General features: G+C 56.6%; 1 protein-coding gene and 4 long non-coding RNA genes across 6 annotated transcripts in view; all 5 read left to right on the top strand.

Annotated features, from left to right (window-relative positions):
* LOC137455803 (uncharacterized) overlaps positions 1-2,539 on the top strand; it is a 4,726-nt gene extending 2,187 nt beyond the window's left edge. The window contains exons 2-4 of the long non-coding RNA XR_010990924.1: positions 307-468; positions 562-640; positions 2,382-2,539. This is a non-coding gene — a long non-coding RNA (uncharacterized lncRNA). The remainder of the gene's footprint in view (positions 1-306; positions 469-561; positions 641-2,381) is intronic.
* A 99-nt stretch (positions 2,540-2,638) lies between these two features.
* LOC137455801 (uncharacterized) lies at positions 2,639-11,579 on the top strand. The gene is made up of 8 exons (XR_010990921.1): positions 2,639-2,715; positions 4,457-4,618; positions 4,712-4,790; positions 6,532-6,693; positions 6,787-6,865; positions 8,920-9,093; positions 9,338-9,497; positions 10,958-11,579. It is a non-coding gene; the product is annotated as an uncharacterized lncRNA (long non-coding RNA).
* A 13,345-nt stretch (positions 11,580-24,924) lies between these two features.
* On the top strand, positions 24,925-30,140 carry LOC137455802 (uncharacterized). Of its 2 annotated transcripts, XR_010990923.1 has the most exons (4): positions 24,925-25,005; positions 26,021-26,391; positions 26,992-27,093; positions 29,323-30,140. It is a non-coding gene; the product is annotated as an uncharacterized lncRNA (long non-coding RNA). The 2 variants fall into 2 exon arrangements; XR_010990922.1 differs by lacking the exon at positions 24,925-25,005 and having other exon boundaries at positions 25,319-26,391.
* A 13,225-nt stretch (positions 30,141-43,365) lies between these two features.
* LOC137455804 (uncharacterized) lies at positions 43,366-45,522 on the top strand. The gene is made up of 3 exons (XR_010990925.1): positions 43,366-43,439; positions 44,455-44,825; positions 45,426-45,522. It is a non-coding gene; the product is annotated as an uncharacterized lncRNA (long non-coding RNA).
* Positions 45,523-50,150: 4,628 nt separating this feature from the next.
* LOC137455796 (uncharacterized) lies at positions 50,151-56,024 on the top strand. The gene is made up of 5 exons (XM_068166896.1): positions 50,151-50,192; positions 51,213-52,350; positions 52,708-52,803; positions 53,560-54,659; positions 55,044-56,024. Exons 1-4 carry the CDS (start codon positions 50,151-50,153, stop codon positions 53,625-53,627), a joined length of 1,344 nt encoding a protein of 447 aa, XP_068022997.1. The 3' UTR covers positions 53,628-54,659; positions 55,044-56,024.
* Positions 56,025-67,412: the final 11,388 nt, after the last annotated feature.

Raw genomic sequence — 67,412 nt, 5'->3', positions numbered from 1 at the left:
TTCTTTTGGCATGTGAAGGGGTTTTGTGGGCATCTAGAAGGGGTGTGGAGCCCCCTGAAAGGGTCTGGGATAGTGTCAGGGGGTTCTGGGCTGGTCTACCAGCGGGTCTGGGGACATTAGAAGCGTCTGGGGGTACCTAAAACAGATCTGGGCGTATCAGATGGGGGGTTTGGGTGCATCCAAAGGGGTTTTGTGGGCATCTAAGTTGGGGAGTCTGGGGGGGGTCCTGAAGGAGTTGGGGGGTTCTCCTCAAGCTATGAGCAGACACACAGACAGTTGTTAACGGACTTTCTTTGATCATTCCAGGACTGGTGTGCTGGGACTGGCAGGATCTTCCTGAGCTGTCCACGTACAGTTTCTGTCGACACTCTTCAGCTCGTACATCCGGTTTGCTGACAGAGGGTGTGGGGTTTGTGGGGCCCGGCAGCGAGACTTTTCCAAAGAGGAGCTCTTCAGGGCAGCTCCAAGGTTAGGTTTGGATTCTCCTGGAGTCGCACACAGAACGAGTCTCACGATTCCAGTGGTCTCATTTCATAGCTGCATTTTCTTCTCTCTGCCTAGGTGACAGGACGACCTCACTAATGAAGAGAGATAGCCTGAGCTCTGCAGGAACCTTGAACCCAAGCAGCCAGTGCCTTCTGTGAGTACAAGCTGTCCTTGCTCAACGTGGAACTAGTTGAGAGCTGAAGCCAGACCACACCGTAATTCCCTCAGCTTCCTCTTCTGCAGATTAAACAGTCCCAGTTCCTTCAGCCACTCCTCCTAAGGCTTGTTATCCAGACCCCTCACCAGCTTTGTGGCCCTTCTCTGGACTCACTCTCTCACAAGGGGTGTCCTGGGGAACACCACTTGTGCCCGGCCGGCCACCGGCTGGGTTTAACTCTGTTCCCCACCGCTCTTGGGGCCCAGCCATCCATCCTGTTCTGCTGTCCAGCAGTCCCTTTGAAAAACAATCCATCTGAAAAAAGAAGTAGCAGAGAAGGAAAGTTGAAGCTGCAAGGATTGCAGTCCCCTCAGTTCTGGTTGTAGCCAGGTGGGGGTTGGTCTCTTCTCCCAGGCAAGCAGCACCAGAACAAGAGGACACAGTCTCAAGCTGTGCCAGGGGAGGTTTAGGCTGAATGTTAGGAAGTGGTTTACAGCTTGGCCAAAGACTCTTCTGATCCCTGTCTTCTGGTCGTGACCAGCAGCGTGCACGGGTGGCCAAGAAGGCCACTGGCAACCTGGCCAATATCAGGAACAGTGTGGCCAGCAGGAGCAGGGAGGTCATTCTGCCCCTGCACTTGGCACTGGTTAGGGCACACCTTGAGTCCCGTGTCCAGTTCTGGGCCCCTCCGTTTAAGCAAGACGTTGAGTTGCTGGAAGGTGTCCGGAGAAGGGCAACAAAGCTGGGGAGGGGTTTGGAGCACAGGCCTGTGAGGAGAGGCTGAGGGAGCTGGGGTTGCTTAGCCTGGAGAAGAGGAGGCTCAGGGGAGACCTTCTTGCTCTCTGCAACTCCCTGAAGGGAGGTTGTAGCCAGGTGGGGGTTGGTCTCTTCTTCCAGGCAAGCAGCACCAGAACAAGAGGACACAGTCTCAAGCTGTGGCAGGGGAGGTTTAGGCTAGAGGTTAGGAAGAGGTTCTGCACAGAGAGAGTGATTGCCCATTGGAATGGGCTGCCCAGGGAGGTGGTGGAGTCACCATCTTTGGAGGTGTTCAGGAGGAGACTGGATAGGGTGCTTGGTTGCATGGTTTAGTTGATTAGGTGGTGTTGGATGATAGGTTGGACACGATGATCTTGAAGGTCTCTTCCAACCTGGTCCGGTCCATTCCATTCCAACACCATCTAATCAACTAAACCATGGCACTGAGTGCCTCATCCAGTCTCTTTCTAAACACTCCCAGTGATGGTGACTCCACCACCTCCCTGGGCAGCACATTCCAAAGGCCAATCTCTCTTTCAACCTGCTCTATTCTATTCTATGAAGACCTTCTTCCTAACATCCAGGTTTAATTGGTGAGAGCAACAGACTTGGTTGCTGCCACCCGCTGCTAAGGGGTCTGAGTGGCCCCCAAATGGGGTTTGGAGGCAGGTAAAGGTTTCTTTTGTCATGTGAAGGGGTTTTGTGGGCATCTAGAAGGGGTGTGGAGCCCCCTGAAAGGGTCTGGGATAGTGTCAGGGGGTTCTGGGCTGGTCTACCAGCGGGTCTGGGGACATTAGAAGCGTCTGGGGGTACCTAAAACAGATCTGGGCGTATCAGATGGGGGGTTTGGGTGCCTCCAAAGGGGTTTTGTGGGCATCTAAGTTGGGGAGTCTGGGGGGGTCCTGAAGGAGTTGGGGGGTTCTCCTCAAGCTATGAGCAGACACACAGACAGTTGTTAACGGACTTTCTTTGATCATTCCAGGACTGGTGTGCTGGGACTGGCAGGATCTTCCTGAGCTGTCCACGTACAGTTTCTGTCGACACTCTTCAGCTCGTACGTCCGGTTTGCTGACAGAGGGTGTGGGGTTTGTGGGGCCCGGCAGCGAGACTTTTCCAAAGAGGAGCTCTTCAGGGCAGCTCCAAGGTTAGGTTTGGATTCTCCTGGAGTCGCACACAGAACGAGTCTCACGATTCCAGTGGTCTAATTTCATAGCTGCATTTTCTTCTCTCTGCCTAGGTGACAGGACGACCTCACTAATGAAGAGAGATAGCCTGAGCTCTGCAGGAACCTTGAACCCAAGCAGCCAGTGCCTTCTGTGAGTACAAGCTGTCCTTGCTCAACGTGGAACTAGTTGAGAGCTGAAGCCAGACCACGCCATAATTCCCTCAGCTTCCTCTTCTGCAGATTAAACAGTCCCAGTTCCTTCAGCCACTCCTCCTAAGGCTTGTTATCCAGACCCCTCACCAGCTTTGTGGCCCTTCTCTGGACTCACTCTCTCACAAGGGGTGTCCTGGGGAACACCACTTGTGCCCGGCCGGCCACCGGCTGGGTTTAACTCTGTTCCCCACCGCTCTTGGGGCCCAGCCATCCATCCTGTTCTGCTGTCCAGCAGTCCCTTTGAAAAACAATCCATCTGAAAAAAGAAGTAGCAGAGAAGGAAAGTTGAAGCTGCAAGGATTGCAGTCCCCTCAGTTCTGGTTGTAGCCAGGTGGGGGTTGGTCTCTTCTCCCAGGCAAGCAGCACCAGAACAAGAGGACACAGTCTCAAGCTGTGCCAGGGGAGGTTTAGGCTGAATGTTAGGAAGTGGTTTACAGCTTGGCCAAAGACTCTTCTGATCCCTGTCTTCTGGTCGTGACCAGCAGCGTGCACGGGTGGCCAAGAAGGCCACTGGCAACCTGGCCAATATCAGGAACAGTGTGGCCAGCAGGAGCAGGGAGGTCATTCTGCCCCTGCACTTGGCACTGGTTAGGGCACACCTTGAGTCCCGTGTCCAGTTCTGGGCCCCTCCGTTTAAGCAAGACGTTGAGTTGCTGGAAGGAGTCCGGAGAAGGGCAACAAAGCTGGGGAGGGGTTTGGAGCACAGGCCTGTGAGGAGACGCTGAGGGAGCTGGGGTTGCTTAGCCTGGAGAAGAGGAGGCTCAGGGGAGACCTTCTTGCTCTCTGCAACTCCCTGAAGGGAGGTTGTAGCCAGGTGGGGGTTGGTCTCTTCTTCCAGGCAAGCAGCACCAGAACAAGAGGACACAGTCTCAAGCTGTGGCAGGGGAGGTTTAGGCTAGAGGTTAGGAAGAGGTTCTGCACAGAGAGAGTGATTGCCCATTGGAATGGGCTGCCCAGGGAGGTGGTGGAGTCACCATCTTTGGAGGTGTTCAGGAGGAGACTGGATAGGGTGCTTGGTTGCATGGTTTAGTTGATTAGGTGGTGTTGGATGATAGGTTGGACACGATGATCTTGAAGGTCTCTTCCAACCTGGTCCGGTCCATTCCATTCCAACACCATCTAATCAACTAAACCATGGCACTGAGTGCCTCATCCAGTCTCTTTCTAAACACTCCCAGTGATGGTGACTCCACCACCTCCCTGGGCAGCACATTCCAAAGGCCAATCTCTCTTTCAACCTGCTCTATTCTATTCTATGAAGACCTTCTTCCTAACATCCAGGTTTAATTGGTGAGAGCAACAGACTTGGTTGCTGCCACCCGCTGCTAAGGGGTCTGAGTGGCCCCCAAATGGGGTTTGGAGGCAGGTAAAGGTTTCTTTTGTCATGTGAAGGGGTTTTGTGGGCATCTAGAAGGGGTGTGGAGCCCCCTGAAAGGGTCTGGGATAGTGTCAGGGGGTTCTGGGCTGGTCTACCAGCGGGTCTGGGGACATTAGAAGCGTCTGGGGGTACCTAAAACAGATCTGGGCGTATCAGATGGGGGGTTTGGGTGCCTCCAAAGGGGTTTTGTGGGCATCTAAGTTGGGGAGTCTGGGGGGGTCCTGAAGGAGTTGGGGGGTTCTCCTCAAGCTATGAGCAGACACACAGACAGTTGTTAACGGACTTTCTTTGATCATTCCAGGACTGGTGTGCTGGGACTGGCAGGATCTTCCTGAGCTGTCCACGTACAGTTTCTGTCGACACTCTTCAGCTCGTACGTCCGGTTTGCTGACAGAGGGTGTGGGGTTTGTGGGGCCCGGCAGCGAGACTTTTCCAAAGAGGAGCTCTTCAGGGCAGCTCCAAGGTTAGGTTTGGATTCTCCTGGAGTCGCACACAGAACGAGTCTCACGATTCCAGTGGTCTAATTTCATAGCTGCATTTTCTTCTCTCTGCCTAGGTGACAGGACGACCTCACTAATGAAGAGAGATAGCCTGAGCTCTGCAGGAACCTTGAACCCAAGCAGCCAGTGCCTTCTGTGAGTACAAGCTGTCCTTGCTCAACGTGGAACTAGTTGAGAGCTGAAGCCAGACCACGCCATAATTCCCTCAGCTTCCTCTTCTGCAGATTAAACAGTCCCAGTTCCTTCAGCCACTCCTCCTAAGGCTTGTTATCCAGACCCCTCACCAGCTTTGTGGCCCTTCTCTGGACTCACTCTCTCACAAGGGGTGTCCTGGGGAACACCACTTGTGCCCGGCCGGCCACCGGCTGGGTTTAACTCTGTTCCCCACCGCTCTTGGGGCCCAGCCATCCATCCTGTTCTGCTGTCCAGCAGTCCCTTTGAAAAACAATCCATCTGAAAAAAGAAGTAGCAGAGAAGGAAAGTTGAAGCTGCAAGGATTGCAGTCCCCTCAGTTCTGGTTGTAGCCAGGTGGGGGTTGGTCTCTTCTCCCAGGCAAGCAGCACCAGAACAAGAGGACACAGTCTCAAGCTGTGCCAGGGGAGGTTTAGGCTGAATGTTAGGAAGTGGTTTACAGCTTGGCCAAAGACTCTTCTGATCCCTGTCTTCTGGTCGTGACCAGCAGCGTGCACGGGTGGCCAAGAAGGCCACTGGCAACCTGGCCAATATCAGGAACAGTGTGGCCAGCAGGAGCAGGGAGGTCATTCTGCCCCTGCACTTGGCACTGGTTAGGGCACACCTTGAGTCCCGTGTCCAGTTCTGGGCCCCTCCGTTTAAGCAAGACGTTGAGTTGCTGGAAGGAGTCCGGAGAAGGGCAACAAAGCTGGGGAGGGGTTTGGAGCACAGGCCTGTGAGGAGACGCTGAGGGAGCTGGGGTTGCTTAGCCTGGAGAAGAGGAGGCTCAGGGGAGACCTTCTTGCTCTCTGCAACTCCCTGAAGGGAGGTTGTAGCCAGGTGGGGGTTGGTCTCTTCTTCCAGGCAAGCAGCACCAGAACAAGAGGACACAGTCTCAAGCTGTGGCAGGGGAGGTTTAGGCTAGAGGTTAGGAAGAGGTTCTGCACAGAGAGAGTGATTGCCCATTGGAATGGGCTGCCCAGGGAGGTGGTGGAGTCACCATCTTTGGAGGTGTTCAGGAGGAGACTGGATAGGGTGCTTGGTTGCATGGTTTAGTTGATTAGGTGGTGTTGGATGATAGGTTGGACACGATGATCTTGAAGGTCTCTTCCAACCTGGTCCGGTCCATTCCATTCCAACACCATCTAATCAACTAAACCATGGCACTGAGTGCCTCATCCAGTCTCTTTCTAAACACTTCCAGTGATGGTGACTCCACCACCTCCCTGGGCAGCACATTCCAAAGGCCAATCTCTCTTTCAACCTGCTCTATTCTATTCTATGAAGACCTTCTTCCTAACATCCAGGTTTAATTGGTGAGAGCAACAGACTTGGTTGCTGCCACCCGCTGCTAAGGGGTCTGAGTGGCCCCCAAATGGGGTTTGGAGGCAGGTAAAGGTTTCTTTTGGCATGTGAAGGGGTTTTGTGGGCATCTAGAAGGGGTGTGGAGCCCCCTGAAAGGGTCTGGGATAGTGTCAGGGGGTTCTGGGCTGGTCTACCAGCGGGTCTGGGGACATTAGAAGCGTCTGGGGGTACCTAAAACAGATCTGGGCGTATCAGATGGGGGGTTTGGGTGCATCCAAAGGGGTTTTGTGGGCATCTAAGTTGGGGAGTCTGGGGGGGTCCTGAAGGAGTTGGGGGGTTCTCCTCAAGCTATGAGCAGACACACAGACAGTTGTTAACGGACTTTCTTTGATCATTCCAGGACTGGTGTGCTGGGACTGGCAGGATCTTCCTGAGCTGTCCACGTACAGTTTCTGTCGACACTCTTCAGCTCGTACATCCGGTTTGCTGACAGAGGGTGTGGGGTTTGTGGGGCCCGGCAGCGAGACTTTTCCAAAGAGGAGCTCTTCAGGGCAGCTCCAAGGTTAGGTTTGGATTCTCCTGGAGTCTCACACAGAACGAGTCTCACGATTCCAGTGGTCTCATTTCATAGCTGCATTTTCTTCTCTCTGCCTAGGTGACAGGACGACCTCACTAATCAAGAGAGATAGCCTGAGCTCTGCAGGAACCTTGTACCCAAGCAGCCAGTGCCTTCTGTGAGTACAAGCTGTCCTTGCTCAACGTGGAAGTAGTTGAGAGCTGAAGCCAGACCATACCTTAATTCCCTCAGCTTCCTCTTCTGCAGATTAAACAGTCCCAGTTCCTTCAGCCACTCCTCATAAGACTTGTTATCCAGACCCCTCACCAGCTTTGTGGCCCTTCTCTGGACTCACTCTCTCACAAGGGGTGTCCTGGGGAACACCACTTGTGCCCGGCCGGCCACCGGCTGGGTTTAACTCTGTTCCCCACCGCTCTTGGGGCCCAGCCATCCATCCTGTTCTGCTGTCCAGCAGTCCCTTTGAAAAAAAATCCATCTGAAAAAAGAAGTAGCAGAGAAGGTAAGCTGAAGCTGCAAGGATTGCAGTCCCCTCAGTTCTGGTTGTAGCCAGGTGGGGGTTGGTCTCTTCTCCCAGGCAAGCAGCACCAGAACAAGAGGACACAGTCTCAAGCTGTGCCAGGGGAGGTTTAGGCTGGATGTTAGGAAGAAGGTCTTCATAGAATAGAATAGAGCAGGTTGAAAGAGAGATTGGCCTTTGGAATGTGCTGCTCAGGGAGGTGGTGCCCAGGGAGTCACCATCACTGGAAGTGTTTAGAAAGAGACTGGATGAGGCACTCAGTGCCGTGGTTTAGTTGATTAGATGGTGTTGGAATGGAATGGAACGGAATAGAATAGAATAGACCAGACCGAGTTGGAAGAGACCTTCAAGATCATCGTGTCCAACCTATCATCCAACACCACCTAATCAACTAAACCAAGCAACCAGGCACCCTATCCAGTCTCCTCCTGAACACCTCCAAAGATGGTGACTCCACCACCACCCTGGGCAGCCCATTCCAATGGGCCATCACTCTCTCTGTGCAGAACCTCTTCCTAACCTCTAGCCTAAACCTCCCCTGGTGCAGCCTGAGACTGTGTCCTCTTGCTGGGCCTGGTGATGATCAAAGTTCTTTTCCAAGCTGCTTACTCCTGTTTGGTTTTATTCTCCTGCATGAATTGTCAGTTCAAAGCACTCGAGAGAAATGGTGTGATGGCTGTGCTGCCAAGCATCAGACTGGGGACCGAAAGACAACCTCCTGTGGATCGATGTACCGGGATATTCCAGGAACCTCTGTGCTGCCACAGACCTGGACTTAAACTCGTTCCAGATGCCGCGGTGTGTTCCACATGACAATCGCACTCGGCACGTGAAGAGTGGCCAAGAGACTTCCCTTGTTTCCTTTGTGGAAGGCTTTTGTGTGTCCCCCGGCCCCGGGGGCCGTGTTCCTCTCGGGCAGGCTGCGGACGAGGCTGCCCTCGGCAGCAGGCGTGCCGCAAGCGGAGCGGCGAAGCTGTGTTCCTGGCAGTTCTCTCTCCGCCTGGATCAGGACGAAGGTGCCGGCCGACAAGGACTTGCACTGACACAGGGTCAGAGAGCTGAGAGCACCAAAGGGTTTAATTGGTGAGAGCAACAGACTTGGTTGCTGCCACCCGCTGCTAAGTGGCCCCCACATGGGGTTTGGAGGCAGGTAAAGGTTTCTTTTGGCGTGTGAAGGGGTTTTGTGGGAATCTAGAAGGGGTATGGAGCCCCCTGAAAGGGTCTGGGATAGTGTCAGGGGGTTCTGGGCTGGTCCACCAGCGGGTCTGGGGACATTGGAAGCATCTGGGGGTACCTAAAGTGGAGCTGGGTGTTTCAGATGGGGGGTTTGGGTGCAACCAAAGGGGTTTTGTGGGCATCTAAGTTGGAGAATCTGTGGGGGTCCTGAAGGAGTTGGGGGGTTCTCAGTGAGGTTTTGGAGTCTCTATGGAGTCCCTGTTGTATCTTGGGTCTGCTGTGGGATTGGTAGTGACTGGGTGCTCCGGTTTTGGTGGCTCCAGGGCAGCAGGTACCCACAGGGCTGTGCCTTGCTTTATGTTCCCCAGCTGTGGGCCAAGCAGGAGCCCCAGGGGAAGGGAATTTCAGCATGTGGCGGGTGATAGTGGAGGCGACTTCCTGACAAAATGGCTTTGGGGGTTTGGTTAGGTCTTGTTTTTATGGTTGACTCACTCTTGCTTTCTTTCCTTTTTTTTCAGGGAGCTTAACTGCTTTGCCTGAGGACCAGTTGCAGATTTGTATTCGGCCTCAGCCACAAGCCCTGACACGGAGCGGGGTGCTTTGGTGTCAGAATGTGGAGCTGTTGGAAACCCAATTGCTCACTGAAAAAAAGAAAAGGAATAATTTGTCATAAAAAAATCCCCACAGTTCCTGTAAGCTTTCGAGTTCCTACTTAATAATATAAAGCAGTTTGTGGTTTGGTTGGTTTGGTTTTTTTCTTGTTGTGCTGCAAAGATTTTGATAGGAATTTCTAGGTATTAACTACAGCCAGAGCAAGCCTCTACTTGCCCTGGGAACGCAGTGAAAACCTTTTGGGAATTGGTTCTGCTCTGTTACTCCTCAAGCTATGAGCAGACACACAGGCAGTTGTTAACAGAGTTTCTTTGTGCATTCCAGGTCTGGTGTGTTCAGACCGGCAGGATCTTCCTGGGCCATCCGATTACGGTTTCCGTTGACACTTTTCAGCCCTTACATCCGGTTTGCCGACAGAGGACGTTGGTTTGTGGGCCCTGGCAGCGACAGTTTTCCAAAGAGGAGCTCTAAGGCCAGCTGCAAGGTTAGGTTTGGATTCTCCTGGGGTGCCTGTGCTTGAAAGCCCCCCAGAGGCCGTGCAGAGTGGTGCTCGCAGTAGCTCTGTGCAAGTCTGCCATGGGCTCAGGAGGCCAGTATCTAGAGAGAGGGAAGGACAGAGACACTTCTAAGACAGTTTTAAAGAAATAATTATGAGAAGAGGCAAATTAATTCTGGGGACTCATGTGATATATCTGTTCAAGAGAAAAAAAAATGAAGGAGGTTTCTGACCATAACCAGGCTGACAAAGCACAGTAATGTGGTTTCCTATGGGATTCAACTCCTCCTGCATTGCACAGGACACTTCAACAGCTGTCCTGACGAGCTCTAAGTAATGAACTTAATCCACCCTGTGCGAGCAATGGGGCAAAAGATTACAAAATCCATGTATGCAGTTGAGATGTGTTACGTTGGGACGCCCAGGATACAGCTCATCAAGCTCTCCTAGTGTTTAGACGCAAGATGGAAGAAGGAAGGGGGAAGACAGAGCAGAAGGTCTATTTAAATATGAAACTCCTAGGCTGAAAGAAAAGAAAAACATTTTAAAGAGCACTCAGTGAGACTCTGTCACCAGCATAGCTAATCACAGAATCACTGAGTGTTAGGGGTTGGAAGGGACCCCAAAATAGCATCCGGTCCAACCCCTGTGCCAGTGCAGGATCACCTGGGGCGGGTTTTGAATGTCTCCAGAGACTCCACTAACTCTCTGGGCAGCCTGCTCCAGGGCTCTGGCACACACAGTGAAAAGGTTTTCCCTTCTGTTCCTGTGGAACTTCCTCCTTTTATTCGTCGGACACAGCGAAGCCGCTGGGTCGTGTTGCTGCGGCAAGGTGACCCACCCTGTAGTTCAGGGCCTGGGTCTGTGCCTTCATGGCAGCCTGTTCCCTTGGCACCCTGTCAGCTTAACAGCCCTGTACTCGGGGTCTGTGTGACGAGTTGTGGAGCCCTCCATCCCCCTTCTGTCCCCAGCAGCAGCCCAAGGTCCCTGTAAGCAGGGCTGGGGAGGCTGCTTTAGGCAGCTAACAGGAACCAACCTTGCCTGGCCCTTAGGGGGCTGAGGTCAGTCCCTGGGCTCCTGAAGAGGTGGTGTTGCGCTGCTGCCAGGAGGGCCGGCCCGTAGGTGGGGCACGGGCCAGAGCCTGTGGCTCTCTGTGGGGCTTTTTGGGAGTGCTGCTGAGGCCTCACTCTGTCCTGTTGGCATCCTTTGTCAGGGTAGCCAGATCCTAGGCCTGATGTCTATCGTTAGCTCAATCGCAGAATTTCCTCGTCTGCTGTTCCTGTCCGTAAATTTTTGCCAGTGCTTCTGTAATAAAAAGGTTTTTATTTCTCCTGTAACTTGCAAGCTGGTGACCTCCTTAGGAGCAGCACTGTGTTGTTCACAAAGTTCTTTGCTGTTGCAAAGCTGGGAGAAGTGTGAGGTTCAGCTGATGAAGTTTCTCTCTTTAGGGGTGTCTGCTCAGCCGTCCTCTTCCTGGATCTCGGAGCTTTGTCTCTCCCTGTTTGCGGTGCCCCGACAAGGACTTGTGCCGACACATCCTCGGGAAGCTGAAACCACCAAAGGGTTTAATGGGTGAGAGCAAAGCTCAGCTGTGTGCTGAAGCTGCAAACCTTGCCCAGAAGGCTGTCCCCGGCTCGGGGTGATAAAAAGAACAGGAGCGTAGCCGCTCGGCTGTCTTTCCTTCTGTGATGCCACAGGGGGGTGGGCGAGGATACAGCAGAGGAGCAGTGAGGGAGGGGTGAGGGCAGCCTCCCACAAAGGCTGCTTGCAGACCTGAAATGCCAAATGTTTGAAATGCCAGGACGTTCTTGGAGGGGAGGGAAAGCCCCGGGAAAGTGTAAGAGTGAGTGTGAGGTGTTCCAGCAGAGGAACAGCGGTGCTGCTTATTGAGAGATTGCAGAAGGGCAGTGATTTGTGTGCAGAAAGGCCTTGACGTGACCCCCCTCTGTTCTGTAGAAAGGCTTCTAGAGGAGAAAAGCACATCCTGAGCAGAGCCACGGGGGGGTGTGGGGTGTGGTTTGAAGCAGAAATAGCAACTGTCTCTCAATTAAAACAGTGGATTGTCTTTCATGTGTGTGTGTGGTGTGCTGTTTTTTCATTGACTGGAAAAAGCTCTGCAGGGAGACCAGCTGATCTGCTCCCGAGGCACAGCAGCACCGGACCTGCTGAGCGCTGGGGGCCTGTTAAGGAGGGTCTGCTGTCATCTGAAGTGGGCTTGGGGGTATGAAAGGGGAATTTGGGGGCATGTGAAGGGTTCTGGGAGCATCTAGAGGTGTCTGGGGACCTCTGGAGGGGCTCCTGGGTCATGTCTGGAGGGTCAGGGAGGAGTGGGGGGGGTCTGTGCCTCAGTGTGGTTTCGGGGTCTCTGTGTCAGGTCCCCACAGCGTGTGGGTTGCTGTGTGGCACTGCTGGAGTCTCGGTGTCCCTAGCGCCGCTGACTCTTCTGCTCACTGCTCCCACCTTGTGGGCACGGCCAGGTACTGCTTGCTGTCGCCTGCTGCCAAGGGTGTGAGTGGCCTCTGCAGGGAGGCGCAGAGAGGTATTCTGGGGCGTCTAGAGGGGCTTTGTGGGCATCGAGAGGTGTCTGGCGGCCTCTGGAGGGTCTCTGGGGGGGTCTCTGGAGGGTCCTGAAGCAGCTGAGGGGGCGGGGAGTGGTGGTGTTGTGTTAGAGGTCTCGGGGGGGTTCCAGGGTTTGGGGTCCCGCAGGATTGGGGTGGTCTCACCCCGGTATTGGGTGTCCTGCAGTCCCAGGGTCCCCCAGCCACATCTCCCCCGGCATCTCAAGGCGAGCTGCGAGCACCTCAAGGGCCTTAGAGGGTGAGAAAGGAGGGCTGGGGGCATGTAGACGGAAGTGAGGGCACCAAGACGGCACCGTCCTCCCCGTGACAGCGCCTGCCCTTCCCAAGATGGCGTCGATCTCCCCGTGACAGCGCCTGCCCTTCCCAAGATGGCGTCGATCTCCCCGTGACAGCGCCTGCCCTTTCCAAGATGGCGTCGCCCTCCCCGTGACAGCGCCTGCCCTTCCCGAGATGGCGCCGCCCTCGCCCCGTCGGCTCCGACCTAGCCAGCGTAATCCTCGTCCCCTCTGCTTTCTCCGCTCCGCATCAGCTCAGTGTGGACTCTGCTGCTCTCTGGAGTTGCTCTGTGCCTGCTGCAGGACTCTGCTATGGGTTTGAGGGTGGGCGGCAGCGAGGGGGGGGGCCGAGAAACACCAGCGGCGGGGGGGGGGGGGGGGGGGGGGGTGTCGATTTGCCGCGGTCGGGAGCAGTCTACTCCCAGTTCACGAGCTGTTCTCCTGTCTCTCCCAGCTCTTGCAGGCTGACCCCAATGCCCTCAGACTCGCCCAGCGATCCCAGGGTGAACCCGGCAGCACCCAGACTCGCCCAGCGATCCCAGGGCGAACCCAGCAGCACCCAGACTCGCCCAGCGATCGTCACGTGATTAGGGGCCGCGCAAAGGAGGGGCGGGGAGCAGAGAAAGCGGCGGCGGCGCCCAGCCTCCAGCCACGCCCGCTGGAACATGCTTTCCAATTAGTACGCTACCTCTTAGGTTTCCAACCTGGGTATTCAAAGAACGCCGAGGAAAGTGGGGGCAGGCGCTTTTGCCAGGCAGCCTCCAATGAGCAGGCCCGGGGCAACGAGGAGGTGGCAGCAGCCAGCACATGCAGGCATTTCCTGGGGCTCAGTGAATGTTTAGAGCTCAGGGGCTCAGCCTGTGCTTCCGCTTCCTTTTCTTCAGCACAGGAGTTCGGTTTGGCTGTCCAGAGCCTTGCTCTGCACCCGAATGCCGTACCGAGCGTGAGGGAAAGATGAAGCAACACCCATGTAGGCACCCAGGGAAAAAGCGGAGGTTGTCTTAGGAGCCGGTTTGAGACAAAATTCACCCAACTCCTTCTGCGGTGGTGTACGGGAAAGAGTCGGTAGGGGAAGCCGCAGGACAGCCTGCAGCAAAGCTCAGGACTTGTTCCCTCGCCTCTGCCTTCTGCACGTCTCCTCGTCGGCCGCCTGTGAGCGAGACGCTTCACCAGCTGGCTTGTTTGAAATCAGCAAAGTTATGGCATGGAAGTTATCTGGTAGGAGTCGTTGCTAAACAGATGCAGTTGAAGCTTTGTATCTTCCGTTCTCTCTACTAGTTATTCTAATCTTGCCCTGTTGGTTTAGCCCATCAGTTTTCATGTTCTCTTCATCTATTAATAGCAGAAGAAAGGGCCCCTTGATTCCAGTATTTCTTGCTGTAGTTCAGAGGTAGAGTTGGCTTTCCCTCTGACCTTTTATACTTTTACTTTGTGTTAAGTGGAACCCAAAACTGAATAGGATACTTTGTGTAAAGCTTGAGCAGCCCTTAACTTTCGAATTATTATACCGCATGCACTACTGCTTTGCAACATTCACAGGACTGTGGTGGTGTCAGATAGTTCACTTGCATTTAGTTCCTCAGGGCCCAGGCCTTCCTTTGGGCTGATGGTCTTGGCCAAAGCTGCAATGTTCAGTCCTTGCTGTGAAAGGCAGGAGGTGCTGGCTGGGCAGTCTGCTTTATTTTGTGCCTTTTTGGGGGTGACTCAAAGGGAGTGGGGGGATTGTGGGTGGGCTGGTTCTGCCACGTGGGGCAGGGGGCTGCTGCAGCAGAGGAGCAGGTGAGCGAGGGCTGGGGGCCCCCCCCTAAAGTGCTGAAAATTCTCCGAGGGGACCACACTATCTTTAAAAGTGTAAGTACTGGGGTGAGGCGAGGCGGAGGCAAACCTCTGGTTTGCAGCTGGAGAGGGAGGGCTTGGAGTGACTGGTGCGTAAGAAAGCTTTGGAAACGACCCCTGTCTGCCCTCTCTGCTTCTAAAAGGCTTTTAGCATTGGAAAATAAAAGCCAGGTGGGGGCCCGGCTGCTGCCCACGCCCAGGGAGGTGCTCAGTGCTGCCACCCGGTGTGTAACGGCCGGCAGTGCAGCCGTGCCGCGGCGTGTGCCGCCCCGTGGGAGCTCAATGCTGCCACCCTGTGTGTAACGGCCGGCAGTGCAGCCGTGCCGCGGCGTGTGCCGCCCCGGGGGAGCTCAATGTTGCCATCCGGTGTGTAACGGCCGGCAGTGCTGGCGGAACGAACGTTTTTCTGACAGCTCTTGGAGGATCGTTTCTGTACAGGTGTTCCCCAGGGCTCCTCAGCTGCTCAGAACTCAACGTGTTGTCTTGGAGGGGAATAAAACCCATGGAACGCTGAGCGTGAGGTCACAACGCAGGCACCGCCCCCCTCCAGCGTGTCACCGCCTCCCCCAGCGTGTCACCGCCCCTCCCAGCGTGTCACCGCCCCTCCCAGCGTGTCACCGCCCCCCTCCAGCGTGGCACCGCCCCCCTCCAGCGTGGCACCGCCCCCCCGGCGTGGCACCGCCCCCCCGGCGTGGCACCGCCCCCCCGGCGTGGCACCGCCCCCCCGGCGTGGCACCGCCCCCCGGCGTGGCACCGCCCCCCCGGCGTGGCACCGCCCCCCTCCAGCGTGTCACCGCCCCCCTCCAGCGTGTCACCGCCCCCTCCAGCGTGTCACCGCCCCCTCCAGCGTGTCACCGCCCCCTCCAGCGTGTCACCGCCCCCCTCCAGCGTGTCACCGCCCCCCTCCAGCGTGTCACCGCCCCCCCCAGCGTGGCACCGCCCCCCCAGCGTGGCACCGCCCCCGCCCAGCGTGTCACCACCCCCCCTCCATCGTGTCACCGCCCCCCAGCCTGAACCCCACCCCCCAGCATGGCACCGCCCTCAACAACATGGCGCCAGATGCTTTCAGGGTTGTGGCTGGTAGAGGTTGCAGCTCTTCTGCTGTGTCCCAGGTCAGTGCCAGTCTCTGCTGCTTTGTGGGGCTTCTCTATAGCAGCCGCTGGAGGTGCGCGGGGCTTGGGGGGGTGGCCACCGGCGGGGCAGCGCGGGGCTTTTGGGGGGGGGGGGGGGGGGGCGTGTCCGGGCTTGACCGGTGGGGCTCTGCGGGGGTGGCGGCTGCTGCCTCAACCGTACCCAGAGGCCCCGTGGGAGCTCAATGCTGCCACCCTGTGTGTAATGGCCGGCAGTGCAGCCGTGCCGCGGCGTGTGCCGCCCCGGGGGAGCTCAATGCTGCCACCCGGTGTGTAATGGCCGGCAGTGCAGCCGTACCGCGGCGTATAGCGCCCCGTGGGAGCTCAGTGCTCAACCCTGTGTGTAATGGCCGCAGTGCAGCCGTGCCGCGGCGTGTGCCGCCCCGTGGGAGCTAATTTCTGCAGCCTAACTGCGCCGAATGCTCGAAAATTCTTAAGGGAAGAGCGGAGAGCTTGACTCGAGTGTCGCTATGGATCCGGCGCCTGCGCCCTAGCCCGGCTCTGCTGGCGCCACAGGGACAGCGTTCCGGTGGTCGCTATGGATCCGGCGCCTGCGCCCTAGCCCGGCTCTGCTCGCGCCAGGGGGGCAGCGTCCCGGTGGTCGCTATGGATCCGGCGCCTTCGCCCTAGCCCGGCTCTGCTGGCGCCAGAGGGGCAGCGTCCCGGTGGTCGCTATGGATCCGGCGCCTGCGCCCTAGCCCGGCTCTGCTCGCGCCAGGGGGGCAGCGTCCCGGTGGTCGCTATGGAAAAAAAATCCATCTGAAAAAAGAAGTAGCAGAGAAGGAAAGCTGAAGCTGCAAAGATTGCAGTCCCCTCAGTTCTGGTTGTAGCCGGGTGGGGGTTGGTCTCTTCTCCCAGGCAAGCAGCACCAGAACAAGAGGACACAGTCTCAAGCTGTGCCAGGGGAGGTTTAGGCTGGCTGTTAGGAAGAGGCTTACAGCTTGGCCAAAGAATCTTCCGATCCCTGTCTTCTGGTCGTGACCAGCAGCGTGCACGGGTGGCCAAGAAGGCCACTGGCAACCTGGCCAATATCAGGATCAGAGTGGCCAGCAGGAGCAGGGAGGTCATTCTGCCCCTGCACTTGGCACTGGTTAGGGCACACCTTGAGTCCCGTGTCCAGTTCTGGGCCCCTCCGTTTAAGCAAGACGTTGAGTTGCTGGAAGGTGTCCGGAGAAGGGCAACAAAGCTGGGGAGGGGTTTGGAGCACAGGCCTGTGAGGAGAGGCTGAGGGAGCTGGGGTTGCTTAGCCTGGAGAAGAGGAGGCTCAGGGGAGACCTTCTTGCTTTCTACGACTCCCTGAAGGGAGGTTGTAGCCAGGTGGGGGTTGGTCTCTTCTTCCAGGCAAGCAGCACCAGAACAAGAGGACACAGTCTCAAGCTGTGCCAGGGGAGGTTTAGGCTAGAGGTTAGGAAGAGGTTCTGCACAGAGAGAGTGATTGCCCATTGGAATGGGCTGCCCAGGGAGGTGGTGGAGTCACCATCTTTGGAGGTGTTCAGGAGGAGACTGGATAGGGTGCTTGGTTGCATGGTTTAGTTGATTAGGTGGTGTTGGATGATAGCTTGGACACGATGATCTTGAAGGTCTCTTCCAACCTGGTCCATTCCATCCCATTCCAATCAACTAAACCATGGCACTGAGTGCCTCATCCAGTCTCTTTCTAAACACTCCCAGTGATGGTGACTCCACCACCTCCCTGGGCAGCACATTCCAAAGGCCAATCTCTCTTTCAACCTGCTCTATTCTATTCTATGAAGACCTTCTTCCTAACATCCAGGTTTCATTGGTGAGAGCAACAGACTTGGTTGCTGCCACCCGCTGCTAAGGGGTCTGAGTGGCCCCCAAATGGGGTTTGGAGGCAGGTAGAGGTTTCTTTTGGCGTGTGAAGGGGTTTTGTGGGCATCTAGAAGGGGTGTGGAGCCCCCTGAAAGGGTCTGGGATAGTGTCAGGGGGTTCTGGGCTGGTCTACCAGCGGGTCTGGGGACATTAGAAGCGTCTGGGGGTACCTAAAATGGAGCTGGGCGTATGAGATGGGGGGTTTGGGTGCCTCCAAAGGGGTTTTGTGGGCATCTAAGTTGGGGAATCTGTGGGGGTCCTGAAGGAGTTGGGGGGTTCTCGTCAAGCTATGAGCAGACACACAGAGAGATGTTAACGGACTTTCTTTGATCATTCCAGGTCTGGTGTGCTGGGACTGGCAGGATCTTCCTGAGCTGTCCATGTACAGTTTCTGTCGACACTCTTCAGCTCGTACATCCGGTTTGCTGACAGAGGGTGTGGGGTTTGTGGGGCCCGGCAGCGAGAGCTTTCCAAAGAGGAGCTCTTCAGGGCAGCTCCAAGGTTAGGTTTGGATTCTCCTGGAGTCGCACACAGAACGACTCTCACGATTCCAGTGGTCTAATTTCATAGCTGCATTTTCTTCTCTCTGCCTAGGTGACAGGACGACCTCACTAATGAAGAGAGATAGCCTGAGCTCTGCAGGAACCTTGAACCCAAGCAGCCAGTGCCTTCTGTGAGTACAAGCTGTCCTTGCTCAACGTGGAAGTAGTTGAGAGCTGAAGCCAGACCACACCGTAATTCCCTCAGCTTCCTCTTCTGCAGATTAAACAGTCCCAGTTCCTTCAGCCACTCCTCCTAAGGCTTGTTATCCAGACCCCTCACCAGCTTTGTGGCCCTTCTCTGGACTCACTCTCTCACAAGGGGTGTCCTGGGGAACACCACTTGTGCCCGGCCGGCCACCGGCTGGGTTTAACTCTGTTCCCCACCGCTCTTGGGGCCCGGCCATCCATCCTGTTCTGCTGTCCAGCAGTCCCTTTGAAAAAAAATCCATCTGAAAAAAGAAGTAGCAGAGAAGGAAAGTTGAAGCTGCAAAGATTGCAGTCCCCTCAGTTCTTGTGGTACCCTCTGTGAGATCCTAAGCCACCTGAACTGAGCCGGTCAGTCAGCCAAGCTAGTGCAGCAGTGTCTTCTGGAGAGTTGATAGGAGCCAGTTCTGTGGGGTTTGTTGAAGTGAGTAGCCAGTCGTTCTACATGAACAATTGTCTTAGTGCTAGCAAGCAGGAGGCTCTGAAGTGTGGTACTTTGAAAGCTCCATTCATACTTGCCCTTCAGGAGGAGCCAGCTCTTTCATTGAAGGATCTTCCTGAGGTGTCCAAGTACAATTTCCGTTGACCCTTTTCAGCTCTTACATCCAGGTTGCTGACAGAGGATGTTGGGTTTGAGGGCCCTGGCAGCGACAGTTTTCCAAAGAGCAGCTCTAAGGCCAGCTGCAAGGTTAGGTTTGGATTCTCCTGGGGTGCCTGTGCTTGAAAGCCCCCCAGAGGCCGTGCAGAGTGGTGCTCGCAGTAGCTCTGTGCAAGTCTGCCATGGGCTCAGGAGGCCAGTATCTAGAGAGAGGGAGAGGGAAGGACAGAGACACTTCTAAGACAGTTTTAAAGAAATAATTATGAGAAGAGGCAAATTAATTCTGGGGACTCATGTGACATATCTGTTTAAGAGAAAAAAAAATGAAGGAGGTTTCTGACCATAACCGGGCTGACAAAGCACAGTAATGTGGTTTCCTATGGGATTCAACTCTTCCTGCATTGCATAGGACACTTCAACAGCTGTCCTGACAAGCTCTAAGTAATGAACTTAATCCACCCTGTGCAAGCAATGGGGCAAAAGATTACAAAATCCATGTATGCAGTTGAGATGTGTTACGTTGGGACGCCCAGGATACAGCTCATCAAGCTCTCCTAGTTTTTAGACGCAAGATGGAAGAAGGAAGGGGGAAGACAGAGCAGAAGGTCTATTTAAATATGAAACTCCTAGGCTGAAAGAAAAGAAAAACATTTTAAAGACCACTCAGTGAGACTCTGTCACCAGCATAGCTAATCACAGAATCACTGAGTGTTAGGGGTTGGAAGGGACCCCAAAATAGCATCCGATCCAACCCCTGTGCCAGTGCAGGATCACCTGGGGCAGGTTTTGAATGTCTCCAGAGACTCCACTAACTCTCTGGGCAGCCTGCTCCAGGGCTCTGGCACACACAGTGAAAAGGTTTTCCCTTCTGTTCCTGTGGAACTTCCTCCTTTTATTTGTCGGACACAGCGAAGCCGCTGGGTCGTGTTGCTGCGGCAAGGTGACCCACCCTGTAGTTCAGGGCCTGGGTCTGTGCCTTCATGGCAGCCTGTTCCCTTGGCACCCTGTCAGCTTAACAGCCCTGTACTCGGGGTCTGTGTGACGAGTTGTGGAGCCCTCCATCCCCCTTCTGTCCCCAGCAGCAGCCCAAGGTCCCTGTAAGCAGGGCTGGGGAGGCTGCTTTAGGCAGCTAACAGGAACCAACCTTGCCTGGCCCTTAGGGGGCTGAGGTCAGTCCCTGGGCTCCTGAAGAGGTGGTGTTGCGCTGCTGCCAGGAGGGCCGGCCCGTAGGTGGGGCACGGGCCAGAGCCTGTGGCTCTCTGTGGGGCTTTTTGGGAGTGCTGCTGAGGCCTCACTCTGTCCTGTTGGCATCCTTTGTCAGGGTAGCCAGATCCTAGGCCTGATGTCTATCGTTAGCTCAATCGCAGAATTTCCTCGTCTGCTGTTCCTGTCCGTAAATTTTTGCCAGTGCTTCTGTAATAAAAAGGTTTCTATTTCTCCTGTAACTTGCAAGCTGGTGACCTCCTTAGGAGCACCACTGTGTTGTTCACAAAGTTCTTTGCTGTTGCAAAGCTGGGAGAAGTGTGAGGTTCAGCTGATGAAGTTTCTCTCTTTTAGAAGTGTCTGCTCAGCTGTCCTCTTCCTGGATCTCGGAGCTTTGTCTCTCCCTGTTTGCGGTGCCCCGACAAGGACTTGTGCCGACACATCCTCGGGAAGCTGAAACCACCAAAGGGTTTAATGGGTTTGAGACAAAATTCACCCAACTCCTTCTGCGGTGGTGTACGGGAAAGAGTCGGTAGGGGAAGCCGCAGGACAGCCTGCAGCAAAGCTCAGGACTTGTTCCCTCGCCTCTGCCTTCTGCACGTCTCCTCGTCGGCTGCCTGTAAGCGAGACGCTTCACCAGCTGGCTTGTTTGAATTCAGTAAAGTTATGGCATGGAAGTTATCTGGTAGGAGTCGTTGCTAAACAGATGTAGTTGAAGCTTTGTATCTTCCGTTCTCTCTACGAGTTACAGTATCACAGTATCACAGTATCACTTAGGTTGGAAAGGACCTCGAGGATCATCGAGTCCAACCTGACACCGCAGACCCCATGACTAGACCATGGCACCAAGTGCCACGTCCAATCTCCCCTTGAACGCCTCCAGGGTCGATGACTCAACCACCTCCCCGGGCAACCCATTCCAATGCCGAATGACTCGCTCGGTGAAGAACTTCCTCCTCACCTCGAGTCTGAACCTCCCCTGGCGCAGCTTGAGACTGTGTCCCCTTGTTCTGGTGCTGGTTGCCTGGGAGAAGAGGCCAACTCCCTCCTGGCTACAACCACCCTTCAGGTAGTTGTAGAGGGCAATAAGGTCACCCCTGAGCCTCCTCTTCTCCAGGCTAAACAATCCCAGCTCCCTCAGCCTCTCCTCATAGGGCTTGTGTTCAAGGCCTCTCACCAGCCTTGTTGCCCTTCTCTGGACACGCTCAAGTGTCTCAATGTCCTTCTTAAACCGAGGAGCCCAGAACTGGACACAGTACTCAAGGTGCGGCCTAACCAGAGCAGAGTACAGGGGCACTATGACCTCCCTGCTCCTGCTGGCCACACTATTCCTAATGCCCTGTTGGTTTAGCCCATCAGTTTTCATGTTCTCTTCATCTATTAGTAGCAGAAGAAAGGGCCCCTTGATTCCAGTATTTCTTGCTGTAGTTCAGAGGTAGAGTTGGCTTTCCCTCTGACCTTTTATACTTTTACTTTGTGTTAAGTGGAACCCAAAACTGAATAGGATACTTTGTGTAAAGCTTGAGCAGCCCTTAACTTTCGAATTATTATACTGCATGCACTACTGCTTTGCAACATTCACAGGACTGTGGTGGTGTCAGACAGTTCACTTGCATTTAGCTCCTCAGGGGCCAGGCCTTCCTTTGGGCTGATAGTCTTGGCCAAAGCTGCAATGTTCAGTCCTTGCTGTGAAAGGCAGGAGGTGCTGGCTGGGCAGTTTGCTTTATTTTGTGCCTTTCTGGGGGCGAATCAAAGGGAGTGGGGGGATTGTGGGTGGGCTGGTTCTGCCACGTGGGGCAGGGGGCTGCTGCAGCAGAGGACCAGGTGAGCGAGGGCTGGGGGCCCCCCCCTAAAGTGCTGAAAATTCTCCGAGGGCACCACACTATCTTTAAAAGTGTAAGTACTGGGGTGAGGCGAGGCGGAGGCAAACCTCTGGTTTGCAGCTGGGGAGGGAGGGCTTGGAGTGACTGGTGCGTAAGAAAGCTTTGGAAACGACCCCTGTCTGCCCTCTCTGCTTCTAAAAGGCTTTTAGCATTGGAAAATAAAACCCACGTGGGGGCCCGGCTGCTGCCCACGCCCAGGGAGGTGCTCAGTGCTGCCACCCGGTGTGTAACGGCCGGCAGTGCAGCCGTGCCGCGGCGTGTGCCGCCCCGGGGGAGCTAATTTCTGCAGCCTAACTGCGCTGAATGCTCGAAAATTCTTAGGGGGAGAGCGGAGAGCTTGACTCGAGCGTCGCTATGGATCCGGCGCCTGCGCCCTAGCCTGGATCTGCTTCCCAGTCGCTTCCAGTTCTCTGCCAGTGCTTTGGTGGGGGGAAACTGTTGGGACCGGGAGGGCACCGGGAGGAGGCCATTACTGTGTAGTTTGGTAATACCGACGGCTGCAGCTGGTGCTGAGCTAAACAGAATGATCACAGAAGGCTTTTGCTCTGAAGCCAGAGCTGCCTGCTGGCGGAACGAACGTTTTTCTGACAGCTCTTGGAGGAACATTTCTGTACAGGTGTTCCCCAGGGCTCCTCAGCTGCTCAGAACTCAACGTGTTGTCTTGGAGGGGAATACAACCCATGGAAAGCTGAGAGTGAGGTGACAACGCAGGCACCGCCCCCCCCGGCGTGGCACCGCCCCCGCCCAGCGTGTCACCACCCCCCTCCAGCGTGTCACCGCCCCCCAGCCTGAACCCCACCCCGCAGCATGGCACCGCCCTCAACAACATGGCGCCAGATGCTTTCAGGGTTGTGGCTGGTAGAGGTTGCAGCTCTTCTGCTGTGTCCCAGGTCAGTGCCAGTCTCTGCTGCTTTGTGGGGCTTCTCTATAGCAGCCGCTGGAGGTGCGCGGGGCTTGGGGGGGTGGCCACCGGCGGGGCAGCGCGGGGCTTTTGGGGGGGGGGGGGGGGGGCGTGTCCGGGCTTGACCGGTGGGGCTCTGCGGGGGTGGCGGCTGCTGCCTCAACCGTACCCAGAGGCCCCGTGGGAGCTCAATGCTGCCACCCTGTGTGTAATGGCCGGCAGTGCAGCCGTGCCGCGGCGTGTGCCGCCCCGGGGGAGCTCAATGCTGCCACCCGGTGTGTAATGGCCGGCAGTGCAGCCGTACCGCGGCGTATAGCGCCCCGTGGGAGCTCAGTGCTCAACCCTGTGTGTAATGGCCGCAGTGCAGCCGTGCCGCGGCGTGTGCCGCCCCGTGGGAGCTAATTTCTGCAGCCTAACTGCGCCGAATGCTCGAAAATTCTTAAGGGAAGAGCGGAGAGCTTGACTCGAGTGTCGCTATGGATCCGGCGCCTGCGCCCTAGCCCGGCTCTGCTGGCGCCACAGGGACAGCGTTCCGGTGGTCGCTATGGATCCGGCGCCTGCGCCCTAGCCCGGCTCTGCTCGCGCCAGGGGGGCAGCGTCCCGGTGGTCGCTATGGATCCGGCGCCTTCGCCCTAGCCCGGCTCTGCTGGCGCCAGAGGGGCAGCGTCCCGGTGGTCGCTATGGATCCGGCGCCTGCGCCCTAGCCCGGCTCTGCTCGCGCCAGGGGGGCAGCGTCCCGGTGGTCGCTATGGAAAAAAAATCCATCTGAAAAAAGAAGTAGCAGAGAAGGAAAGCTGAAGCTGCAAAGATTGCAGTCCCCTCAGTTCTGGTTGTAGCCGGGTGGGGGTTGGTCTCTTCTCCCAGGCAAGCAGCACCAGAACAAGAGGACACAGTCTCAAGCTGTGCCAGGGGAGGTTTAGGCTGGCTGTTAGGAAGAGGCTTACAGCTTGGCCAAAGAATCTTCCGATCCCTGTCTTCTGGTCGTGACCAGCAGCGTGCACGGGTGGCCAAGAAGGCCACTGGCAACCTGGCCAATATCAGGATCAGAGTGGCCAGCAGGAGCAGGGAGGTCATTCTGCCCCTGCACTTGGCACTGGTTAGGGCACACCTTGAGTCCCGTGTCCAGTTCTGGGCCCCTCCGTTTAAGCAAGACGTTGAGTTGCTGGAAGGTGTCCGGAGAAGGGCAACAAAGCTGGGGAGGGGTTTGGAGCACAGGCCTGTGAGGAGAGGCTGAGGGAGCTGGGGTTGCTTAGCCTGGAGAAGAGGAGGCTCAGGGGAGACCTTCTTGCTTTCTACGACTCCCTGAAGGGAGGTTGTAGCCAGGTGGGGGTTGGTCTCTTCTTCCAGGCAAGCAGCACCAGAACAAGAGGACACAGTCTCAAGCTGTGCCAGGGGAGGTTTAGGCTAGAGGTTAGGAAGAGGTTCTGCACAGAGAGAGTGATTGCCCATTGGAATGGGCTGCCCAGGGAGGTGGTGGAGTCACCATCTTTGGAGGTGTTCAGGAGGAGACTGGATAGGGTGCTTGGTTGCATGGTTTAGTTGATTAGGTGGTGTTGGATGATAGCTTGGACACGATGATCTTGAAGGTCTCTTCCAACCTGGTCCATTCCATCCCATTCCAATCAACTAAACCATGGCACTGAGTGCCTCATCCAGTCTCTTTCTAAACACTCCCAGTGATGGTGACTCCACCACCTCCCTGGGCAGCACATTCCAAAGGCCAATCTCTCTTTCAACCTGCTCTATTCTATTCTATGAAGACCTTCTTCCTAACATCCAGGTTTCATTGGTGAGAGCAACAGACTTGGTTGCTGCCACCCGCTGCTAAGGGGTCTGAGTGGCCCCCAAATGGGGTTTGGAGGCAGGTAGAGGTTTCTTTTGGCGTGTGAAGGGGTTTTGTGGGCATCTAGAAGGGGTGTGGAGCCCCCTGAAAGGGTCTGGGATAGTGTCAGGGGGTTCTGGGCTGGTCTACCAGCGGGTCTGGGGACATTAGAAGCGTCTGGGGGTACCTAAAATGGAGCTGGGCGTATGAGATGGGGGGTTTGGGTGCCTCCAAAGGGGTTTTGTGGGCATCTAAGTTGGGGAATCTGTGGGGGTCCTGAAGGAGTTGGGGGGTTCTCGTCAAGCTATGAGCAGACACACAGAGAGATGTTAACGGACTTTCTTTGATCATTCCAGGTCTGGTGTGCTGGGACTGGCAGGATCTTCCTGAGCTGTCCATGTACAGTTTCTGTCGACACTCTTCAGCTCGTACATCCGGTTTGCTGACAGAGGGTGTGGGGTTTGTGGGGCCCGGCAGCGAGAGCTTTCCAAAGAGGAGCTCTTCAGGGCAGCTCCAAGGTTAGGTTTGGATTCTCCTGGAGTCGCACACAGAACGACTCTCACGATTCCAGTGGTCTAATTTCATAGCTGCATTTTCTTCTCTCTGCCTAGGTGACAGGACGACCTCACTAATGAAGAGAGATAGCCTGAGCTCTGCAGGAACCTTGAACCCAAGCAGCCAGTGCCTTCTGTGAGTACAAGCTGTCCTTGCTCAACGTGGAAGTAGTTGAGAGCTGAAGCCAGACCACACCGTAATTCCCTCAGCTTCCTCTTCTGCAGATTAAACAGTCCCAGTTCCTTCAGCCACTCCTCCTAAGGCTTGTTATCCAGACCCCTCACCAGCTTTGTGGCCCTTCTCTGGACTCACTCTCTCACAAGGGGTGTCCTGGGGAACACCACTTGTGCCCGGCCGGCCACCGGCTGGGTTTAACTCTGTTCCCCACCGCTCTTGGGGCCTGGCCATCCATCCTGTTCTGCTGTCCAGCAGTCCCTTTGAAAAAAAATCCATCTGAAAAAAGAAGTAGCAGAGAAGGAAAGCTGAAGCTGCAAAGACTGCAGTCCCCTCAGTTCTGGTTGTAGCCGGGTGGGGGTTGGTCTCTTCTCCCAGGCAAGCAGCACCAGAGCAAGAGGACACAGTCTCAAGCTGTGCCAGGGGAGGTTTAGGCTGGATGTTAGGAAGAAGGTCTTCATAGAATAGAATAGAGCAGGTTGAAAGAGAGATTGGCCTTTGGAATGTGCTGCTCAGTGAGGTGGTGCCCAGGGAGTCACCATCACTGGGAGTGTTTAGAAAGAGACTGGATGAGGCACTCAGTGCCATGGTTTAGTTGATTAGATGGTGTTGGAATGGAATGGTATGGAATGGAACGGAATAGAAAAGAATAGACCAGACCGAGTTGGAAGAGACCTTCAAGATCATCGTGTCCAACCTATCATCCAACACCACCTAATCAACTAAACCATGCAACCAAGCACCCTATCCAGTCTCCTCCTGAACACCTCCAAAGATGGTGACTCCACCACCTCCCTGGGCAGCCCATTCCAATGGGCCATCACTCTCTCTGTGCAGAACCTCTTCCTAACCTCTAGCCTAAACCTCCCCTGGTGCAGCCTGAGACTGTGTCCTCTTGCTGGGCCCGGTGATGATCAAAGTTCTTTTCCAACCTGCTTACTCCTGTTTGGGTTTATTCTCCTGTATGAATTGTCAGTTCAAAGCACTCGAGAGAAATGATGTGATGGCTGTGCTGCAAAGCATCAGACTGGGGACCGAAAGACAACCTCCTGTGGATCGATGTACCGGGATATTCCAGGAACCTCTGTGCTGCCATAGACCTGGACTTAAACTCATTCCAGATGCCGCGGTGTGTTCCACATGACAATCGCACTCGGCACGTGAAGAGTGGCCAAGAGACTTCCCTTGTTTCCTTTGTGGAAGGCTTTTGTTTGTCCCCCGGCCCCGGGGGCCGTGTTCCTCTCGGGCAGGCTGCGGACGAGGCTGCCCTCGGCAGCAGGCGTGCCGCAAGCGGAGCGGCGAAGCTGTGTTCCTGGCAGTTCTCTCTCCGCCTGGATCAGGACAAAGGTACCGGCTGACAAGGACTTGCACTGACACAGGGTCAGAGAGCTGAGAGCACCAAAGGGTTTAATTGGTGAGAGCAACAGACTTGGTTGCTGCCACCCGCTGCTAAGGGGTCTGAGTGGGCCCCAAATGGGGTTTGGAGGCAGGTAAAGGTTTCTTTTGGCGTGTGAAGGGGTTTTGTGGGCATCTAGAAGGGGTGTGGAGCCCCCTGAAAGGGTCTGGGATAGTGTCAGGGGGTTCTGGGCTGGTCCACCAGCGGGTCTGGGGACATTAGAAGCGTCTGGGGGTACCTAAAACGGAGCTGGGCGTATCAGATGGGGGGTTTGGGTGCCTCCAAAGGGGTTTTGTGGGCATCTAAGTTGGGGAATCTGTGGGGGTCCTGAAGGAGTTGGGGGGTTCTCAGTGAGGTTTTGGAGTCTCTATGGAGTGCCTGCAGTCTCCTGGAGTGCCTGTGCTTGAAACCCCCCAGAGGCCGCGCAGAGTGGTGCTCACAGTAGCTCTGCAAGCCTGCCATGGGCTCAGGAGGCTGTGCAGCGGTTAAACCTTTTCTTTTGCTCAAGCACAATCTTTCTGAATTCTTTTCTTGGATTTTTTTTTTCCCAGGGTGATGTGAAACTGTCTGATTTTGGGCTAAGCACAGCTGTTCAGAAGTCTCAGAGACCTGAGCTCTACAGGAACCTTGAACCCAAGCAGCCAGTGCCTTCTGTGAGTACAAGCTGTCCTTGTTCAACGTGGAACTAGTTGAGAGCTGAAGCCAGACCACACCATAATTCCCTTAGCTTCCTCTTCTGCAGATTAAACAGTCCCAGTTCCTTCAGCCACTCCTCATAAGACTTGTTATCCAGACCCCTCACCAGCTTTGTGGCCCTTCTCTGGACTCACTCTCTCACAAGGGGTGTCCTGGGGAACACCACTTGTGCCCGGCCGGCCACCGGCTGGGTTTAACTCTGTTCCCCACCGCTCTTGGGGCCTGGCCATCCATCCTGTTCTGCTGTCCAGCAGTCCCTTTGAAAAAAAATCCATCTGAAAAAAGAAGTAGCAGAGAAGGAAAGCTGAAGCTGCAAAGACTGCAGTCCCCTCAGTTCTTGTGGTACCCTCTGTGAGATCCTAAGCCACCTGAACTGAGCCGGTCAGGCAGCCAAGCTAGTGCAGCAGTGTCTTCTGGAGAGTTGATAGGAGCCAGTTCTGTGGGGTTTGTTGAAGTGAGTGGCCAGTTGTTCTACAGGAACAATTGTCTTAGTGCTAGCAAGTAGGAGGCTCTGAAGTGTGGTACTTTGAAAGCTCCATTCATACTTGCCCTTCAGGAGGAGCCAGCTCTTTCATTGAAGGATCTTCCTGAGGTGTCCAAGTACAATTTCTGTTGACACTTTTCAGCTCTTACATCCAGGTTGCTGACAGAGGATGTTGGGTTTGTGGGCCCTGGCAGCGACAGTTTTCCAAAGAGGAGCTCTAAGGCCAGCTGCAAGGTTAGGTTTGGATTCTCCAGGGGTGCCTGTGCTTGAAAGCCCCCCAGAGGCCGTGCAGAGTGGTGCTCGCAGTAGCTCTGTGCAAGTCTGCCATGGGCTCAGGAGGCCAGTATCTAGAGAGAGGGAGAGGGAAGGACAGAGACACTTCTAAGACAGTTTTAAAGAAATAATTATGAGAAGAGGCAAATTAATTCTGGGGACTCATGTGATATATCTGTTCAAGAGAAAAAAAAATGAAGGAGGTTTCTGACCATAACCAGGCTGACAAAGCACAGTAATGTGGTTTCCTATGGGATTCAACTCCTCCTGCATTGCACAGGACACTTCAACAGCTGTCCTGACAAGCTCTAAGTAATGAACTTAATCCACCCTGTGCGAGCAATGGGGCAAAAGGTTACAAAATCCATGTATGCAATTGAGACGTGTTACGTTGGGACGCCCAGGATACACCTCATCAAGCTCTCCTAGTTTTTAGACGCAAGATGGAAGAAGGAAGGGGGAAGACAGAGCAGAAGGTCTATTTAAATATGAAACTCCTAGGCTGAAAGAAAAGAAAAACATTTTAAAGACCACTCAGTGAGACTCTGTCACCAGCATAGCTAATCACAGAATCACTGAGTGTTAGGGGTTGGAAGGGACCCCAAAATAGCATCCGGTCCAACCCCTGTGCCAGTGCAGGATCACCTGGGGCAGGTTTTGAATGTCTCCAGAGACTCCACTAACTCTCTGGGCAGCCTGCTCATGGGCTCTGGCACACACAGTGAAAAGGTTTTCCCTTCTGTTCCTGTGGAACTTCCTCCTTTTATTCGTCGGACACAGCGAAGCCGCTGGGTCGTGTTGCTGCGGCAAGGTGACCCACCCTGTAGTTCAGGGCCTGGGTCTGTGCCTTCATGGCAGCCTGTTCCCTTGGCACCCTGTCAGCTTAACAGCCCTGTACTCGGGGTCTGTGTGACGAGTTGTGGAGCCCTCCATTCCCCCTTCTGTCCCCAGCAGCAGCCCAAGGTCCCTGTAAGCAGGGCTGGGGAGGCTGCTTTAGGCAGCTAACAGGAACCAACCTTGCCTGGCCCTTAGGGGGCTGAGGTCAGTCCCTGGGCTCCTGAAGAGGTGGTGTTGCGCTGCTGCCAGGAGGGCCGGCCCGTAGGTGGGGCACGGGCCAGAGCCTGTGGCTCTCTGTGGGGCTTTTTGGGAGTGCTGCTGAGGCCTCACTCTGTCCTGTTGGCATCCTTTGTCAGGGTAGCCAGATCCTAGGCCTGATGTCTATCGTTAGCTCAATTGCAGAATTTCCTCGTCTGCTGTTCCTGTCCGTAAATTTTTGCCAGTGCTTCTGTAATAAAAAGGTTTCTATTTCTCCTGTAACTTGCAAGCTGGTGACCTCCTTAGGAGCACCACTGTGTTGTTCACAAAGTTCTTTGCTGTTGCAAAGCTGGGAGAAGTGTGAGGTTCAGCTGATGAAGTTTCTCTCTTTTAGAAGTGTCTGCTCAGCTGTCCTCTTCCTGGATCTCGGAGCTTTGTCTCTCCCTGTTTGCGGTGCCCCGACAAGGACTTGTGCCGACACATCCTCGGGAAGCTGAAACCACCAAAGGGTTTAATGGGTTTGAGACAAAATTCACCCAACTCATTCTGCGGTGGTGTACGGGAAAGAGTCGGTAGGGGAAGCCGCAGGACAGCCTGCAGCAAAGCTCAGGACTTGTTCCCTCGCCTCTTCCTTCTGCGCGTGTCCTCGTCGGCCGCCTGTAAGCGAGACGCTTCGCCAGCTGGCTTGTTTGAATTCAGTAAAGTTATGGCATGGAAGTTATCTGGTAGGAGTCGTTGCTAAACAGATGTAGTTGAAGCTTTGTATCTTCCGTTCTCTCTACTAGTTATTCTAATCTTGCCCTGTTGGTTTAGCCCATCAGTTTTCATGTTCTCTTCATCTATTAGTAGCAGAAGAAAGGGCCCCTTGATTCCAGTATTTCTTGCTGTAGTTCAGAGGTAGAGTTGGCTTTCCCTCTGACCTTTTATACTTTTACTTTGTGTTAAGTGGAACCCAAAACTGAATAGGATACTTTGTGTAAAGCTTGAGCAGCCCTTAACTTTCGAATTATTATACTGCATGCACTACTGCTTTGCAACATTCACAGGACTGTGGTGGTGTCAGATAGTTCACTTGCATTTAGTTCCTCAGGGGCCAGGCCTTCCTTTGGGCTGATAGTCTTGGCCAAAGCTGCAATGTTCAGTCCTTGCTGTGAAAGGCAGGAGGTGCTGGCTGGGCAGTTTGCTTTATTTTGTGCCTTTTTGGGGGTGAATCAAAGGGAGTGGGGGGATTGTGGGTGGGCTGGTTCTGCCACGTGGGGCAGGGGGCTGCTGCAGCAGAGGAGCAGGTGAGCGAGGGCTGGGGGCCCCCCCCCTAAAGTGCTGAAAATTCTCCGAGGGGACCACACTATCTTTAAAAGTGTAAGTACTGGGGTGAGGCGAGGCGGAGGCAAACCTCTGGTTTGCAGCTGGAGAGGGAGGGCTTGGAGTGACTGGTGCGTAAGAAAGCTTTGGAAACGACCCCTGTCTGCCCTCTCTGCTTCTAAAAGGCTTTTAGCATTGGAAAATAAAACCCACGTGGGGGCCCGGCTGCTGCCCACGCCCAGGGAGGTGCTCAGTGCTGCCACCCGGTGTGTAACGGCCGGCAGTGCAGCCGTGCCGTGGCGTGTGTCGCCCCGGGGGAGCTCAATGCTGCCACCCGGTGTGTACTGGCCGGCAGTGCAGCCGTGCCGCGGCGTGTGCCGCCCCGGGGGAGCTAATTTCTGCAGCCTAACTGCGCTGAATGCTCGAAAATTCTTAGGGGGAGAGCGGAGAGCTTGACTCGAGCGTCGCTATGGATCCGGCGCCTGCGCCCTAGCCCGGATCTGCTTCCCAGTCGCTTCCAGTTCTCTGCCAGTCCTTTGGTGGGGGGAAACTGTTGGGACCGGGAGGGCACCGGGAGGAGGCCATTACTGTGTAGTTTGGTAATACCGACGGCTGCAGCTGGTGCTGAGCTAAACAGAATGATCACAGAAGGCTTTTGCTCTGAAGCCAGAGCTGCCTGCTGGCGGAACGAACGTTTTTCTGACAGCTCTTGGAGGAACATTTCTGTACAGGTGTTCCCCAGGGCTCCTCAGCTGCTCAGAACTCAACGTGTTGTCTTGGAGGGGAATAAAACCCAATGGAAAGCTGAGAGTGAGGTGACAACGCAGGCACCGCCCCCCCCCCGGCGTGGCACCGCCCCCCCAGCGTGGCACCGCCCCCTCAGCGTGGCACCGCCCCCCTCCAGCGTGTCACCGCCCCCCCCCGGCGTGGCACCGCCCCCCCAGCGTGGCACCGCCCCCCCAGCGTGGCACCGCCCCCCTCCAGCGTGTCACCGCCTCCCCCAGCGTGGCACCGCCCCCCCCAGCGTGGCACCGCCCCCTCAGCGTGTCACCGCCCCCCTCCAGCGTGTCACCGCCCCCCTCCAGCGTGTCACCGCCCCCCTTCAGCGTGTCACCGCTCCCTTCCAGCGTGTCACCGCCCCCCTCCAGCGTGTCACCGCCCCCCCTCCAGCGTGTCACCGCCCCCCCTCCAGCGTGTCACCGCCCCCCTCCAGCGTGTCACCGCCCCCCTCCAGCGTGTCACCGCCCCCCCTCCAGCGTGTCACCGCCCCCCTCCAGCGTGTCACCGCCCCCTCCAGCGTGTCACCGCCCCCCTCCAGCGTGTCACCGCCCCCCTCCAGCGTGTCACCGCCCCCCTCCAGCGTGTCACCGCCCCCCTCCAGCGTGTCACCGCCCCCCCCAGCGTGGCACCGCCCCCCCAGCGTGGCACCGCCCCCGCCCAGCGTGTCACCACCCCCCCTCCAGCGTGTCACCGCCCCCCAGCCTGAACCCCACCCCCCAGCATGGCACCGCCCTCAACAACATGGCGCCAGATGCTTTCAGGGTTGTGGCTGGTAGAGGTTGCAGCTCTTCTGCTGTGTCCCAGGTCAGTGCCAGTCTCTGCTGCTTTGTGGGGCTTCTCTATAGCAGCCGCTGGAGGTGCGCGGGGCTTGGGGGGGTGGCCACCGGCGGGGCAGCGCGGGGCTTTTGGGGGGGGGGGGGGGGCGTGTCCGGGCTTGACCGGTGGGGCTCTGCGGGGGTGGCGGCTGCTGCCTCAACCGTACCCAGAGGCCCCGTGGGAGCTCAATGCTGCCACCCTGTGTGTAATGGCCGGCAGTGCAGCCGTGCCGCGGCGTGTGCCGCCCCGGGGGAGCTCAATGCTGCCACCCGGTGTGTAATGGCCGGCAGTGCAGCCGTACCGCGGCGTATAGCGCCCCGTGGGAGCTCAGTGCTCAACCCTGTGTGTAATGGCCGCAGTGCAGCCGTGCCGCGGCGTGTGCCGCCCCGTGGGAGCTAATTTCTGCAGCCTAACTGCGCCGAATGCTCGAAAATTCTTAAGGGAAGAGCGGAGAGCTTGACTCGAGTGTCGCTATGGATCCGGCGCCTGCGCCCTAGCCCGGCTCTGCTGGCGCCACAGGGACAGCGTTCCGGTGGTCGCTATGGATCCGGCGCCTGCGCCCTAGCCCGGCTCTGCTCGCGCCAGGGGGGCAGCGTCCCGGTGGTCGCTATGGATCCGGCGCCTTCGCCCTAGCCCGGCTCTGCTGGCGCCAGAGGGGCAGCGTCCCGGTGGTCGCTATGGATCCGGCGCCTGCGCCCTAGCCCGGCTCTGCTCGCGCCAGGGGGGCAGCGTCCCGGTGGTCGCTATGGAAAAAAAATCCATCTGAAAAAAGAAGTAGCAGAGAAGGAAAGCTGAAGCTGCAAAGATTGCAGTCCCCTCAGTTCTGGTTGTAGCCGGGTGGGGGTTGGTCTCTTCTCCCAGGCAAGCAGCACCAGAACAAGAGGACACAGTCTCAAGCTGTGCCAGGGGAGGTTTAGGCTGGCTGTTAGGAAGAGGCTTACAGCTTGGCCAAAGAATCTTCCGATCCCTGTCTTCTGGTCGTGACCAGCAGCGTGCACGGGTGGCCAAGAAGGCCACTGGCAACCTGGCCAATATCAGGATCAGAGTGGCCAGCAGGAGCAGGGAGGTCATTCTGCCCCTGCACTTGGCACTGGTTAGGGCACACCTTGAGTCCCGTGTCCAGTTCTGGGCCCCTCCGTTTAAGCAAGACGTTGAGTTGCTGGAAGGTGTCCGGAGAAGGGCAACAAAGCTGGGGAGGGGTTTGGAGCACAGGCCTGTGAGGAGAGGCTGAGGGAGCTGGGGTTGCTTAGCCTGGAGAAGAGGAGGCTCAGGGGAGACCTTCTTGCTTTCTACGACTCCCTGAAGGGAGGTTGTAGCCAGGTGGGGGTTGGTCTCTTCTTCCAGGCAAGCAGCACCAGAACAAGAGGACACAGTCTCAAGCTGTGCCAGGGGAGGTTTAGGCTAGAGGTTAGGAAGAGGTTCTGCACAGAGAGAGTGATTGCCCATTGGAATGGGCTGCCCAGGGAGGTGGTGGAGTCACCATCTTTGGAGGTGTTCAGGAGGAGACTGGATAGGGTGCTTGGTTGCATGGTTTAGTTGATTAGGTGGTGTTGGATGATAGCTTGGACACGATGATCTTGAAGGTCTCTTCCAACCTGGTCCATTCCATCCCATTCCAATCAACTAAACCATGGCACTGAGTGCCTCATCCAGTCTCTTTCTAAACACTCCCAGTGATGGTGACTCCACCACCTCCCTGGGCAGCACATTCCAAAGGCCAATCTCTCTTTCAACCTGCTCTATTCTATTCTATGAAGACCTTCTTCCTAACATCCAGGTTTCATTGGTGAGAGCAACAGACTTGGTTGCTGCCACCCGCTGCTAAGGGGTCTGAGTGGCCCCCAAATGGGGTTTGGAGGCAGGTAGAGGTTTCTTTTGGCGTGTGAAGGGGTTTTGTGGGCATCTAGAAGGGGTGTGGAGCCCCCTGAAAGGGTCTGGGATAGTGTCAGGGGGTTCTGGGCTGGTCTACCAGCGGGTCTGGGGACATTAGAAGCGTCTGGGGGTACCTAAAATGGAGCTGGGCGTATGAGATGGGGGGTTTGGGTGCCTCCAAAGGGGTTTTGTGGGCATCTAAGTTGGGGAATCTGTGGGGGTCCTGAAGGAGTTGGGGGGTTCTCGTCAAGCTATGAGCAGACACACAGAGAGATGTTAACGGACTTTCTTTGATCATTCCAGGTCTGGTGTGCTGGGACTGGCAGGATCTTCCTGAGCTGTCCATGTACAGTTTCTGTCGACACTCTTCAGCTCGTACATCCGGTTTGCTGACAGAGGGTGTGGGGTTTGTGGGGCCCGGCAGCGAGAGCTTTCCAAAGAGGAGCTCTTCAGGGCAGCTCCAAGGTTAGGTTTGGATTCTCCTGGAGTCGCACACAGAACGACTCTCACGATTCCAGTGGTCTAATTTCATAGCTGCATTTTCTTCTCTCTGCCTAGGTGACAGGACGACCTCACTAATGAAGAGAGATAGCCTGAGCTCTGCAGGAACCTTGAACCCAAGCAGCCAGTGCCTTCTGTGAGTACAAGCTGTCCTTGCTCAACGTGGAAGTAGTTGAGAGCTGAAGCCAGACCACACCGTAATTCCCTCAGCTTCCTCTTCTGCAGATTAAACAGTCCCAGTTCCCTCAGCCACTCCTCCTAAGGCTTGTTATCCAGACCCCTCACCAGCTTTGTGGCCCTTCTCTGGACTCACTCTCTCACAAGGGGTGTCCTGGGGAACACCACTTGTGCCCGGCCGGCCACCGGCTGGGTTTAACTCTGTTCCCCACCGCTCTTGGGGCCCGGCCATCCATCCTGTTCTGCTGTCCAGCAGTCCCTTTGAAAAAAAATCCATCTGAAAAAAGAAGTAGCAGAGAAGGAAAGCTGAAGCTGCAAAGACTGCAGCCCCTCAGTTCTGGTTGTAGCCGGGTGGGGGTTGGTCTCTTCTCCCAGGCAAGCAGCACCAGAGCAAGAGGACACAGTCTCAAGCTGTGCCAGGGGAGGTTTAGGCTGGATGTTAGGAAGAAGGTCTTCATAGAATAGAATAGAGCAGGTTGAAAGAGAGATTGGCCTTTGGAATGTGCTGCTCAGTGAGGTGGTGCCCAGGGAGTCACCATCACTGGAAGTGTTTAGAAAGAGACTGGATGAGGCACTCAGTGCCATGGTTTAGTTGATTAGATGGTGTTGGAATGGAATGGTATGGAATGGAACGGAATAGAAAAGAATAGACCAGACCGAGTTGGAAGAGACCTTCAAGATCATCGTGTCCAACCTATCATCCAACACCACCTAATCAACTAAACCATGCAACCAAGCACCCTATCCAGTCTCCTCCTGAACACCTCCAAAGATGGTGACTCCACCACCTCCCTGGGCAGCCCATTCCAATGGGCCATCACTCTCTCTGTGCAGAACCTCTTCCTAACCTCTAGCCTAAACCTCCCCTGGTGCAGCCTGAGACTGTGTCCTCTTGCTGGGCCCGGTGATGATCAAAGTTCTTTTCCAACCTGCTTACTCCTGTTTGGGTTTATTCTCCTGTATGAATTGTCAGTTCAAAGCACTCGAGAGAAATGATGTGATGGCTGTGCTGCAAAGCATCAGACTGGGGACCGAAAGACAACCTCCTGTGGATCGATGTACCGGGATATTCCAGGAACCTCTGTGCTGCCACAGACCTGGACTTAAACTCGTTCCAGATGCCGCGGTGTGTTCCACATGACAATCGCACTCGGCACGTGAAGAGTGGCCAAGAGACTTCCCTTGTTTCCTTTGTGGAAGGCTTTTGTTTGTCCCCCGGCCCCGGGGGCCGTGTTCCTCTCGGGCAGGCTGCGGACGAGGCTGCCCTCGGCAGCAGGCGTGCCGCAAGCGGAGCGGCGAAGCTGTGTTCCTGGCAGTTCTCTCTCCGCCTGGATCAGGACGAAGGTGCCGGCCGACAAGGACTTGCACTGACACAGGGTCAGAGAGCTGAGAGCACCAAAGGGTTTAATTGGTGAGAGCAACAGACTTGGTTGCTGCCACCCGCTGCTAAGGGGTCTGAGTGGGCCCCAAATGGGGTTTGGAGGCAGGTAAAGGTTTCTTTTGGCGTGTGAAGGGGTTTTGTGGGCATCTAGAAGGGGTGTGGAGCCCCCTGAAAGGGTCTGGGATAGTGTCAGGGGGTTCTGGGCTGGTCCACCAGCGGGTCTGGGGACATTAGAAGCGTCTGGGGGTACCTAAAACGGAGCTGGGCGTATCAGATGGGGGGTTTGGGTGCCTCCAAAGGGGTTTTGTGGGCATCTAAGTTGGGGAATCTGTGGGGGTCCTGAAGGAGTTGGGGGGTTCTCAGTGAGGTTTTGGAGTCTCTATGGAGTGCCTGCAGTCTCCTGGAGTGCCTGTGCTTGAAACCCCCCAGAGGCCGCGCAGAGTGGTGCTCACAGTAGCTCTGCAAGCCTGCCATGGGCTCAGGAGGCTGTGCAGCGGTTAAACCTTTTCTTTTGCTCAAGCACAATCTTTCTGAATTCTTTTCTTGGATTTTTTTTTTCCCAGGGTGATGTGAAACTGTCTGATTTTGGGCTAAGCACAGCTGTTCAGAAGTCTCAGAGACCTGAGCTCTACAGGAACCTTGAACCCAAGCAGCCAGTGCCTTCTGTGAGTACAAGCTGTCCTTGTTCAACGTGGAACTAGTTGAGAGCTGAAGCCAGACCACACCATAATTCCCTTAGCTTCCTCTTCTGCAGATTAAACAGTCCCAGTTCCTTCAGCCACTCCTCATAAGACTTGTTATCCAGACCCCTCACCAGCTTTGTGGCCCTTCTCTGGACTCACTCTCTCACAAGGGGTGTCCTGGGGAACACCACTTGTGCCCGGCCGGCCACCGGCTGGGTTTAACTCTGTTCCCCACCGCTCTTGGGGCCTGGCCATCCATCCTGTTCTGCTGTCCAGCAGTCCCTTTGAAAAAAAATCCATCTGAAAAAAGAAGTAGCAGAGAAGGAAAGCTGAAGCTGCAAAGACTGCAGTCCCCTCAGTTCTTGTGGTATCCTCTGTGAGATCCTAAGCCACCTGAACTGAGCCGGTCAGGCAGCCAAGCTAGTGCAGCAGTGTCTTCTGGAGAGTTGATAGGAGCCAGTTCTGTGGGGTTTGTTGAAGTGAGTGGCCAGTTGTTCTACAGGAACAATTGTCTTAGTGCTAGCAAGTAGGAGGCTCTGAAGTGTGGTACTTTGAAAGCTCCATTCATACTTGCCCTTCAGGAGGAGCCAGCTCTTTCATTGAAGGATCTTCCTGAGGTGTCCAAGTACAATTTCTGTTGACACTTTTCAGCTCTTACATCCAGGTTGCTGACAGAGGATGTTGGGTTTGTGGGCCCTGGCAGCGACAGTTTTCCAAAGAGGAGCTCTAAGGCCAGCTGCAAGGTTAGGTTTGGATTCTCCAGGGGTGCCTGTGCTTGAAAGCCCCCCAGAGGCCGTGCAGAGTGGTGCTCGCAGTAGCTCTGTGCAAGTCTGCCATGGGCTCAAGAGGCCAGTATCTAGAGAGAGGGAGAGGGAAGGACAGAGACACTTCTAAGACAGTTTTAAAGAAATAATTATGAGAAGAGGCAAATTAATTCTGGGGACTCATGTGATATATCTGTTCAAGAGAAAAAAAAATGAAGGAGGTTTCTGACCATAACCAGGCTGACAAAGCACAGTAATGTGGTTTCCTATGGGATTCAACTCCTCCTGCATTGCACAGGACACTTCAACAGCTGTCCTGACAAGCTCTAAGTAATGAACTTAATCCACCCTGTGCGAGCAATGGGGCAAAAGGTTACAAAATCCATGTATGCAGTTGAGATGTGTTACGTTGGGACGCCCAGGATACACCTCATCAAGCTCTCCTAGTTTTTAGACGCAAGATGGAAGAAGGAAGGGGGAAGACAGAGCAGAAGGTCTATTTAAATATGAAACTCCTAGGCTGAAAGAAAAGAAAAACATTTTAAAGACCACTCAGTGAGACTCTGTCACCAGCATAGCTAATCACAGAATCACTGAGTGTTAGGGGTTGGAAGGGACCCCAAAATAGCATCCGGTCCAACCCCTGTGCCAGTGCAGGATCACCTGGGGCAGGTTTTGAATGTCTCCAGAGACTCCACTAACTCTCTGGGCAGCCTGCTCATGGGCTCTGGCACACACAGTGAAAAGGTTTTCCCTTCTGTTCCTGTGGAACTTCCTCCTTTTATTCGTCGGACACAGCGAAGCCGCTGGGTCGTGTTGCTGCGGCAAGGTGACCCACCCTGTACTTCAGGGCCTGGGTCTGTGCCTTCATGGCAGCCTGTCAGCTTAACAGCCCTGTACTTGGGGTCTGTGTGACGAGTTGTGGAGCCCTCCATTCCCCCTTCTGTCCCCAGCAGCAGCCCAAGGTCCCTGTAAGCAGGGCTGGGGAGGCTGCTTTAGGCAGCTAACAGGAACCAACCTTGCCTGGCCCTTAGGGGGCTGAGGTCAGTCCCTGGGCTCCTGAAGAGGTGGTGTTGCGCTGCTGCCAGGAGGGCCGGCCCGTAGGTGGGGCACGGGCCAGAGCCTGTGGCTCTCTGTGGGGCTTTTTGGGAGTGCTGCTGAGGCCTCACTCTGTCCTGTTGGCATCCTTTGTCAGGGTAGCCAGATCCTAGGCCTGATGTCTATCGTTAGCTCAATTGCAGAATTTCCTCGTCTGCTGTTCCTGTCCGTAAATTTTTGCCAGTGCTTCTGTAATAAAAAGGTTTCTATTTCTCCTGTAACTTGCAAGCTGGTGACCTCCTTAGGAGCACCACTGTGTTGTTCACAAAGTTCTTTGCTGTTGCAAAGCTGGGAGAAGTGTGAGGTTCAGCTGATGAAGTTTCTCTCTTTAGGGGTGTCTGCTCAGCCGTCCTCTTCCTGGATCTCGGAGCTTTGTCTCTCCCTGTTTGCGGTGCCCCGACAAGGACTTGTGCCGACACATCCTCGGGAAGCTGAAACCACCAAAGGGTTTAATGGGTTTGAGACAAAATTCACCCAACTCATTCTGCGGTGGTGTACGGGAAAGAGTCGGTAGGGGAAGCCGCAGGACAGCCTGCAGCAAAGCTCAGGACTTGTTCCCTCGCCTCTTCCTTCTGCGCGTGTCCTCGTCGGCTGCCTGTAAGCGAGACGCTTCGCCAGCTGGCTTGTTTGAATTCAGTAAAGTTATGGCATGGAAGTTATCTGGTAGGAGTCGTTGCTAAACAGATGTAGTTGAAGCTTTGTATCTTCCGTTCTCTCTACTAGTTATTCTAATCTTGCCCTGTTGGTTTAGCCCATCAGTTTTCATGTTCTCTTCATCTATTAGTAGCAGAAGAAAGGGCCCCTTGATTCCAGTATTTCTTGCTGTAGTTCAGAGGTAGAGTTGGCTTTCCCTCTGACCTTTTATACTTTTACTTTGTGTTAAGTGGAACCCAAAACTGAATAGGATACTTTGTGTAAAGCTTGAGCAGCCCTTAACTTTCGAATTATTATACTGCATGCACTACTGCTTTGCAACATTCACAGGACTGTGGTGGTGTCAGATAGTTCACTTGCATTTAGTTCCTCAGGGGCCAGGCCTTCCTTTGGGCTGATAGTCTTGGCCAAAGCTGCAATGTTCAGTCCTTGCTGTGAAAGGCAGGAGGTGCTGGCTGGGCAGTTTGCTTTATTTTGTGCCTTTTTGGGGGTGAATCAAAGGGAGTGGGGGGATTGTGGGTGGGCTGGTTCTGCCACGTGGGGCAGGGGGCTGCTGCAGCAGAGGAGCAGGTGAGCGAGGGCTGGGGGCCCCCCCCTAAAGTGCTGAAAATTCTCCGAGGGGACCACACTATCTTTAAAAGTGTAAGTACTGGGGTGAGGCGAGGCGGAGGCAAACCTCTGGTTTGCAGCTGGAGAGGGAGGGCTTGGAGTGACTGGTGCGTAAGAAAGCTTTGGAAACGACCCCTGTCTGCCCTCTCTGCTTCTAAAAGGCTTTTAGCATTGGAAAATAAAACCCACGTGGGGGCCCGGCTGCTGCCCACGCCCAGGGAGGTGCTCAGTGCTGCCACCCGGTGTGTAACGGCCGGCAGTGCAGCCGTGCCGTGGCGTGTGTCGCCCCGGGGGAGCTCAATGCTGCCACCCGGTGTGTACTGGCCGGTAGTGCAGCCGTGCCGCGGCGTGTGCCGCCCCGGGGGAGCTAATTTCTGCAGCCTAACTGCGCTGAATGCTCGAAAATTCTTAGGGGGAGAGCGGAGAGCTTGACTCGAGCGTCGCTATGGATCCGGCGCCTGCGCCCTAGCCCGGATCTGCTTCCCAGTCGCTTCCAGTTCTCTGCCAGTCCTTTGGTGGGGGGAAACTGTTGGGACCGGGAGGGCACCGGGAGGAGGCCATTACTGTGTAGTTTGGTAATACCGACGGCTGCAGCTGGTGCTGAGCTAAACAGAATGATCACAGAAGGCTTTTGCTCTGAAGCCAGAGCTGCCTGCTGGCGGAACGAACGTTTTTCTGACAGCTCTTGGAGGAACATTTCTGTACAGGTGTTCCCCAGGGCTCCTCAGCTGCTCAGAACTCAACGTGTTGTCTTGGAGGGGAATAAAACCCAATGGAAAGCTGAGAGTGAGGTGACAACGCAGGCACCGCCCCCCCCCCGGCGTGGCACCGCCCCCCCAGCGTGGCACCGCCCCCTCAGCGTGGCACCGCCCCCCCTCCAGCGTGTCACCGCCTCCCCCAGCGTGGCACCGCCCCCCCAGCGTGTCACCGCCCCTCCCAGCGTGTCACCGCCCCCCCAGCGTGGCACCGCCCCCCTCCAGCGTGGCACCGCCCCCCTCCAGCGTGTCACCGCCCCCCCTCCAGCGTGTCACCGCCCCCCCTCCAGCGTGTCACCGCCCCCCTCCAGCGTGTCACCGCCCCCCTCCAGCGTGTCACCGCCCCCCTCCAGCGTGTCACCGCCCCCCTCCAGCGTGTCACCGCCCCCCCCCCAGCGTGTCACCGCCCCCCTCCAGCGTGTCACCGCCCCCCTCCAGCGTGTCACCGCCCCCCTCCAGCGTGTCACCGCCCCCCCCCAGCGTGGCACCGCCCCCCCCAGCGTGGCACCGCCCCCCGCCCAGCGTGTCACCACCCCCCTCCAGCGTGTCACCGCCCCCCAGCCTGAACCCCACCCCCCAGCATGGCACCGCCCTCAACAACATGGCGCCAGATGCTTTCAGGGTTGTGGCTGGTAGAGGTTGCAGCTCTTCTGCTGTGTCCCAGGTCAGTGCCAGTCTCTGCTGCTTTGTGGGGCTTCTCTATAGCAGCCGCTGGAGGTGCGCGGGGCTTGGGGGGGTGGCCACCGGCGGGGCAGCGCGGGGCTTTTGGGGGGGGGGGGGGGGGGCGTGTCCGGGCTTGACCGGTGGGGCTCTGCGGGGGTGGCGGCTGCTGCCTCAACCGTACCCAGAGGCCCCGTGGGAGCTCAATGCTGCCACCCTGTGTGTAATGGCCGGCAGTGCAGCCGTGCCGCGGCGTGTGCCGCCCCGGGGGAGCTCAATGCTGCCACCCGGTGTGTAATGGCCGGCAGTGCAGCCGTACCGCGGCGTATAGCGCCCCGTGGGAGCTCAGTGCTCAACCCTGTGTGTAATGGCCGCAGTGCAGCCGTGCCGCGGCGTGTGCCGCCCCGTGGGAGCTAATTTCTGCAGCCTAACTGCGCCGAATGCTCGAAAATTCTTAAGGGAAGAGCGGAGAGCTTGACTCGAGTGTCGCTATGGATCCGGCGCCTGCGCCCTAGCCCGGCTCTGCTCGCGCCAGGGGGGCAGCGTCCCGGTGGTCGCTATGGATCCGGCGCCTTCGCCCTAGCCCGGCTCTGCTGGCGCCAGAGGGGCAGCGTCCCGGTGGTCGCTATGGATCCGGCGCCTGCGCCCTAGCCCGGCTCTGCTCGCGCCAGGGGGGCAGCGTCCCGGTGGTCGCTATGGAAAAAAAATCCATCTGAAAAAAGAAGTAGCAGAGAAGGAAAGCTGAAGCTGCAAAGATTGCAGTCCCCTCAGTTCTGGTTGTAGCCGGGTGGGGGTTGGTCTCTTCTCCCAGGCAAGCAGCACCAGAACAAGAGGACACAGTCTCAAGCTGTGCCAGGGGAGGTTTAGGCTGGCTGTTAGGAAGAGGCTTACAGCTTGGCCAAAGAATCTTCCGATCCCTGTCTTCTGGTCGTGACCAGCAGCGTGCACGGGTGGCCAAGAAGGCCACTGGCAACCTGGCCAATATCAGGATCAGAGTGGCCAGCAGGAGCAGGGAGGTCATTCTGCCCCTGCACTTGGCACTGGTTAGGGCACACCTTGAGTCCCGTGTCCAGTTCTGGGCCCCTCCGTTTAAGCAAGACGTTGAGTTGCTGGAAGGTGTCCGGAGAAGGGCAACAAAGCTGGGGAGGGGTTTGGAGCACAGGCCTGTGAGGAGAGGCTGAGGGAGCTGGGGTTGCTTAGCCTGGAGAAGAGGAGGCTCAGGGGAGACCTTCTTGCTTTCTACGACTCCCTGAAGGGAGGTTGTAGCCAGGTGGGGGTTGGTCTCTTCTTCCAGGCAAGCAGCACCAGAACAAGAGGACACAGTCTCAAGCTGTGCCAGGGGAGGTTTAGGCTAGAGGTTAGGAAGAGGTTCTGCACAGAGAGAGTGATTGCCCATTGGAATGGGCTGCCCAGGGAGGTGGTGGAGTCACCATCTTTGGAGGTGTTCAGGAGGAGACTGGATAGGGTGCTTGGTTGCATGGTTTAGTTGATTAGGTGGTGTTGGATGATAGCTTGGACACGATGATCTTGAAGGTCTCTTCCAACCTGGTCCATTCCATCCCATTCCAATCAACTAAACCATGGCACTGAGTGCCTCATCCAGTCTCTTTCTAAACACTCCCAGTGATGGTGACTCCACCACCTCCCTGGGCAGCACATTCCAAAGGCCAATCTCTCTTTCAACCTGCTCTATTCTATTCTATGAAGACCTTCTTCCTAACATCCAGGTTTCATTGGTGAGAGCAACAGACTTGGTTGCTGCCACCCGCTGCTAAGGGGTCTGAGTGGCCCCCAAATGGGGTTTGGAGGCAGGTAGAGGTTTCTTTTGGCGTGTGAAGGGGTTTTGTGGGCATCTAGAAGGGGTGTGGAGCCCCCTGAAAGGGTCTGGGATAGTGTCAGGGGGTTCTGGGCTGGTCTACCAGCGGGTCTGGGGACATTAGAAGCGTCTGGGGGTACCTAAAATGGAGCTGGGCGTATGAGATGGGGGGTTTGGGTGCCTCCAAAGGGGTTTTGTGGGCATCTAAGTTGGGGAATCTGTGGGGGTCCTGAAGGAGTTGGGGGGTTCTCGTCAAGCTATGAGCAGACACACAGAGAGATGTTAACGGACTTTCTTTGATCATTCCAGGTCTGGTGTGCTGGGACTGGCAGGATCTTCCTGAGCTGTCCATGTACAGTTTCTGTCGACACTCTTCAGCTCGTACATCCGGTTTGCTGACAGAGGGTGTGGGGTTTGTGGGGCCCGGCAGCGAGAGCTTTCCAAAGAGGAGCTCTTCAGGGCAGCTCCAAGGTTAGGTTTGGATTCTCCTGGAGTCGCACACAGAACGACTCTCACGATTCCAGTGGTCTAATTTCATAGCTGCATTTTCATCTCTCTGCCTAGGTGACAGGACGACCTCACTAATGAAGAGAGATAGCCTGAGCTCTGCAGGAACCTTGAACCCAAGCAGCCAGTGCCTTCTGTGAGTACAAGCTGTCCTTGCTCAACGTGGAAGTAGTTGAGAGCTGAAGCCAGACCACACCGTAATTCCCTCAGCTTCCTCTTCTGCAGATTAAACAGTCCCAGTTCCCTCAGCCACTCCTCATAAGACTTGTTATCCAGACCCCTCACCAGCTTTGTGGCCCTTCTCTGGACTCACTCTCTCACAAGGGGTGTCCTGGGGAACACCACTTGTGCCCGGCCGGCCACCGGCTGGGTTTAACTCTGTTCCCCACCGCTCTTGGGGCCCGGCCATCCATCCTGTTCTGCTGTCCAGCAGTCCCTTTGAAAAAAAATCCATCTGAAAAAAGAAGTAGCAGAGAAGGAAAGCTGAAGCTGCAAAGACTGCAGTCCCCTCAGTTCTGGTTGTAGCCGGGTGGGGGTTGGTCTCTTCTCCCAGGCAAGCAGCACCAGAGCAAGAGGACACAGTCTCAAGCTGTGCCAGGGGAGGTTTAGGCTGGATGTTAGGAAGAAGGTCTTCATAGAATAGAATAGAGCAGGTTGAAAGAGAGATTGGCCTTTGGAATGTGCTGCTCAGTGAGGTGGTGCCCAGGGAGTCACCATCACTGGAAGTGTTTAGAAAGAGACTGGATGAGGCACTCAGTGCCATGGTTTAGTTGATTAGATGGTGTTGGAATGGAATGGTATGGAATGGAACGGAATAGAAAAGAATAGACCAGACCGAGTTGGAAGAGACCTTCAAGATCATCGTGTCCAACCTATCATCCAACACCACCTAATCAACTAAACCATGCAACCAAGCACCCTATCCAGTCTCCTCCTGAACACCTCCAAAGATGGTGACTCCACCACCTCCCTGGGCAGCCCATTCCAATGGGCCATCACTCTCTCTGTGCAGAACCTCTTCCTAACCTCTAGCCTAAACCTCCCCTGGTGCAGCCTGAGACTGTGTCCTCTTGCTGGGCCCGGTGATGATCAAAGTTCTTTTCCAACCTGCTTACTCCTGTTTGGGTTTATTCTCCTGTATGAATTGTCAGTTCAAAGCACTCGAGAGAAATGATGTGATGGCTGTGCTGCAAAGCATCAGACTGGGGACCGAAAGACAACCTCCTGTGGATCGATGTACCGGGATATTCCAGGAACCTCTGTGCTGCCACAGACCTGGACTTAAACTCGTTCCAGATGCCGCGGTGTGTTCCACATGACAATCGCACTCGGCACGTGAAGAGTGGCCAAGAGACTTCCCTTGTTTCCTTTGTGGAAGGCTTTTGTTTGTCCCCCGGCCCCGGGGGCCGTGTTCCTCTCGGGCAGGCTGCGGACGAGGCTGCCCTCGGCAGCAGGCGTGCCGCAAGCGGAGCGGCGAAGCTGTGTTCCTGGCAGTTCTCTCTCCGCCTGGATCAGGACAAAGGTACCGGCTGACAAGGACTTGCACTGACACAGGGTCAGAGAGCTGAGAGCACCAAAGGGTTTAATTGGTGAGAGCAACAGACTTGGTTGCTGCCACCCGCTGCTAAGGGGTCTGAGTGGGCCCCAAATGGGGTTTGGAGGCAGGTAAAGGTTTCTTTTGGCGTGTGAAGGGGTTTTGTGGGCATCTAGAAGGGGTGTGGAGCCCCCTGAAAGGGTCTGGGATAGTGTCAGGGGGTTCTGGGCTGGTCCACCAGCGGGTCTGGGGACATTAGAAGCGTCTGGGGGTACCTAAAACGGAGCTGGGCGTATCAGATGGGGGGTTTGGGTGCCTCCAAAGGGGTTTTGTGGGCATCTAAGTTGGGGAATCTGTGGGGGTCCTGAAGGAGTTGGGGGGTTCTCAGTGAGGTTTTGGAGTCTCTATGGAGTGCCTGCAGTCTCCTGGAGTGCCTGTGCTTGAAACCCCCCAGAGGCCGCGCAGAGTGGTGCTCACAGTAGCTCTGCAAGCCTGCCATGGGCTCAGGAGGCTGTGCAGCGGTTAAACCTTTTCTTTTGCTCAAGCACAATCTTTCTGAATTCTTTTCTTGGATTTTTTTTTTCCCAGGGTGATGTGAAACTGTCTGATTTTGGGCTAAGCACAGCTGTTCAGAAGTCTCAGAGACCTGAGCTCTACAGGAACCTTGAACCCAAGCAGCCAGTGCCTTCTGTGAGTACAAGCTGTCCTTGTTCAACGTGGAACTAGTTGAGAGCTGAAGCCAGACCACACCATAATTCCCTTAGCTTCCTCTTCTGCAGATTAAACAGTCCCAGTTCCTTCAGCCACTCCTCATAAGACTTGTTATCCAGACCCCTCACCAGCTTTGTGGCCCTTCTCTGGACTCACTCTCTCACAAGGGGTGTCCTGGGGAACACCACTTGTGCCCGGCCGGCCACCGGCTGGGTTTAACTCTGTTCCCCACCGCTCTTGGGGCCTGGCCATCCATCCTGTTCTGCTGTCCAGCAGTCCCTTTGAAAAAAAATCCATCTGAAAAAAGAAGTAGCAGAGAAGGAAAGCTGAAGCTGCAAAGACTGCAGTCCCCTCAGTTCTTGTGGTACCCTCTGTGAGATCCTAAGCCACCTGAACTGAGCCGGTCAGGCAGCCAAGCTAGTGCAGCAGTGTCTTCTGGAGAGTTGATAGGAGCCAGTTCTGTGGGGTTTGTTGAAGTGAGTGGCCAGTTGTTCTACATGAACAATTGTCTTAGTGCTAGCAAGTAGGAGGCTCTGAAGTGTGGTACTTTGAAAGCTCCATTCATACTTGCCCTTCAGGAGGAGCCAGCTCTTTCATTGAAGGATCTTCCTGAGGTGTCCAAGTACAATTTCTGTTGACACTTTTCAGCTCTTACATCCAGGTTGCTGACAGAGGATGTTGGGTTTGTGGGCCCTGGCAGCGACAGTTTTCCAAAGAGGAGCTCTAAGGCCAGCTGCAAGGTTAGGTTTGGATTCTCCAGGGGTGCCTGTGCTTGAAAGCCCCCCAGAGGCCGTGCAGAGTGGTGCTCGCAGTAGCTCTGTGCAAGTCTGCCATGGGCTCAGGAGGCCAGTATCTAGAGAGAGGGAGAGGGAAGGACAGAGACACTTCTAAGACAGTTTTAAAGAAATAATTATGAGAAGAGGCAAATTAATTCTGGGGACTCATGTGATATATCTGTTTAAGAGAAAAAAAAATGAAGGAGGTTTCTGACCATAACCAGGCTGACAAAGCACAGTAATGTGGTTTCCTATGGGATTCAACTCCTCCTGCATTGCACAGGACACTTCAACAGCTGTCCTGACAAGCTCTAAGTAATGAACTTAATCCACCCTGTGCGAGCAATGGGGCAAAAGGTTACAAAATCCATGTATGCAATTGAGACGTGTTACGTTGGGACGCCCAGGATACACCTCATCAAGCTCTCCTAGTTTTTAGACGCAAGATGGAAGAAGGAAGGGGGAAGACAGAGCAGAAGGTCTATTTAAATATGAAACTCCTAGGCTGAAAGAAAAGAAAAACATTTTAAAGACCACTCAGTGAGACTCTGTCACCAGCATAGCTAATCACAGAATCACTGAGTGTTAGGGGTTGGAAGGGACCCCAAAATAGCATCCGGTCCAACCCCTGTGCCAGTGCAGGATCACCTGGGGCAGGTTTTGAATGTCTCCAGAGACTCCACTAACTCTCTGGGCAGCCTGCTCATGGGCTCTGGCACACACAGTGAAAAGGTTTTCCCTTCTGTTCCTGTGGAACTTCCTCCTTTTATTCGTCGGACACAGCGAAGCCGCTGGGTCGTGTTGCTGCGGCAAGGTGACCCACCCTGTAGTTCAGGGCCTGGGTCTCTGCCTTCATGGCAGCCTGTTCCCTTGGCACCCTGTCAGCTTAACAGCCCTGTACTCGGGGTCTGTGTGACGAGTTGTGGAGCCCTCCATCCCCCTTCTGTCCCCAGCAGCAGCCCAAGGTCCCTGTAAGCAGGGCTGGGGAGGCTGCTTTAGGCAGCTAACAGGAACCAACCTTGCCTGGCCCTTAGGGGGCTGAGGTCAGTCCCTGGGCTCCTGAAGAGGTGGTGTTGCGCTGCTGCCAGGAGGGCCGGCCCGTAGGTGGGGCACGGGCCAGAGCCTGTGGCTCTCTGTGGGGCTTTTTGGGAGTGCTGCTGAGGCCTCACTCTGTCCTGTTGGCATCCTTTGTCAGGGTAGCCAGATCCTAGGCCTGATGTCTATCGTTAGCTCAATCGCAGAATTTGCTCGTCTGCTGTTCCTGTCCGTAAATTTTTGCCAGTGCTTCTGTAATAAAAAGGTTTTTATTTCTCCTGTAACTTGCAAGCTGGTGACCTCCTTAGGAGCACCACTGTGTTGTTCACAAAGTTCTTTGCTGTTGCAAAGCTGGGAGAAGTGTGAGGTTCAGCTGATGAAGTTTCTCTCTTTAGGGGTGTCTGCTCAGCCGTCCTCTTCCTGGATCTCGGAGCTTTGTCTCTCCCTGTTTGCGGTGCCCCGACAAGGACTTGTGCCGACACATCCTCGGGAAGCTGAAACCACCAAAGGGTTTAATGGGTGAGAGCAAAGCTCAGCTGTGTGCTGAAGCTGCAAACCTTGCCCAGAAGGCTGTCCCCGGCTCGGGGTGATAAAAAGAACAGGAGCGTAGCCGCTCGGCTGTCTTTCCTTCTGTGATGCCACAGGGGGGTGGGCGAGGATACAGCAGAGGAGCAGTGAGGGAGGGGTGAGGGCAGCCTCCCACAAAGGCTGCTTGCAGACCTGAAATGCCAAATGTTTGAAATGCCAGGACGTTCTTGGAGGGGAGGGAAAGCCCCGGGAAAGTGTAAGAGTGAGTGTGAGGTGTTCCAGCAGAGGAACAGCGGTGCTGCTTATTGAGAGATTGCAGAAGGGCAGTGATTTGTGTGCAGAAAGGCCTTGACGTGACCCCCCTCTGTTCTGTAGAAAGGCTTCTAGAGGAGAAAAGCACATCCTGAGCAGAGCCACGGGGGGGTGTGGGGTGTGGTTTGAAACAGAAATAGCAACTGTCTCTCAATTAAAACAGTGGATTGTCTTTCATGTGTGTGTGTGGTGTGCTGTTTTTTCATTGAATGGAAAAAGCTCTGCAGGGAGACCAGCTGATCTGCTCCCGAGGCACAGCAGCACCGGACCTGCTGAGCGTTGGGGGCCTGTTAAGGAGGGTCTGCTGTCATCTGAAGTGGGCTTGGGGGTATGAAAGGGGAATTTGGGGGCATGTGAAGGGTTCTGGGAGCATCTAGAGGTGTCTGGGGACCTCTGGAGGGGCTCCTGGGTCATGTCTGGAGGGTCACGGAGGAGTGGGGGGGTCTGTGCCTCAGTGTGGTTTCGGGGTCTCTGTGTCAGGTCCCCACAGCGTGTGGGTTGCTGTGTGGCATTGCTGGAGTCTCGGTGTCCCTAGCGCCCCTGACTCTTCTGCTCACTGCTCCCACCTTGTGGGCACGGCCAGGTACTGCTTGCTGTCGCCTGCTGCCAAGGGTGTGAGTGGCCTCTGCAGGGAGGCGCAGAGAGGTATTCTGGGGCGTCTAGAGGGGCTTTGTGGGCATCGAGAGGTGTCTGGCGGCCTCTGGAGGGTCTCCGGGGGGGTCTCTGGAGGGTCCTGAAGCAGCTGAGGGGGCGGGGAGTGGTGGTGTTGTGTTAGAGGTCTCTGGGGGGTTCCAGGGTTTGGGGTCCCGCAGGATTGGGGTGGTCTCACTCCGGTATTGGGTGTCCTGCAGTCCCAGGACCCCCCAGCCACATCTCCCCCGGCATCTCAAGGCGAGCTGCGAGCACCTCAAGGGCCTTAGAGGGTGAGAAAGGAGGTCTGGGGGCATGTAGACGGAAGTGAGGGCATCAAGACGGCACCGCTCTCCCCGTGACAGCGCCTGCCCTTCCCAAGACGGCACCGCTCTCCCCGTGACAGCGCCTGCCCTTCCCAAGATGGCGTCGCCCTCTCCGTGACAGCGCCTGCCCTTCCCAAGATGGCGCCGCCCTCGCCTTCTCGGCTCCGACCTAGCCAGCGTAACTATCGTCCCCTCTGCTTTCTCCGCTCCGCATCAGCTCAGTGTAGACTCTGCTGCTCTCTGGAGTTGTTTTGTCCCTGCTGCAGGACTCTGCCACGGGTCTGGGGGTGGGCAGCAGCGAGGCGGGGGGCAAGAAACACCAGCAGCGAGGGGGGGGTGGGTGTCGATTTGCCGCGGTCGGGAGCAGTCTGCTCCCAGTTCACGAGCTGTTCTCCTGTCTCTCCCAGCTCTTGCAGGCTGACCCCAATGCCCCCAGACTCGCCCAGCGATCCCAGGGTGAACCCCGCAGCACCCAGATTCGCCCAGCGATCGTCACGTGATTAGGGGCCACGCAAAGGAGGGGCGGGGAGCAGAGAAAGCGGCGGCGGCGCTGTGAGGGGATAGGAAAGGGAAAGGGTGGGAAGGGAGCTAGAGGGGAGGGGGAGCGGGGAAGACCGCGCAGGTTACGTCACTGGAGGCGGGGCTTGAGGAAGGCAATAGGATGGCTATGGGGGGCGGGGCTGGAGGACTGGAGGCGGGGCTAGAGGGCGGCAATAGAATGGCTAAGGGAGGGGGCGGGAACGAGAGGGCATCTGCGTCACAAGGGGGTGGGGTTTGAGTGAAATAGGATGGCTATGGAGGGGGCGGGGAAAGGGCTGAGGGAGGTTGCAGGAGGTGGGACTGGAGGACTGGAGGCGGGGCTGGAGGGCGACAATTGGATGGCTATAGGAGGGGGCGGGGCTGGAGGAGGGCAGCAGGATGGCTATGGGGGGGGCGGGGAATAGCGCAGACTATGTCACGGGGGGCGTGGCCTGAGCAGCTGGGGCAGAGAGGCGATGGCTGCTGATTACGTCAGAGCAAGGGGGCGGAGCGCCCAGGTGGGAGGGGGGAGGAGGGCACCAGGGCTGCCCCGCGCGGTGACGTCAGAGAGTGGAGTGGGGCCGGCTGCGCCACGTGGGCCACGGGGAGCGCGGGAAAGGGATAACGGGAGGGGAGAGGAGGAGGAGGGGAGGGAGGGAGAGGCTGGGGGGGGTCATTAGTGGCCACCGTAGCTCATTAGTGGCCACCCAAGCTCGATACTGGTCCAGACTCGTCCAGACTGGTCCAAACCGGTCCAGACCGGTCCAAGCCAGTCCAGACCGGTCCAAACCGGTCCAGACCGGTCCAGACCAGTCCAGACCGGTCCAAACCGGTCCAAGCCGGTCCAAGCCGGTCCAGACCGGTCCAAACCGGTCCAAAGCGGTCCAAGCCGGTCCAGACCGGTCCAAGCCGGTCCAAGCCGGTCCAGACCGGTCCAAACCGGTCCAAGCCGGTCCAGACCGGTCCAGACCGGTCCAGACCGGTCCAAACCGGTCCAAGCTGGTCCAGACCGGTCCAAACCGGTCCAAGCCGGTCCAAGCCGGTCCAGACCGGTCCAAACCGGTCCAAACCGGTCCAAACCAGTCCAAGCTGGTCCAGACCGGTCCAGACTGGTCCAGACTGGTCCAAACCGGTCCAAACTGTTCCAGACCGGTCCAAACCGGTCCAAGCCGGTCCAGACCGGTCCAAGCCGGTCCAAGCCGGTCCAAGCCGGTCCAAACCGGTCCAAGCCGGTCCAAGCCAGTCCAGACCGGTCCAGACCGGTCCAAGCCGGTCTAGACCGGTCCAAACCGGTCCAAGCCGGTCCGGACCGGTCCAAACCGGTCCAAACCGGTCCGGACCGGTCAAAACCGCTTGAAACTGGTCCAGACTGGTCCAAACCGGTCCAAAACACTCCAGACTGGTCCAAACCGGTCCAAACCAGTCTACACTGGTCCAAACTGATCCATACTGTTCCAAACTGGTCCAAAACGGTCCACACTGGTGCAGACTGGTCCAAACCAGTCCAGACTGGTCCAAACCGGTCCAGACTGGTCTAGCCCTGGCTCCATACTGGTACATACTGGTACATACTGGTCCCCCCTCTCTTCCTCTCCCCTCCCTTCCCCTTCCTTATTCCTTTCCCGCCCTCCCCTCCCCTTTTGCCGCCCACCCCTAACCCCTTTCCCGCCTTTGCGCTTTCCCCTCCCTCCTATTGGCCGCACCGCGCCAGAAGCTCCCTCCCCCTTTTAGCTTGGTGGGGGGAGGGGGCATGGCCAGCCACCCGCCTCCACTTCACTCCCTCCCTCCCTTATTTGGGGGGGGGCGTGGCCAGCCCCCCACCTCGCTTCTTCACTGCCCTCCCTTTGTGGGTGTGGCCAGCCGCCCTTCTCCGTTTCACTCTCCCTCCCTTATTTGGGAGGGGGCGTGGCCAGCCAGTCCCATCGCAGTGCACTCCCAGTCCTTCCCATTCTCTCCCAGTTCCCTCCCATTCCCATTCCACTACACCCAGTTCCTCCCTGTCCTTTCCCACTCCCTTTCCATTACCCTTCCAGTGCCCTCCTAGTCCCTTCACTGTTCCCTACCAATTCCCTCCCAGTTTCCTCCCACTCCCTCCCAGTCCCCTCCAATTTCACTCAGGTCCTCCCAGTTCCCTCCAAGTCCCCTTCCAGTTTGACCCAGGCCCTTCCCAGTTCCTTCCCAGTCCCCTCCCATCCCTCCCATTCCCTACCACTGCCCTCCCTGTCAATCCCAGTCCACCCAAGCCCCTAACAGTCCATCCCAGTCCCTTTCATTCCCTTCCCAGTTCACTCAGTCCCATCCCAATCCCCTCCCTGTCCCTTCCCTGTCCCTTCCCAATCCCCTTACTGTCCCATCCCACTCCATCCCAGTCCCTGCCAGTCCCTCCCAGTCCATTCCCACTATGTCCCCTCCCTGTCCCTCCAAGTCCCCTACCATACTGTCCCACTCCCTTCCCAGTCCCCTCCCAGTCCCTCCCTGTTTATTCCTGTCCCTCCCAGTACCTCCCAATCCCTTCTAATCCTATCCCAGTATGGGAGGAGACCAGTAGGGACCAGGAGGCACTGGGAGACATACCTGGACCAGCTGGAGGCATTGCTGGAGCCCTGGGAGACAACTGGAAGCAGCAGGAACTCAACTGGGAGCACTGGGAACAACTGGGAGAGCACTGTGAGCACTGTGAGTATCTCCACATAACCCCCAGTGCCCCCCTCAGCCCCTCCAGACCTCCCCAAAGTCTTTCCAGAGTCTCTGAGTTCTTCCCAGTGCCATTCAGAGCCCTTCCCAGTACCTCCCAGTTGACCCTTAGAATTTTCCCAGTGCCCCCTCACTCTCCCCCAGTAACCCTCCCTGCCCCAGATCCTTCCACAGCCTCCCAGTGCCCCCCCAACTCCCTTCCAGAGACCTTCCACAGCCTCCCAGTCCTTCCCAGTACTGTCCTGAGACCCTCCCAGTGCCTCCCAGTCCTTTCCCAGTCTGGGAGGAAGCTGGCAGGGGCTGAGAGGCACTGGGAAGGACTGGGAGCCATACCTGCAGCACCTGGAGTCAGTTCTGGAGCCCTGGGAGACAACTGGAAGCAGCAGGAACTCAACTGGGAGCACTGGGAGGAACTGGGAGAGCACTGGGAGCACTGTGAGTATCTCCTCATGACCCCCAGTGCCCCCGAGCTCCTCCAGACCCCCTCCAGAGTCATTCCACAGTCTCTGAGTTCTTCCCAGTGCCATTCAGAGCCCTTCCCAGTACCTCCCAGTTAACCCTTATAGTTCTCCAGCGCCCCCTCACTCCCCCCAGTAACCCTCCCCCCCCAGATCTTTTCACAGCCTCCCAGTACCTCCCAGTGCCCCCCCAGAGCCCTTAACAGCCTCCCTGTCCTTCACAGTACTGTCCTGAGCCCTTTCCAATTCCCTCCCTGATCCATCCCACTCTATCCCAGTCCCTTCCAACTCTTTTCCCTTCCCATTCCCTTCTTAGTTCCCTCCGAATCCCCTCCCACTGGCTCCCCACTCCCCTCCCAGTCCCGTCACAGTGCACTCCCAGTCCTTCCCAGTCTCTCCCAGTTCCCTCCCATTCCCATCCCAGTACACCCAGTTCCTCCCTGTCCTTCCCCACTCCCATCCCAGTCTCTTCCCAGTGCCCCCCTAGTCCATCCCAGCCCCTCCCAGTTCCTCCCATTCCATCCCAGTCCCTTCACAGTCCCCAACCAGTCCCTTCCCCATCCCTTTCCAGTCCCCTCCCAGTTCTACCTGCACTACCTGGCAAGAGCCCTGGTGGACAATTGGAAGCAGTAGCATCCCCACTGGGAGACAACTGGGAAACAACTGGGAGCACTGGGAGCGTGACCCAGGAATTCCCAGTACCCCCCCTCAGCCCCCCATTTCCCTCCCACAGCCCTTTACAGCCTCCCAGTCCATCCCATTTTCTCCTACACCTTTCCCAGTCTGGGAGGAGACTGGTAGGGGCTGGAAGTTTCTGGGAGAGTCTGGGAGCCATACCTGCAGCACCTGGAGTCAGACCTGGAGCCCTGGGAGACAACTGGAAGCAGCAGGAACCCAACTGGGACAAAAGTGGGAGACAGCTGTGAAAGTCCCCTCCCAGTCCCTGCCAGTCCCTCCCAGTCCATTCCCACTATGTCCCCTCCCTGTCCCTCCACGTCCCCTCCCACACTGTCCCACTCCCTTCCAGTCCCTCCCTGTTTATTCCTGTCCCTCCCAGTACCTCCCAATCCCTTCTAATCCTATCCCAGTATGGGAGGAGACCAGTAGGGACCAGGAGGCACTGGGAGACATGCCTGGACCAGCTGGAGGCATTGCTGGAGCCCTGGGACACAACTGGAAGCAGCGGGAACCCAACTGGGAGCACTAGGGGTCCCTGGGAGGAACTGGGAGACAACTGGGAGAGCACTGGGAGTATCTCCCCATGACCCCCAGTGCCCCCCTGAGCCCCTCCAGACTGCCCCAAAGTCTTTCCACAGTCTGAGTTCTTCCCAGTGCCATTCAGAGCCCTTCCCAGTACCTCCCAGTTAACCCTTAGACTTCCCCAGTGCCCCCTCACTCCCCCCACAGTAACCCTCCCCTCCCAGAGTCCTTTCACAGCCTCCCAGTACTCCCCACTACCTCCCAGTACCTTCCAGTAACCCCCAGTGCCCCCCTGAGCCCTCCCAGTTCCACCGAGGAAGTCCTTCCACAGCCTCCCAGTGACCCTCTGTACCCCACTGAGCATCCCCAATTCCCCCCCAGAGTCCTTCCACAGTCTCCCAGTCCTTCCCACTACTGTCCTGAGCCCCTCCCAGTGCCTCCCAGTCCTTTCCCAGTCTGGGAGGAGGCTGGCAGGGGCTGAGAGGCACTGGGAGGGACTGGGAGGGACTGGGAGCCATACCTGCAGCACCTGGAGTCAGTTCTGGAGCCCTGGGATACAACTGGAAGGATCAGGAACCTAACTGGGAGCACTGGGAGGAACTGGGAGACAACTGGGAGAGCACTGGGAGCACTGTGAGTATCTCCCCATAACCCCCAGTGACCCCTTCACCCCCTGCAGACTGCCCCAAAGTCTCTCCACAGTCTCTGAGTTTTTCCCAGTGCCATTCAGAGCCCTTCCCAGTACCTCCCAGTTAACCCTTATAGTTCTCCAGTGCCCCCTCACTCCCCCCCAGTAACTCTCCACCCCCAGAGTCCTTCCACAGCCTCCCAGTACCTTCTAGTACTTCCCAGTAACCCCCAGTTCCTCCTAGTACCTCCCAGTCTCACATAATCAACCAGGTTTGAAGAGACCTCAGATCTCATCAGTTCCCTTCTATGTCTGCATCCCTATCCCCTCCTCACAATTAAACCATGGCTCCAGGTGCCACATCCAGTTCTTTTTTGGAACACCTCCAGGGATGGGGACTCCACCACCTCCCTGGGCAGCACATTCCAATGGCCAGTTCCTCTTTCTGGGATGAACTTTGTCCTCACCTCTAGCTTAAACCTTCCCTGGCACAGCCTGAGACTGTGTCCTCTTGTTCTGGTACTGGGTGCCTGGGTGAACAGACCAAACCCTACCTGGCTACAATCTGCCCTCAGGTAGTTGTAGAGAGCAAGAAGGTCTCCCCTGAGCCTCCTCTTCTCCAGGCTAAGCAACCCCAGCTCCCTCAGCCTTGCCTCACAGGGCTATGCTCCAGACCCCTCCCCAGCTTTGTTGCCCTTCTCTGGACACCTTCCAGCATCTCAACATCTTTCCTAAACTGAGGGGCCCAGGAACTGGACCCAGAACTCAAGGTGTGGCCTGACCAGTGCTGAGCACAGGGCAGAATGACCTCCCTGCTCCTGCTGGCCACACTGTTCCTGATGCAGGCCAGGATGTATTTGGCCTTCTTGGCCACCTGGGCACACTGCTGGCTCATGTTCAGCTGGTGTCAACCAGCACCCTCAGGTCCCTTTCTGCCTGGTTCCTCTCCAGCTAGTCTGACCCCAGCCTGTAGCAATGCCTGGGGTTGTTGTGGTAATGTGTAGAACCTGGCACTTGGATGTGTTCAATATCATGCCCTTGGACTCTGCCTGGAGGAAAGCAGAAAGTATGTATGGAAGGTTTCAGGACAGGAAAGAACAACAGGCTGCTGATGACGGAAGAATGGTCTGATGATAAAGAAGAGCTGACTGCAGTAAACAGCCTGAAGCGCGAGACAGAAGGACGCTCGCCTCCGTGCTGGAGAAGCTCAACCTGATATGGGATGAAGATAATAATGGAGAGCTGCATATCAAAGGAGAAAACTCAATTAGCAGCAGTGGTGCAAGAATGCCAGGGAATTGCTTAGCCTGCTTGATTTTTCCTACATACACTGCTTGTTCTGTACCACTAAACAATTCCTGCTTCACCAACCAGGGAGTCCATGCATGCTTTCCAAACTCTGCCCATCTGTCCAGCCTGTCAGGGTCCCTCTGCTGAGCTCTCCTACCTTCCAGCAGATCAACTCCTGCCCCCAGCTTGGTGTCATCTGCAAAGTTATTGATGATGGACTCGATCCCCTCATCCAGATCATCAATAAAGATATTGAACAGGATGGGACCCAGCACTGATCCCTGGGGGACACCACTAGTGCCCGGCTGCCAGCTGCATGTGGCACCATTCACCACCACTCTCTGGGCCCAGGACTCCAGCCAGTTCCTAACCCAGCACAGAGTGCTCCTGTCCAGGATGTGGGCTGTCAGCTCAGCCAGGTGGTTGTTGTGGCAGACAGTGTCAAAGGGCTTGCTGAAGTCCGGGCAGACTACATCCACAGCCTTCCCAACACCTACCAGGCAGTCACCTGGGCATAGAAGGAGATCAGGTTGGTGAGGCAGGACCTGCCCCTCCCACCAAATCTTTGCTGGCTGGGCCTGAGCCCTTGCCCATCCTGCAGGTTTGCTGTGATTGCCCCCAGGATGATCTGCTCCATAGTCTTGCCAGGCACTGAGGTCAGGCTTACAGGCCTGGAGTTCCCAGGTTCTTCCCTCCAGCCCTTCTCGTGAATGGCATCACACTGGCAGCTTCCAGCCACCTGGGACCTCTGTGGTCATGCAGGACTGGTGGCAAATGTTGGACAGTGGCTTGGAGCTCATCTGCCAGAGCTCTCTGCCCTGGGATGGATCCCATCTGGTGCCATAGACTTGTGAGGGTCCCAGTGGTATCCCAGTCCCTCCCAGTTCTTTCCCAGTCCTTCTCAGTCACCCCTAGTCCTTCCAACTTCCATCCCAGTTCCTCCCGTTTCCTTCCCATTCCCTCCCATTCCCTTTGGAATTCCTCACAGTCCCTCCCATTCCTCTCCCGGTCCTTCCCAATCTCCTTCCAGTCCCTTCCCAGTCTCTCCCAGTCCCTTCTCAGTCCTGTCCCCATCCCCATCCCTCCCAATCCTCTCCCAGTGTCCTCCCAGTCCCATCCCAGTCACTCCCAGTCCCCTCCCAGTCTCTCCTAGTCCTTTCCCAGTTCCTCTCAATCCCTCCCAGTCTCCTTCTCATCTTGCAGCGTGGCAGATTTCCCGGAGTGGGAAAGCAGAGCCGCGCTCTCTTTGGTCAGTACAGTTTAGGTGGGAAGTGCTTCCACTGGCTCCATTGGTCCAGATCACCCCAGTTTGGGCTCTGTTTACTTTGGGGCCATTTGGGCCCATTTAGGGTCCTCTTTGGGACTTTTTTTCCCAGTTGTTCCCAGTCCCTTCCAGTTCCTTCGGAGCTCTCTCACAGTTCTCCCCAGTGCCTCCCACTTGAGCCTCCACTACCTCTTAGTCTCTACCAGTTTCCTCCCAGTTTTCTTTCAGTCTCTGACAGTTTCCTCCTCCTTCCCTCCCAGATTCCACCTCGTGCCCTCCCAGTCCCTCCCAGTTTCTTCCCAGTCGCTTCCAGTTCTCTGCCAGTCCTTTGGTGGGAGGAAACTGTTGGGACCGGGAGGGCACCGGGAGGAGGCCATTACTGTGTAGTTTGGTAATACCGACGGCTGCAGCTGGTGCTGAGCTAAACAGAATGATCACAGAAGGCTTTTGCTCTGAAGCCAGAGCTGCCTGCTGGCGGAACGAACGTTTTTCTGACAGCTCTTGGAGGAACATTTCTGTACAGGTGTTCCCCAGGGCTCCTCAGCTGCTCAGAACTCAACGTGTTGTCTTGGAGGGGAATAAAACCCATGGAAAGCTGAGCGTGAGGTGACAAAGCAGGCGCCGCCTCCCCCAGCGCGGCGCCGCCTCCCCCAGCGCGGCGCCGCCTCCCCCAGCGCGGCGCCGCCTCCCCCAGCGCGGCGCCGCCTCCCCCAGCGCGGCGCCGCCTCCCCCAGCGCGGCGCCGCCTCCCCCAGCGCGGCGCCGCCTCCCCCAGCGCGGCGCCGCCTCCCCCAGCGCGGCGCCGCCTCCCCCAGCGCGGCGCCGCCTCCCCCAGCGCGGCGCCGCCTCCCCCAGCGCGGCGCCGCCTCCCCCAGCGCGGCGCCGCCTCCCCCAGCGCGGCGCCGCCTCCCCCAGCGCGGCGCCGCCTCCCCCAGCGCGGCGCCGCCTCCCCCAGCGCGGCGCCGCCTCCCCCAGCGCGGCGCCGCCTCCCCCAGCGCGGCGCCGCCTCCCCCAGCGCGGCGCCGCCTCCCCCAGCGCGGCGCCGCCTCCCCCAGCGCGGCGCCGCCTCCCCCAGCGCGGCGCCGCCTCCCCCAGCGCGGCGCCGCCTCCCCCAGCGCGGCGCCGCCTCCCCCAGCGCGGCGCCGCCTCCCCCAGCGCGGCGCCGCCTCCCCCAGCGCGGCGCCGCCTCCCCCAGCGCGGCGCCGCCTCCCCCAGCGCGGCGCCGCCTCCCCCAGCGCGGCGCCGCCTCCCCCAGCGCGGCGCCGCCTCCCCCAGCGCGGCGCCGCCTCCCCCAGCGCGGCGCCGCCTCCCCCAGCGCGGCGCCGCCTCCCCCAGCGCGGCGCCGCCTCCCCCAGCGCGGCGCCGCCTCCCCCAGCGCGGCGCCGCCTCCCCCAGCGCGATAAAAAGCGGGGCAGCCCCTCAGCTGTCTCTCTTTCCTTCCATGATACCACGTGGGGGTGGGTCATGATGCAGGACAGGAGCAGGTGAGTGAGGGGCGGGGGATGCTGCCCGAAAAAGCTGCCTGAATGCTCTCAGAGGGGATGAAAACCATGAAAAAAATGTGTTAGTGTGAGGTATTCCAGCAGAGAAAAAGCTGTGCTCTTAATCGAGAGATTGCAGAACAGTAGTAATGTGGATGCAAAAAGGCTTTGAAATGACTCTTATTTGCAAACTAAAAAACCCCACAAGACACACAAAAGAAACATCACTGGTTTTATTTTTAGTTTCTTAATTTGAATGGGAAGTCAAGGGGAATATAGAGGCATGTGGGGACCAATGGAAGGTCTCCTGTGGGTATTTTAGTCGGATGGTTAGGGTTAGTTGTGGTGGTGGGGGGAAAGCTTTGCAGTAGTGGCCTTTGTGGCGGGGGTCCAAATAACCCTAAATATCCAACTAATCATTTGGGAGACTCTCCAGAGGCCCTCCTGATTCCTCTATGTGCCCCCAAATTCCCCTTTGATACCCCCGGTGCACCTTAGGTGCCAACCGATCCCCTTAAGAGGGGTGGCAACACTGACCAGTTAGGGGCTTCTCTTGCCCCTGTGTGTGGGGAGCATCTGAGTGCGGCCCTCTTTGAAGGTTTTTCCATTTGTATTGAAAACTAAGAAACAAAAAGAAAAAAACCCCAAAGAAACAAAGAAGGGCAACCCCCCCTCCCATGACAGACAAAAAGGAAGGTCTACTGTTTTTATGTGATACATGTTGTATTTATGCTTTGAAACCCTGTTTTGCTCTCCCTAGAATTTGCTTTTACATTCCAGAAGCTCTCCTGTTTAAGTGGATGTAGAAGAATAGTATTATGTGGGAAGATGTTTTGGGATAGCTTTGGAAGACTATGGGGAAGATTTGCCTTTGCTCGAGTCAGAGAAAGCTATGTTTTGCCTTTGACTCTGAGAGTAATGTAAACACTTTGGAACCGAAGGAGAGAAACTGGGCAGAGTTTGGTTGGACGTGTTAAAATAGTTTTGTTGTTACGACCTACTGTATGCCTTAATTACACGTATGCCAGTAGAAAATGCCCAACTGAGATGTGCCACGTGTGCCTTCTGATTAGACTATATAACTTTGCTGTATAATGTAATAAATGTCTTCAGCTGCTTACATCTGGTCCAGAAAGCACTGCTCGAAGTAATTAAAACATCAATACTACACCAAATGGTCACCCCGGACAGAGGTAAGTGACTGGGGAAACTGAGGGTCGGTGCCTCCTGTTGATGAGCACGTATGGGTAATCAAAGAACAAAAGAAGATAACTTGATACTCAGAGTCATTTACTTACATCTTGGAGGGAAAAAAAAGGGCAACAATGTAGAATGAAAAGACATGGGTGCGGGGAGGGATGGCGGCAACAAAAGTAAACAAAATTGTTACATCTTCCCTTACAACACAGGGACTAATTAAAGATTCTTTAGATCAATTAGCAGAGCATTATAAAGCTGTTACAATAGTAATGCCATTTCACCAGAACAAAGCTCTTCTTTGACATCTACGCCCCCCAGCCCCTCTCCCCCACCATGGCCACTAAGCTCACCTGCACCCCTGAAGCTGCAGTCACTGGCACCTGGCCAATAGCAACAGCAGCCCACTCCCCCCCTGCTGCTGGACACCCCCCCACTAACTCTTAAAAGTTTTTTCCATGTGTTTTAATTGTGGACAGAAGGGACACTTTAGGCAAAAAGCATGACTTGGGAGAAGATGACTGTCCTAGAAGCCTGTAAGAAACACTGATTGCCAGATACTTTTGTGTACTTTAGGAACTGCTGCTGTAAGTTGTATGCACTGACATCCAGCAATATGGAGTGAGAAGAGACAGTGGCATCTGCTACAAGCACCTCTAGTTTTAGGCTCAAAAACATCAATGTAGCTCAAAATTGCTGCTATTACCTCCTATGGAAGTCTCCATGCCTTCAGGGAATCCTACATTTGACCTGGAGGCTGCCTGGAAGGGCAGCTGGTGTGAATTCGGTGGCTTCCTCCCCACCCCCCTTTTGCCCCCCCCTCTTTGTCCTTATGGTGCCTTTGCTAGCCGGCCACCTCCCCCCCCCCCCTTTCTCCCCCCCGTTCTGATAACCTCTCTAGTCTGTGAAAGTTGTGTTCTGATTTAAAGCAACAATGATTATTTCATTATTTCTGATTGTGATGTGTTTTAGAGATTTATTTTTGTTTTTAATAGTTGTTTTACCTGTAAGCATAATGAATAGTAAGTATTTAGTATTTATAAGTATTAAGTAATTAGTGATTGTACTAAGGTACTAAGGTGTTAGGATAAGAGTTTGATATAGGGATATTATAGAATGAGATTTTTGTTTCTTTGTATTCAAAATCGTTTTAAGAGAAGCATTATATATATTAAAAAAAAAAAAGATGCATATTTTATAACAGGTTGGATGTGTTAAAATAGTTTTATTGCAACCTATTGTATGCCTTAATTACACGTATGCCAGCAGAAAATGCCCATTTGAGATGTGCCACGTGTGCCTTCTGATTAGACTATATGACTTTGCTGTATAATGTAATAAATGTCTTCAGCTGCTTACATCTGGCCCAGAAAGCACTGCTCGAAGTAAAACCTCTATACTACAGTGTTAATTGGTAAGAAGGGAGGCTTTGAAATGGGGTATGTGCAGTGTGTATCTATCATATGCAAAGAGTGGCTTTTTAAAACGTATCGATTTTGTTGTCGATTGGTTGTTTTTTATGTGAATGGAAAACCCTCTGAACAGAGGCTGGCTGAGCCTGATAGGAAAAATTAACCGTTCTGTATAAAATAAGAATTAACATGGGAAAAGATTAACCTTTTATATAACCTTCGGCGGCTCGGCTGGGCTCGGCTCCCTTCGGCGGCTCGGCTGGGCTCGGCTCCCTTCGGCGGCTCGGCTGGGCTCGGCTCCCTTCGGCGGCTCGGCTGGGCTCGGCTCCCTTCGGCGGCTCGGCTGGGCTCGGCTCCCTTCGGCGGCTCGGCTGGGCTCGGCTCCCTTCGGCGGCTCGGCTGGGCTCGGCTCCCTTCGGCGGCTCGGCTGGGCTCGGCTCCCTTCGGCGGCTCGGCTGGGCTCGGCTCCCTTCGGCGGCTCGGCTGGGCTCGGCTCCCTTCGGCGGCTCGGCTGGGCTCGGCTCCCTTCGGCGGCTCGGCTGGGCTCGGCTCCCTTCGGCGGCTCGGCTGGGCTCGGCTCCCTTCGGCTCCTCGGCTGGGCTCGGCTCCCTTCGGCTCCTCGGCTGGGCTCGGCTCCCTTCGGCTCCTCGGCTGGGCTCGGCTCCCTTCGGCTCCTCGGCTCGGCTCGGCTCGGCTCCCTTCGGCTCCTCGGCTCGGCTCCCTTCGGCTCCTCGGCTCGGCTCGGCTCCCTTCGGCTCCTCGGCTCGGCTCGGCTCGGCTCCCTTCGGCTCCTCGGCTCTGCTGGCTCGGCTCCCTTCGGCTCCTCGGCTCTGCTCGGCTCGGCTCCCTTCGGCTCCTCGGCTCTGCTCGGCTCGGCTCCCTTCGGCTCCTCGGCTCGGCTCGGCTCGGCTCCCTTCGGCTCCTCGGCTCGGCTCGGCTCGGCTCCCTTCGGCTCCTCGGCTCGGCTCGGCTCGGCTCCCTTCGGCTCCTCGGCTCGGCTCGGCTCGGCTCCCTTCGGCGCCTGCCCTTCCCAAGATGGCGCCGCCCTCCCCGTGACGGCGCCTGCCCTTCCCAAGATGGCGCCGCCCTCCCCGTGACGGCGCCTGCCCTTCCCAAGATGGCGCCGCCCTCGCCCCCTCGGCTCTGACCTAGCCAGCGTAACCCTCGTCCCCTCTGCTTTCTCCGCTCCGCATCAGCTCAGTGTAGACTCTGCTGCTCTCTGGAGTTGTTTTGTCCCTGCTGCAGGACTCTGCCACGGGTCAGGGGGTGGGCAGCAGCGAAGTGGGGGTGGGGGAGGGTGTCGATTTGCCGCGGTCGGGAGCAGTCTGCTCCCAGTTCACGAGCTGTTCTCCTGTCTCTCCCAGCTCTTGCAGGCTGACCCCAATGCCCCCAGACTCGCCCAGCGATCCCAGGGTGAACCCAGCGCCTCCCAGTCTCTGCCAGTGCTCCCGGGAACTGCAAAATCCCTCTCCAGTCCTCCCAGGAACGCAGTGAGTGACCTCCTGTCCCACGCGGTGCTGCCAGTAAAACCTCTCCGATCCCATTCTCGGTGACCTCGCAGCAACAACAGTGCTCCCAGGAACTCCAAGATCTCCCTCAAGGGCTCCCAGTACTGCAATGTGTTCTCCCAGTCCCCCCCAGTATTTCCCAGTCCCTTCCCAGTTTGTCCCTGTCCCTCCCAGCTTGTCCCAGTCTGTAACAATCGCTTTGCTATCCCTACCAAGTCCCTTCCCTCACTGTCCCAGTCCCTTCCCAGTCCATTCCCAGTTTCATTCCCAGTCCTTTCCCACTGCATCCCAGTCCCTTCGCAGTACTCTCCCATTCCCAGCCAAGTCCCTTCCCAGTTCCCTTCCAGTCCCTCCCAATTTCTCCCACTACCTCCCAATTCTTCTTAGTCCCTTGCCAGTCCCCTCCAGGTCCTTTCCAGTCCATCCCATTCCCACCCAGTCCCTTCTCCGTCCTATCCCAGTCCATCCCACTCCATCCCGGGCCCTCCCAGTCCCTTCCCATTCCCTTCCCATTCCCTTCCCAGTTCCCTCCCATTCCGTCCCAGTCCTTCCCAGTCTCTCCCCCCCCATTCCTGTCCATCCCAGCCCCTCCCATTCCCTCCCCGTCCCCTCCCAGTCCGCCCAGTGCCCTCCCAGTCATTCCCAGTTCCTCCCATTCCCTCTCAGTCCCCTCCTGGTCCATTCCCAGTGCCCTCCCAGTCCCTCCCAGTGCCCTCCCATTTCACTCGGGTCCTCCCACTTCCGTCCAAGTCCCCTCCCAGTGTGTCCCAGTCCCCTCCCAGTTTGTCCCAGTCCCCTCCCTGTCCATTCCTTGTCCCTTCCCAGTTTGTCCCAGTCGCTTCCCAGTTCCCTCCAAGTCCCCTCCCAGTTAGTTCCAGGCCCTTCCCAGTCCCTTCAAAGTTTATCCCAGTGCCTACTCAGTTCCATCCCAGTCCATCCCACTCCACCCAGACTCTCCCACTCCCCTCCCAGTCCCTTTGCATTACCCTTCTAGTTCCCCCACACTTCCCTCCCAGTCCCTTCCCAGTTTGTCCCTGTCCCTTCCCAATCCCTTCCCTGCCCCTTCCCTGTCCCTTCCCAGTTCCCTCCCAGTCCCCTCTCAGTCCACCCATTTCCTCCCAGTCCCTTTCCAGTCCCTTCCCAGGCCCTCCAAGTTTCCTCCCACTCCCTCCCGGTCCCCTCCCAGTCCTTCCAAGTGCCCTCCCAGGTCCTCCAAGTCCCCTCCCACTTAGTTCCAGGCCCTTCCCAGTTTGTTCCTGTCCCTTCTCACTCCCCTCCCAGTCCCTTCTCACTCCATTCCCACTCCCCTCCCAGTCACTTCCCACTCCCCTCCTTGTCCTCTCCTTGTCCTCTCCTTGTCCCCTCCTTCTCCTCTCCTTGTCCTTTCCATGTCCCTTCCTTTTCCCATCCCAGTCCCCTCCCAGTTTGTCCCAGTCCCTTTCCAGTCCCTTCCCAGGCCCTCCAAGTTTCCTCCCACTCCCTCCCGGTCCCCTCCCAGTCCTTCCAAGTGCGCTTCCAGGTCCTCCAAGTCCCCTCCCACTTAGTTTCAGGCCCTTCCCAGTCCCTTCTCAGTTCCCTCCCACTGCCCTCCCTGTCCCTTCCCACTGCCCTCCCTGTCCCTTCCCACTGCCCTCCCTGTCCCTTCCCACTGCCCTCCCTGTCCCTTCCCACTGCCCTCCCTGTCCCTTCCCACTGCCCTCCCTGTCCCTTCCCACTGCCCTCCCTGTCCCTTCCCACTGCCCTCCCTGTCCCTTCCCACTGCCCTCCCTGTCCCTTCCCACTGCCCTCCCTGTCCCTACCTTGTCGTCCTCCATGTTGCTTCCTTGTTTCTTTCTTGTCACCTCCTTGTCGCCTCCGTGTTGCTTCCTTGTCCCTTCTTTGTCCCTTCCCAGTCCCCTCCCAGTCCACCCAGTTCCTCCCAGTCCCTTTCCAGTCCCTTCCCAGGCCCTCCAAGTTTCCTCCCACTCCATCCCAGCCCCTCCCATTCCTTCCTGGTCATTCACAGTGCCCTCCCAGGTCCTCCCAGTTCCCTCCAAGTCCCCTCCCAGTTAGTTCCAGGCCCTTCCCAGTCCCTTCTCAGGTCCCTCCCAATCCCCTCCCAGTCCCTTCCCACTGCCCTTCCTTGTGCATTCCCAGTTCCCTCCCAGTTTGTCCCAGGACCTACCCAGTCCCTTCTCAGTCCCTCCCAGGCCCTTTCCAGTTCCTTCCCAGGCCCTCCCATTCCCTCCCAGTTCCCTCCAAGTCCCCTCCCCCTTAGTTCCAGGCCCTTCCCAGTCCCTTCCCAGTTTGACCCAGTCCATCCCAGTCCACCCATTCCCTCCCATTCTCCCCCACTCCCTTCCCAGTCCCTTTCCAATACCCTCTCACTCCCCTCCCGCTCCCTTTCCATTAGCCTTCAAGTGCCCTCCCAGTCGCCTCCCAGTTTGTCCCAGTCCCTTTCCTGGCCCTCCCATTTTCCTACCAGTCCCTCCCATTCCCTCCCGGTCCCCTCCCAGTCCACCCAGTTCCTCCCAGGCCCCTCCCAGTCTCTTCCCATTCCCTTTCCAGTGGTCACCCAGTCTTTCCCAGTGCCCTCCCAGTGCCCTCCCATTTCACTCAGGTCCTCCCACTTCCCTCCAAGTCCGCTCCCAGTGTGTCCCAGTCCCTTCCCACTCCCCTCCCAGTCCCTTCCCACTCTCATCCCTGTCCATTCCTTGTTACTTCCCAGTTCCCTTCCAGTCCCCTCCCAGTTTTTCCCAGTCCCCTCCCAGTCCACCCAGTTCCTCCCAGGCCCTTTCCCGTCCCTTCCCAGTCCCTCCCGTTCCCTCCCATTCCCTCTCAGGTCTTCCCAGTTCCCTTCCCAGTCCCCTCCCAGTTTGTCCCAGTCCCCTCCCAGTTCACCCATTTCCTCCCAGTCCCTTTCCAGTCCTTTCCCAGGCCCTCCAAGTTTCCTCCCACTCCCTCCTGGTCCCCTCCCAGTCCTTCCAAGTGCCCTCCCAGGTCCTCCAAGTCCCCTCCCACTTAGTTCCAGGCCCTTCCCAGTTTGTCCCAGTCCCTTCTCACTCCCCTCCCAGTCCCTTCTCACTCCCCTCCCAGTCCCTTCTCACTCCCCTCCCAGTCCCTTCTCAGTCCCCTCCTTGTCCCCTCCTTGTCCCCTCCTTGTCCCCTCCTTGTCCCCTCCTTGTCCCTTCCTTTTCCCTTCCCAGTTCTATCCCAGTCCCCTCCCAGTTTGTCCCAGGCCCTTTCCAGTCCCTTCCCAGGCCCTCCAAGTTTCCTCCCACTCCCTCCCGGTCCCCTCCCAGTTCTTCCAAGTGCCCTCCCAGGTTCTCCAAGTCCCCTCCCACTTAGTTCCAGGCCCTTCCCTGTCCCTTCTCAGTTCCTTCCCACTCCCCTCCCTGTCCCTTCCCACTCCCCTCCCTGTCCCTTCCCACTCCCCTCCCTGTCCCTTCCCACTCCCCTCCCTGTCCCTTCCCACTCCCCTCCCTGTCCCTTCCCACTCCCCTCCCTGTCCCTTCCCACTCCCCTCCCTGTCCCTTCCCACTCCCCTCCCTGTCCCTTCCTTGTCGCCTCCGTGTCACTTCCTTGTCCCTTTCTTGTCGCCTCCTTGTCGCCTCCGTGTTGCTTCCTTGTCCCTTCCTTGTTCCATCCCAGTCCCCTCCCAGTTTGTCCCAGGACCTTCCCAGTCCCCTTCCAGTCCCCTCCCAGTCCACCCAGTTTCTTCCAGTCCCTTCCCAGGCCCTCCAAGTTTCCTCCCACTCCATCCCACCCCCTCTCATTCCTTCCCGGTCCTTCCCAGTGCCCTCCCAGGTCCTCCCAGTTCCCTCCAAGTCCCCTCCCAGTTAGTTCCAGGCCCTTCCCAGTCCCTTCCCAGTTTGTCCCAGTCCCTTCTCAGGTCCCTCCCAATCCCCTCCCAGTCCCTTCCCACTGCCCTTCCTTGTGCATTCCCAGTTCCCTCCCAGTTTGTCCCAGGACCTACCCAGGACCTTCTCAGTCCCTCCCAGGCCCTTTCCAGTTCCTTCCCAGGCCCTCCCATTCCCTCCCAGTTCCCTCCAAGTCCCCTCCCACTTAGTTCCAGGCCGTTCCCAGTGTCCTCCCACTCCATCCCAGTCCCTCCCATTCCCCTCCAGTCCACCCACTTCCTCCAGTCCATTCCCTGGCCCTCCCAGACTCCTCCCATTCCCTCCCAGTTCCCTCCAAGTCCCCTCCCACTTAGTTCCAGGCCCTTCCCAGTCCCTTCCCAGTTTGACCCAGTCCACCCATTCCCTCCCACTTCCCCCCACTCCCTTCCCAGTCCCTTTCCATTACCCTCCCACTCCCCTCCCACTCCCTTCCCATTAGCCTTCCAGTGCCCTCCCAGTCGCCTCCCAGTTTGTCCCAGTCCCTTTCCTGGTCCTCCCAGTTTCCTACCAGTCCCTCCCATTCCCTCCCGGTCCCCTCCCAGTCCACCCAGTTCCTCCCAGGCCCCTCCCAGTCTCTTCCCATTCCCTTTCCAGTGGTCACCCAGTCTTTCCCAGTGCCCTCCCATTTCACTCGGGTCCTCCCACTTCCCTCCAAGTCCGCTCCCAGTGTGTCCCAGTCTCTTCCCAGTTTGTCCCAGTCCCTTCCCACTCCCCTCCCTGTCCATTTCT

The sequence above is a fragment of the Melanerpes formicivorus genome, unplaced genomic scaffold (assembly GCF_026170545.1).
Source record: "Melanerpes formicivorus ecotype bairdi unplaced genomic scaffold, bMelFor1.0.p_v2 SCAF_111, whole genome shotgun sequence".
NCBI lineage: Eukaryota > Metazoa > Chordata > Aves > Piciformes > Picidae > Melanerpes > Melanerpes formicivorus.
The sequence above is the reverse complement of the archived record's forward strand: the minus strand, read 5'-3'. Positions and strand labels throughout refer to the sequence as shown.

Coding starts and splice junctions, on each gene's coding strand:
- LOC137455796 (XM_068166896.1), top strand. CDS start 50,151: ATGGCTGCTGATTACGTCAGAGCAAGGGGGCGGAGCGCCCAG. Junction 52,351..52,707: donor GGGAGAGCACTGTGAGCACT/GTGAGTATCTCC, acceptor CCATACCTGCAG/CACCTGGAGTCAGTTCTGGA. Junction 52,804..53,559: donor GGGAGAGCACTGGGAGCACT/GTGAGTATCTCC, acceptor TCCCTCCCACAG/CCCTTTACAGCCTCCCAGTC.